Source organism: Podarcis muralis, chromosome 9 (genome assembly GCF_964188315.1).
Source record: "Podarcis muralis chromosome 9, rPodMur119.hap1.1, whole genome shotgun sequence".
NCBI classification, from domain to species: Eukaryota; Metazoa; Chordata; class Lepidosauria; order Squamata; family Lacertidae; genus Podarcis; species Podarcis muralis.
Window position 1 is genome coordinate 76,994,762 of NC_135663.1, and position 70,154 is coordinate 77,064,915.

A 70,154-nucleotide genomic window follows, 5' to 3' on the forward strand; every position below is an offset into this window, starting at 1 on the left:
ATGGGAATTGTAGTCCCAAAACATTTCGAGGGCCGAGTTTGAGGAAGCCTGCAATAAGTTGTCCAGCTGCTCCCCCCCCCCCTTTTATAGGGATGGTCTTGGTCCAACTGGTTCCTCCTGCTCTGGGTCAGGGGCGCTATGGGGTGGGAGGTGGGGCAGCCAGGTAGAAGGCACACGACACAGGCAGCTTGGGGAACTGTGGTTTTAATGTAAATTTGTTTGCCTTTTTAAATATAATTGCCTGTTAGGGTATTTTTAAATGCTGGTTTTAATGCATAATCGCGAACCGGAAGTCTCCGCGGTAACCTCTTTAGCCCGCATCCCCTTGGACTGCCAATAGCCGCCGCCACGTAATTCCGGTCAACCTCTCTCTTTGCCGCATTCCTCCTCCACCATGAAGTCGCGCGGGTAGAGCGGCCCACGCTCCTCAGACTCGTCGCGTCAAGGAGGAAAAAGAAGCGTCGGCCGCTCTAGCCCGCGCGGCGGCTCCCTTCTGCGCATAGGACGGCAGAGTGCGCATGCGCAGGGTGCCGTTTGCGTCGCCGCCGCCTCCGCTCTGTCGCTGCAGCCGCCGCCGCCGCTAAGGGGAGAACGAGCGGGACCAGGAGAGTCGGAGGAGCCGCGGGACAACGGTGAGGAACGGAGGGGCGGGTGGTGGTGGTGAAAGGAGCCCCAGAAGCGACGGGAGAGGAAGGCCTCAGGCCCCGCTGCGTCGGGCCTTGTCGGGTCGGGCCGAGCCTTTGCGGTCTGTGCGGAGGGGGAGGGGCTTCGAGTAAACCACGCCCCTCGGGCCTCGCCATCATTCTCCCCTCGTCCCGACCACCTCTGGCGGTGGGCGAGCGGCTCTCTTGGCTCTAGGCCGCGCGGTCTCGCGGTACCAGGGGGAAGTCTCGCGGGACTTGGGCGTGGCTCTGCGGCTCCGCTTCGGGAAGCGGCTGGAACGCAGGAAGCCCAGGCCGCTGCCGTGCCCCGAGTTCCCTGGAGGCAAGACTCCGGCCCCGTGGCCCTGCACTGACTGGCTGGCGGCTGTCCAGGGTTTCGGGCAGGGAGATGGCCAGCCCTACCTGGAGATGCTGCCAGGGATCGAACCCGGGACCTTCTGTATGCGAAGCAGATGTTCGGCTGCTGAGCTGCGGCCCTTCCCAAGTAGGAACAGGGACAGCTTCTTTTGCGAGGGCCCTTCCCTTAAAAATAAGGCTCCAGTCCTCAAGGATCTGAGGAAGGGGCCGATTTAAACGAGAGTGCAGGAAGCGGCTTTATTCCGAGTCAGACTGTTGGATCTATCTGGCTCAGTATTGTCATGGCTGTCAACTTTCAGATTTGAAAATAAGGGATCAGCAGCCTCGAAAATGGGGATCAGCAGCCTCACCTGTCCCGGGGAGAGGCTACGGTATAGCTAACAATCCGGGATAGCATTGGGAAACGGCACTGGAATAAGGGGATTTCCCGCAAAAAAGGGAAGGTTGGCAGCTATGAGTATTGTCTGCACCGACTGGTATCAGCAGCTCTCCAGGGTTTCAGGCAAGGAACTCCCCCAGCCCCACCAGGGGTCTGAACTTGGGGCCTTGTGCACACAAAGCAGATGCTCTATCACTGCCTGTTACAGCCTTCCTCTCCTTCCTCCTGGGTTTATTCCCATCTCCCTTCATTCTTTAGCTAGCATGGCCAGTGGACAAGGAGGAGGAGGAGGATGACTGATGGGCGTTGTAGACCAGGAATATCTGGAGGACAGCCAAATGCCTTATCCTGCTCCTACCTGCCTCTCAGAAACTTGAGCTACTTGTCACTGTGGGATGGGGTGTATTAAATCTGATGTGCTTTTAGTAATAACCCAGTAATCAAAATTGTGAGAGCGGCGAAGGGAGAAGAGGGTTTTTTCATGGACTGGCTGTCACTGGAGCCCTCCCCCATCCCTTAATTTGAGCACCAGCTTAGCACAAAAAATTCTCAAGTTTCAATACCCCTTCTCAAAAACAAGGAGTGGGATTTTTTAAATAAAAATACAACCATTTAAATATAGTCCTTTAAAAAGGTGGTGATTAACTAATCTGGGAGTTGTGGTCATCGGGGTCATTGGTGGTAGGGCATATCCATTGCCCTTTGATAAATGCAATTTTAGGGGTGTTTTTAAATTCTATTGCAGTCATATCTCGGGCTGAAATAGCTTCGGGTTTCGCGTTTTCGGGTTGCGCTCTGTGGCGACCCAAAAGTAACGGAAGGTGTTACTTCCGGGTTTCGCTGCATGCGCAGACGCTCAAAATGAAGTCATGCGCAGAAGCAGCGAATCACGGCACACGCAGACGCGGGTTGTGTTCGCTTCAGGATGCGAACGGGCTCCAGAACGGATCCCATTCACATTCAGAGGTACCACTGTACTTTTGCTAGATTTTTATCCCACCTCAGACAACTATTGCCTTCTATGGTGACTCACATCAATTAAGAGAGAGGCTGAGAAAGAGGCAGGCCATTCTTCCCATCAGACTTAAAACGAGAAAGACTGGCCGTGCAAGAGAAAGGGAGTAGTTCTTCAAGGCCAGTATATTAATGTGAACTACAGTCAGTAACTTTTTAGTCAACGGCAACCAGGAAAATAGTTTATAATTTTTAAAATATTTTATCAAGTACATATAGATAAAGAGGGAGAATTCATTTCTAAGTGCTAGAAATTGCAAGTATCTAATGAAGTTGATGGTAGAGTTTGGGGAAAGAATGGAAGTATTTTTGTGTGTGTGGATGTAGTGCTGCTGTTTTTTTCTTGTGAATCATTGCCACCAGCTCTGGTGACATTTAAAAGCCAAGTTCATGGGAGAGAGGTTGACTGTTGCTTGTCCTGGCTAAAAATCGGCCTGTGTGTTTAGATGCAGCATACCTGATGACTAGATGCAGGAGACAAGCAGTGAATGGCCATCCTCATCCTCATGCCCTCCTGATGAACTTTTTGGAGGCTGCTGCAGCTGATAGAATGTTGATATGTCAATCTTACCTGGCATGGCCGTTTTCCTTTAAAAGATAAAAAAGAGTTGGCTCACAGAGCTGTCTGTTATTGGGGCACTCCATCCACTGAGGTGTTCTGTGAAATTCAAGCACATGCATACTTTGGTATGAAGGGATACATATACTTGGGTTTCACATAGCACTTCTGTAAATGGAATGGAAAATGATCACCTCTGAACTATGTAGAGAACAGTGTTATTGCCATTGCAAACTTTAGAAATGCATGCAGGAGATAAGTTTTAATTTGTGAATACCCCTCGCACCCCAAATGCTTCAATTTTGAACCCATCTCACCCAAATAAAAGTTTATTCCTGCACATGAAAACATGTGAAACAGGAATGCTTGAGGCTGCTAGTGAAGAAAGGAAAGGCTAGATAGACACCAAGAACTAGACCAGAATGGTTTTATTGTATATTTCAAGATAGAAGAATATTTATTCTACTTACACTCCTCCCTTCATACTAAACATGCCAACAGATAAGCACAATCAAACTTCAGAATGGGCAGGTACACAGGAAGGAACCCCTCCTGCAAAAATGCTCCTTTTTGTCATAATTTCCAGTGTGCTCTCGCCATCCTCATGCTCAACCTGCATTCCTAGAAAAAAATATGCAGCAGAATCCAAAAAAGGGGGCACGCCAGCAAAAATATTATTATGAGAAGAAATGAAAGCTAAAGCAAGAAAAGTATTGCTATACGGTACTGCTAGAGCCATTTCACTTTTGAGAAGCAACATCACCAAGAAAGGGAAATAGGAAGGTGTTTTTTCCAGCCCTTATTTAATAAAAAGTTTAAATCATAGGTGATAGCAGTAAAAGTAAAAGTAAAAGATCACAAAGGAAATATTCTAGGTCGCCTAAAAGCGCAGCAAGCTTTCTTAAATACCCCTTGCATCCATTTTCTTAATTTTGAGCTAGATTCAGCAGAATGCGGTGGCCTGACTGCTGATGGAGAGCCTCTGGCCGAGAACATGAGACACAATTGTTTAAACAGCTGCACTAGCTGACAATTTACTACTGAGCCAGGTTCAAGGTTCTTGTATTCATTTACAAAGCCCTGAACAGCTTAGGTCCAGGGTACCTCAGGTCTGATTATAGCCCAGCTCAATTTGCAGGATCATCTTTCCTTGGTCTTTCCCCAAGTTGGCAAAGCTTGTTTGACAACAGTGAGAAACCAAGCTTTTAGCGTCACCTGCCCCATCCTGTGGAACACCCTACCAATAAGAAATTTAGTGGGTGTCTTCTATGCCAACTTTTAAATGTCTGCTGAAAACTTTATTATTCCGTCAGGTCTATGCAGGCAATTAAGAGTACATCTCCCACAATGGTTTGTTGATACTTGCTTTTAACCTTTTTTTTTACTTGTTTTTATTTTTTGTGCTTTTATTGTATGGCTTTTATCGTTTAATGTTGTAAACTGCTTTGATATGTTTTGTAAATTAGCAGTATATAATTTTTTTATTATTTTTTATTTTTATTTTTATTATTTTTTATTTTTAATAGGGACGCGGGTGGCGCTGTGGGTAAAACCTCAGCGCCTAGGACTTGCCGATAGCATGGTCGGTGGTTCGCATCCCCGCGGCGGGGTGAGCTCCCGTCTTTCGGTCCCAGCTCCTGCCCACCTAGCAGTTCGAAAGCACCCTTAAGTGCAAGTAGATAAATAGGTACCGCTTTATAGCGGGAAGGTAAACGGCGTTTCCGTGTGCGGCGCTGGTGTTGGCTCGCTAGTGCAGCTTCGTCACGGTGGCCACGTGACCCGGAAGTGTCTCCGGACAGCGCTGGCTCCCGGCCTCTTAAGTGAGATGAGCGCACAACCCTAGAGTCGGACACGACTGGTCTGTACGGGCAGGGGTACCTTTACCTTTTAATTTTTTTATAAATAATCTTACTGAGAAACATTTTATTTTTTGAATGTAGAAACATCTATAAAATAGCCATGGCAATCATTTAAATTAAAGCAGATTGATTTTCCACTCATTATTAAAGGTTCACCTTTATTAAACAAAAATAGCCAGTAGAGGGAAAGGACACAAGTTGATGGGAAGGCTCAAAGCATTAAGTGAAGTTGCCCAAGGAACATTCAAAATTTTGCTAAATTCTATAGCCAACATTCTGTTCTCTTGGGCTGCTAATGCACATACATAGGAACTCCAGACATTAGATTTCTAAGTTACCGTATTTTCCGCCCTATAGGACGCACTTTTTCCCCTCCAAAAATGAAGGGGAAACGTGTGTGCGTCCTATGGGGCGAATGCAGGCTTTTGCTGTAGCCTGGAGAGCGAGAGGCGTCGGTGCGCAACGACCCCTCTCGCTCTCCAGGCTTCAGGAAGCTATCCGCAAGCCTCACGCGTCCGGCGGGAGGTCCCGCCGGGCGCGTAAGGCTTGCAGGCGGCAGCCTGCAGCCCGAAGCAGGGGGCGAGCTGCGGAGCCCGCCCCCTGCTTCGGGCAGATGTCGGCAAGCCTCGCCTGCAAGGCTTGGGGTGGCAGCCTGCATCCCGAAGCAGGGGGCGAGCTGCGGAGCCCCCCCCCCGCTTCGGGCAGATGTCCGCAAGCCTCGCACGCCCGGTGGGAGGTCCTGCTGGGCGCGCAAGGCTTGGGGCGGCAGCCTGTTCTGGGGTCGGGGAAGCTTGGGCTTCCCCCGCGCCTGCCCCGTGCCTGGGGGGGAAATAATTTTTTTCTCTTTATTTCCCCCCCCAAAAAAACTAGGTGCGTCCTATGGGGCAGTGCGTCTTATGGGGCGAAAAATACAGTATATTGATAACTAAAGAACCGCCCTTTGTCAGAGGCATGATAGAGCCTAAGTTAAATATATAACCTATATATGTGTAATTTATGAATGTATGTATGTGTACTGAAAATCAATAAAAATTTAATTTACAAAAAAAAGAAAAGAAAAAAAGAACCGCCCTTTGTGACCAGCATATCCTTGTTGATTGGGAAATGAACTTTTTTTGCCATGTGTTCCAATTCAGGCATCTATTTAATATTTGCTCAAGCGTTTATTTTCTGGTAACTTCGTAGAGATGACATAATGCTAGATAGTGTGGAAAGTGAAACAAGTGCTGTGTTTAAAAGAGACAACTTATTTCACACCCTTTAATAAGTAGAATCTATCTAGAATTTACACTTGCATTTCATCTTGTTTAGCAAAACACAAAATTGCAGGTTAGGAAGAATTTGAAACTCAATAATTTACAGTTGTCAAACATAGAGATGAGAAGGCCTAGAAAAAAATAGAAAAATTGGGGGGGGGAATGTTGAGAAATGTGCATGGACTGCAGGGCTGTAAATGAACAATCATTTTGTACCTCTTGAACTGTTGGGAAAGGTGGGGTATACATTTGTTCAATCTGTCAATATGCTGTAAATAATCCTGAGAAAATAGCTGGGATAAAAATACTTTAAATCCAGTTTATTTTATTTCATGAGGCTTGGCAGTATCAGTCTGCAATTGCAGGGTTCGTAAGAAATGCTCTCAGAAGCTGGTAGAGGCAGTAACAAAACTGATCTAACCTGCAGTCCTAAAAGCTCTTTGCATAAGCATAACTTCTTAAATAGGATTGCTGGTGAGAAATGAATTCCAAAGTGGTAGCCCCTTTGCACTGCTCATCTTACAACAATCAGATTGAAAGTATGCCTCTCTTACTGACCTTTCCCATGTATACTTTATGGCTTTTCTAAATGGATTGGGGGTAAATAGGTAGTATTCCTTTAACTAGATAGCTCTTGGTGAAGCTGTTGATTATGTCACAAAGGCCCTTTTAGTGCCACTGAAATGACCATTCCTGTGTCATAGCACACCGGCCTGGTTCTCTTATAGGTATTTTTAAAACATGATGTTTAAGATACAGCAAGATTTGGGAGGCTTGTAATAGGTGGTGAAATGTTGTGGGCCAAGATTGCTGAAGATTGCCGGGATGAGCTTGTTTTGCTGGAGAGGTTGTTCTGGTGTTCATACAGGTGCCTTCCTTGTATGTCTAGATGCATCACTGTAAGCGCTACCGCTCCCCAGAGCAGGAGCCCTACATGAGCCACAGGTGGAAGAGGAGGCGGTCCTGCAGCAGGGAGCAACATGATGGAAGAACACGATACCCAGTTCGCCGGGATCTGTCAAGGAGGTCACGGTCTAGAAGGTGAGCAAGAGATTATCTTGGAACAAGCAGTCATACCCACATGGTGAATGCTTGCTTTGGTACTAAATGATCCTTCTAAATTGGAATTGTAGATGTCCAGATCCCTTCTAGTCCTGTGTAGCTACCCCTGCAGCTACCACAAGACTCTCTTTGTGCCCTGCAGTGAAATGACAGAAAGCAGTGTCTAGTGCAGGTTTATAATAATAATAATAATAAAATTTTATTTATACCCCGCCCTTCCCGGGTCAAAAAACCAGGCTCAGGGTGGCTAACAACAAATTTAAAACACTTAATTGATGCAACAAAAAACCAGCATAAAACATGAATAACAATAAATTCAGTATTCAAAAATCAATTTAGGGGGAAAATCCATCCACACAGGTTACACACAGCACTGCACTGGGGTTGCTGCACAGATTTCTGTCTGTCCCCCCCACTCCCATTTCCTAATCACAGGTTTTTATTTGTCACACAGCCATGACAGAATGCCCTACCAGAGAAGATACAGAGACAGAGATGACAGTGATGTCTACAGGTTTGAAGAGCGGAGCTCATCTTTTGGAGAAGACTATTACGCTGCACGCCGTTCACGGCACCACCGGAGATCTCGAGACAGAGAGCGCCACCGGACAAGGAAGCACCAGCATCACTGCCGAAAACGCAGGACCAGGTCTTGTAGCAGTACCTCCTCGGTGAGTATCATCCAAAATGAGATCAGGATTGGTCAGGGCCTAACTAACTTGTAGCTTTTTTCCAGCTTTGAATCATACTGGGTGAGTACTTCTAATCCCCTGTCTTTCTCCTCTATGCAGAGTTAAGTTTTTCTTCTGCTTGTGCGATTATTGGTTATATTAGCTGTTCTTAGTCTTGACTGTGAATAATTTTAGCGTCTGAGACTCGTGTGTGTTTCTCAGGATGCATTGGGAGGGGGAGAAGCCAAATACAGTGGTGCCTCGCAAGACGAAAAACTCGCTAGACGAAAGGGTTTTCCGTTTTTTGAGTCGTTCCACAAGACGAATTTCCCTATGGGCTTGCTTCGCAAGACGAAACTTCTTGCGAGTTTGTTTCCTTTTTCTTAAAGCCGCTAAGCCGTTAATAGTCGCTAAGCCGCTAATAGCTGCTAAGCTGCTTAATAGCCGTGCATCGCAAGACGAAACAACCGCAAGACGAAGAGACTCACGGAACGGATTAATTTCGTCTTGCGAGGCACCACTGTATGGCATCAGTGACAATGTGGGGGTGAGGGGGGACGTTTGTGCACATGGCTCAGAATGGCCATGCCACACCCTTCGTTTTGCACACATGACCCTCTGCTCTCGGCTTTCCCATCCTGTGTTGCTCAGCGGTTGTGTTCAGGGGCACAGAGCAGCCTTGCCTTTGCAGCTGCAGCAGGGCATTTCTGCCGGCACCCTCTCCTTCCTAGGGCCAGGTCAAGCTGTCTCAGACTAATTTCTCAGGACTTTTAAGCTCACAGACCTTCCTCTCCTCTCTAAGACCCTTCATGGGTGAACAGTTCTGGTATAAGATGGTGCCTTCCTCACACGGTAGCGAGTCTGCACACCTTGTGTCGCTGCAGCCCACAAGTTGTATATGGCAGCCCGAGAGAGGCTGAATGCACTCCCAAGAGAAGGAACATGAAGAGTACTAGACAGGTCTCCATATATGGCTGGTGGACTGCATCTGACTTGTTGGATTGCAGATTGTACTGGCTTCAGGTGGGGGGAGGGTTTTTTTTTTTGGATTGCTGCACATATGCATATCATCTTCCTTTGTTAATATAATTTTTTTGTTAGAATTTCCAAGCAGCTCACAGACCTTGCCCATTCACTCACCCAAACCACAAAGAAAAAAGTGGAAAGAAACCCAAAAGGAATGAGTCTTGAAGCACACACCCAGTTTTGCTTTCTTGAGTCACAGACCTGTCAATGCTCTAATCAATGTGCAGTTTTATGCACATTGATGTAATATGAGTTCTGTTGTTGGTCTGGAACACACTACAATCTCTTCTATTCCTCTGTTTTTCAGTTAAACTTGCATATGTTGTAAAGCTGAGGTTAATCTCATTTAACCCCACTCTTTCCCCCCTCATTCCTGTTCTTGGAATTTATCCCAAAGTTATTTTTGTACAGTGCTAAGGGTATGGATTTTGGTTGGTGTGGCTTAAACTGTTTCAACATTGTACACCTTGTTTTAGGGTCTTGTCTCAACTTCTCTCAATTTCAGACAGTCTCTTTTAGGATTTGTATGTGGTTTGTTCTACAGTGGAAGGGAATGGGAGATGAAAGGAAGTGCAGGCCTGGAGTCTGTAACCTATTTTTGCAACTCAGCCTTGGGAGACTGCAATTCATTGCATTTTGAAAGGTTAAAAGTGGAGTGGGGGGGGGAGGATCAGGGATTGGAATAATTCTTCACGGTAGTGGAACCCTTCAGGTTACTTGACTGTTCTCCCCCACCTTCAGTAGAAGTGAATAGCAATGCCAGCGTGATTTTCATCCCCTCCTTCTCTTTGAGAAAGCAAGATGTTTTCCTGGGGCCGGGGGGCGGGGGTCTAGTTGGATTTTGATGCTTCGCACAATGCTTGTCAGCAGCACAAGACATACTTGATTCTGAATCAGGACACAGCCGCTGCTTCTAGAGTTCTTCTAGGCTTGATTCCAGCTCAGAAGTGAAAGCAAACCAATCTGGCACAGGTCAGACTTGCAAGCACATAGAAGGTTCAGATCTGTAGTGGTTTCTTTCAGGCAGCGACATCCAAATCCGATCATGCTGGAATCAGAGGGGCTTTACAGAAAGTGGCAGGCAGGGAGAGAGGCTTCATGGGAGGAAGAGGAGGAGGCGGCCTGGGGTGGGGAAGGGAGCTGCTTAGACTTCTGCTGACCCAACTGCCTTTGGGCTGCCCGTCGTCCCAGATGCTGGTGGAGAAGCTACTGTCCTTGAGTCCTCCTCTCTGCGCTGCTTGCTGTGTCTTTCCCTGGTGGTTAAGAAGGGATGGTAATTCTCTGTGGGAGGAGGGTGCCCAGGGGCTGGAGCATCCCAGCCGCTGCTCCCCACACGAGGACCGCGTGGTTCTGCTGCTGCTGCGAGGCTCCTGCGCCTGCCTGCCTGCCTTCCATAGCTAATCAGAGTTTCTTTACATACCTGTAGCTGTTTTTTAAACTTTTGTTTTGAAGTCGGTTTGTTGTCTTGACGTGTCCCTTGCAATATCCCTATCGTTATATATGCTGTGTGCCTTATGAAATGCTGGGATCTGGAAAATCCAACCACCGACGCATCGTCGTCTCTCCGCCTCTGAATGACAACTCAATCTGCCAATCGGAACTGCCCGCTGTGTGCGATTGGTCGGATGGCGTTTCGGGGGGCGGTGTGTGCAGAGAAGCCAACAGAGCAATAAGCGCAGCAGGAGCGTGGAAGATGACAAAGAAGGTCACCTGGTGTGCAGGATCGGCGATTGGCTCCATGAGCGATGTACAGCCACCTTTCGTAAAACTTTACCTCTCTACTTTCTATCCCCATGTTAGACGAGATCGCTCTCAGTGTACGGGAGGGGTCTCTAGTGTTTATTGCTTATAAATGGACTGAACAGTAAATACTTGAAACAGGAAGTAGACAATTGTGTGTTAAAGAGTGTAGCAGTGAGAGCCTTTCTTGAGACTTGAATGCTGTGAAATTGCAGGACCTCACACATTCATTAAATATCCAGGGCTCACATCTGCTTTTGTTTTCTCTCCTAGATGAAATTGTGGGGAGCCTGGGCGAAGGCACATTTGGCAAAGTTGTGGAGTGTGTGGACCATGCCAGGTAAGCTATCCGGTACCTGGTGCTCTTATGTCAAGGAATATTGGGATTTATTGGTTTTGTTTGAGGCTAAAAGAGGATTGTGGTCCCAAGCTCCAGAACTTGAGAGAAGTAGGTGTGGGGTAGATAGTAGTTAATGAGCCCTTTCCAGATAAGAATTGTGGGTAGTGAACCTATTTAAATTAATGAACATGACAAAATTAGGTTCATAAATTTCAGTGGCTCTACTGTGAATAAAACTTAGTTGAATTACCACCTCGTGGGGGTAGAGAATATCTGGGTTGGTGCCCACTCCCCTTGTGCATTGTTTCTGCACTGCTTTTAATTCCTGCCTAATGGTTATCCTAATTAAAACAACAAAGAACCAAAGACCAACATTAAAACAGCGGATCAGCAGAATATGTTATAAACAAGTTAAACCCTAGACAAGCAAGACAATAACCCAAACAGTATGTAAAAGTTCCGAGCAAAAAAGTTTTTTCCTTGACCTGTCTTGTGGCACGTCAGTGGCTGCAAGTGGCATTCGGACCTGGACAATAATCCATTCTCATTCCATCTGCAAGTGCTTCTCTGCCATGAAAAGAGTGTGCCTGGGTTGGTATGAAATATGTTCCCTGGCTCACTTAAGCTCTATAGGCTTGGCTGTACCAGATGTGACCCTATTGGATTGGATCCAGACTGAGTTAATTGAACTGAAAGCCCAATGAAATCAGTAGAACTGATGGCCAACTTGTTTCATTGATTTTAGTGGGAACTGAGTTCAGCTCACTTAGTCTGGATCCAACCCATGAGTAATGAGCAGGAGAGAAAGTTAAAGCCTGGGTTCTTCTTTCAAATTGTAGTCACATCCAGGACCTTTACTAGAGAATACAATGATGAATGCTTTACTACTTTTTTCTTTCTTTAATCTTTGGCTCCATGGGGAGCAATTGCAGAGAAGGGGCTGAAGTTGATTCCTCTCCCTTCAGGATTTTTGTGTGTGACCAAGAATTAGGCTTGAATTCAGTTGCAGAGATCTCTGCTGTTGTTCCTTGTGTCTCATTACTCCATCCCCCCCCTTTCTCCCCTTCTGTAGAGGCAAGTCTCTGGTAGCTCTGAAAATTATTCGAAATGTTGGCAAATACCGTGAAGCAGCCAGACTAGAAATTAACGTCCTAAAGAAAATTAAAGAAAAAGACAAAGAAAATAAACAGTAAGTTTTGCCATTGGGATTGGGTTGAGGTTGGCTACTCCTTTCCTAAAGGAAGGGTCCAGGGGTGAACTCTGGTCAGTCTGCTCAATGTGGTAGAACATGAAAGCAACTGCAGTGGAAGCAGAGGATCACCACCTTCCCTCTCCCTTCAGGAATAGTTGGCAACTAGAACTGGTTAGTGCAGTTCTGTTAATTGCTTTGAAATATAGATATTTAACTGCCTGGGTTAGGGCTTGGTGCTTATGCATCGGGGGGGGGGGGGGAGCGGGAAGTCACAGGATGAAAATTCAGTTTTGGAGGAACGTACGTAGTCATTGTCTAGTCCAACCCCTGCTCAGCCCTGTTCAGGGAAGGCAGCCCTGTTCAGGGAAGTTTTTAATATGTGACATTTTAGTGTATTTTTCATCTTTGTTGGAAGCCGCCCAGAGTGGCTGGGGAAACCCAGCCAGATGGGCGGGGTGCAAATAATAAATTATTATTATTATTATTATTATTATTATGCTCAATGCAAGATCTGTAGTACAGGATGCAACTAGCTCATGCCTGACACATGCCCACCCAAGCGTCTGATTAGCATCTCCCACAAAGGAGAGCCCTCCACCTCTCAGGGCAGTCTGTTCCACTGCCTATGAGCTGTCGCTCTTAAGTGATTTCTTCTCATGTTCAGCCAAACCTCCTTCCCTGCAGTTTCCTCCCACTAGTTCTAATTTCGTCCCCTTGCTTGCTCTATCTTCTGCATGGCAGCCCTTTATATATTTGAAAATAGCTATCCTGTCTCCCCTTAAACGTCCCCAGCTTCTTCCACCATTCTTTGTAGGACAGGGCTGGGGAAGCCTTCAGTCCTCCCCATGTTGTTCAGTCCCATCAGCGCCCCGCCCCCTGCATGGCCAGTGGTCAGGGACGGTAAGGGTGGTGCTTCAATTTTAGCCAGGGGACCACAGCTTCCCCCCACACTCATAGGGCTTGGATTCAAGACCCCCTCAACATCCTGACTGCCCTCCTCTGGACAGGCTCTAATTTCTCATTAAAATATGCCTGGAACTGGAGACAGTATTCCAGGTGTGTAGCCTGACCAGTGCAGAATATATTGGAACTGTAGCCACGTGCAGGCATTCATCTGAACACATGTTAAGTGAAACTTGAGGACGGACCTCAGATTTCATCTTACTGGTTTCAGTCCAGTGTTCCAGAGCCTGGCAAGATACTTTTGAATCTCAATTCTGTTTGCTGGTGATGATAGCTGACCCTCCCAGCTTCATGCCATTGCAAATTTAATCAGCATTCCCTCTACATCTTCAAGTCATATTTAAATTTTTTGAACAGGATGGATCCCGTGCTGGCTTGTCGTAATCAGTGCATATTTTTTTAGACCCTCACAGACCAGCTTTTGGAATTTTGCCTGGTTTCAGCATTAGGCTGGCCACCTCTTTTGAAGATGGCAACAACATTTGCCCATTTCCAGTCTTCAGAAACTGGCCTGTTCTTTAAGAATTCTCAAAAGAATTATCGGCAAGCACCTTCAGGATGTGACCCTGGAGACTTGAATTCATTTGAAGTAGCTAAATGTTCTCTTATCTCCTTCCTTATCCTGAGCTGCTTGTGCCTCCTCCTATCATTTGTTCTAACATTCCCACTGCAGGAGAAGACTGATGCGGAACAGAAGCTGAGTAGTTCTACCTTAACTCTGTCACCTATTAACACCTCACTGTCTGCTCTCAAGCAGCAAATTTTCTTTTTCTTCTTGCTCTGAATGTAGCCAAAAAGCCCTTTTAAAAATGTTATTAGCATCCATTGTAGATCTCAGGCAATGCTGGGCTTTAGCCATGCTACTACATGCTACTGTATCACTTTCGTCATTGCTTATATTTCCAGTTCTCAAGCGAAGCGTGTCCTTTTAAAATCTCAGATAATGAGAAAGCTCCTTGTGCAGCCACACTGGCTTCTTTAAATGTCTCCCATTTTTCTTTCTCGTTGGAATCGTTTGCTGTTGTACCTTCAGTATTTCAGTTTTTTAAATGCCCCATGCCTCTTGGAGCCCCTCCCTCCTTTAGAATTTCTAGCCATGGATTTTAGAATTCCCACCCAATTTGTTTCTTTGATTTTTGAAATCTGCTACGCTCAATTTTTACATCCTTTGCCATCACAAATTCCAAGATGCTTTGGTCATCTTCTCCACAAGGTTCCTGCTGCTTTCACTCCATCAACCAGTTCTCCCTTGTGGGTTACGATAAAGTCCAGAATTATAATACCCTTGTTCCTTTCTTTGCCTTCTGAAAGACGATATTGTTGGCAGGGCATGGCAAGGATATATTGTACATTCCATTCTTAGCAGAGTTAGACTTCCAAGGGGTGCCAGAATAGATGGAATCCCCCATTATTGCTATTGTTCACTTATGTGACCATTTTGTAATGTGTTTAAAGAAACCATCACCCATATCTTCTGCTCAGCTGAGAGGTCTGTAGTATACTGCCACAACAATGTCATTTTTGTTTCTCTCTCTATCCTTACCCAGATGCTTTCAACAGGGCTTCCACTCTCAGACTCATGGATTTTCAAGCAGGTGCAAACATTAACATTCTCTGTTATACATCTGTTATGTACATCTTTATCCTCCTTTAAGAGAAGGAAGAATCCCCTGATACCTGTGTTCCCTGCACCCCCATTTCCCCCAGGCCTGCCACTCACACTGATGGGGCCGCTGGCTGTGCTGTTGTGTGTTGGGCCCTGCTGGGTGAGGGGTGGCCTGAGGATGGAATTTTAAAGGCAACTCCAAATGATTCTAGAACAGGATGAGACAGGCAATCATCTATGTGGCCCCCAAGTCTAGCCTCAGCGAGGGAAGGGAATGGGCAGTGTGACCTCCAGAGCCACAATTACAGCTACTGTGTGTTTTTTCTCTCCACTGGCCCAGCCTGTGTGTCCTGATGTCGGATTGGTTCAACTTCCATGGTCACATGTGCATTGCTTTTGAACTCCTGGGCAAGAACACATTTGAATTCTTGAAGGAGAATAACTTCCAGCCATACCCTCTCTCCCACATCCGACACATGGCCTACCAGCTGTGCCATGCCTTGAAGTGTAAGTATGGCATGTGCTCTGCTTGCTTGGGAAAGGGTGGGGGGAGCCTGTTCGAAAGTTTCTTCGCTTCCACCTTAATGCTGTTTCAGTATCTTGAAGTTGGGAAGGCAATATAAACTTGAAGGCAAAGTTTATATTGCCTTCCCACAACCTTTTATGAGCATTTATTTAAATCATTTATATACCCATATAAATCACTGGAACATTCGGGTCTGCAGAATCTTGATTCTATACTTCTATTTAGTCCTATTTAACATCTGTTGAGATAGGCTTTGCTTGAGAGCCAAAGTGTATAGCAGGAATGTAAGGCCTCTTAAAACCTCTTTTTTTCTCTCCCATTTTTCTGTAGTTCTTCATGACAACCAGCTAACTCACACTGACCTCAAACCTGAAAACATACTGTTTGTAAACTCAGAATTTGATACCTTGTACAACGAGAAAAAGGTGGGTTACACCTAAGAGCATAGAAGTTGCAGAATAGCCTGCCCTTTTTGAATGAAAGATAGGGAAGGAGTATTGGGAAGTGGGTGCAGCTGAGGGACTGATGGCAAGGATCACATTCAGCATCTCAGATCACCCAGAAATTGGAGAATGGGACGGGGTACACCCTCCAACTTCTGAAATCTGGGCTCCTTGGCACGCGGTGCATTGGCTTTTTTGAACGTACACCACCAAGTCTGTAGACTTACAGTTCCTTCGTTTTTGAAAGGAAAGGCCCACTGAAGGCTGTAGGGCCTTCTGTCTGGAACTCTCCACCTTTTCAAAAGCAGCTCAGTAACCATGGGTGTGTCTTCTGCATTACAGAGCTGCGAGGAAAAGTCTATCAGAAACACGTGCATCCGTGTAGCGGACTTTGGGAGTGCCACGTTTGATCATGAGCATCACACCACTATTGTGGCCACTCGGCATTATCGCCCACCAGAAGTGATCTTGGGTGAGTTGGCATTAACTACTATAGCACTTGGGAGTCGAGTGTAGCAGTTCAAAAAACGGTGGGTGAGTGCTCAGTTTGCAAAATGGGTTGCTTTGCATAAGCAAGAAGAGGAACCTACATGTCAGAGGGGCTTGTGGGGAGGAGTATGCCTGAAATGAAAAGGAGGGAAGCAATTGGGCATCAAGGTTCAAAAGGGGGCAACATATTTCAAAGCAAATAGTTTCGTTTTAGCTTGCTTGGGTGAGCTAGCCCTGTAAGGGGGGGTATCTGTACCTTCACTACAGCAGTCTGCACACTCTTCATGGCCTGCAGATGAACTGGAGACTCTAGTATGCTGCCTCTGATTAAGGAACTCAAGTCTCTACTTATTCTCCCAAATGAGGGTCTCTCCATGAGACCCATTCAAGAGGGCAAGTGATAACTTCATCACATTTAAATACAGTGGTGCCCCGCAAGACGAATGCCTCGCAAGACGGAAAACCCGCTAGACGAAAGGGTTTTCCGTTTGCGATGCGCTTCGCAAGACAAATTTCCCTATGGGCTTGCTTCGCAAGACGAAAATGTCTTGCGAGTCTCGCCATTTCCCCCCCGCTTCCCCCCCTTTTCCTAAGCCGCTAAGCCGTTAATAGCCTTTTAGCAGCTCTGCCGCTAAGCCTTTAATAGCCGCTAAACCGCTAATAGCGCTAATCCGCTTAGCTGCTAATGGGCTTGCTTCGCAAGACGAAAAAACCGCTAGACAAAGAGAATCGCGGAACGGATTCTTTTCATCTTGCGAGGCACCACTGTAATCTTGATGAGTGGGGAGTAAACTTGAAGGGGTTAAGAGGCAAGTGCTAGTTTAGATGTTGCTAATCCCCACTTCAGTATCACTATAAATTAACCCATGGCCTCTTGGGTAAGAGCTTGCATCACTTTCACCCCTAAGTGATTTTGCACAAAAGCAGTCCCTTTTATCAACTACAGAAATGGGAGGGCACGTAACAACAAAAATGGTAACTTAAAGATCATTTTGATTTAACCATGATGACATTTGATGGGTGGAGGGAATGTAGTCCTCCTCAGTCCTTTTTAAACCCACTGACATTCTCACAAAGTGGCCAAAGAAAATATTTTGGGGGGTGTATTTTTTTTATTTATTTATTTATTTATTTATTTATTTATTTATTTATTTATTTCAACAATTGCATTCACCCTTTAGTCACACTTGCTGTTACTGAACAGTAGGGGGCACAGTCCCCAAGATGTGCAAAGGGCATATCTACACAGTCTGCATACAATGCAGGAGTATGGCTGTGCCCTGTAGCCTTGCGCAGAGACCGCATGCCACCTCCTGAACATGCAGGCTGACCCGCATTCCCCTCTTCCGCTGCACATGCACATCAGCATGTGAATTCCAACCCACTGTCAGTTTGCAGTTCTTTCCAAACTCTGTTGTGGCTCATCTTGTGTAAGACAGAGCAGCAGCTCCTTTCTTTTATGGAGCTGAAGGATGGCATCATTGCTCGTCCAACCTTTTTCCGCTAATGGGCAGGAAGGGGGAGATTGCATAAGGAGGAATGTGCTACCATCTACTTTCACTGAGCTCAGCAGATATCCCAATTGCAGTGGGTTTTTTCCTGGTGGTTTTTTCCCTTTGATAGATTCCCTCAGCCCCCCTTTAAAGGGCAAACTACTGAAAGGTTTTCCTTGGCTGCTGAGCAGAAAAGCCCTACTTAGCAACTGAAGAACAAAATGGCAGCATTTGGGTACAGAGTAGAATGGCAGTCTTCATTCTGTATTCTCCTTTGCAGAGCTGGGTTGGTCACAGCCGTGTGATGTCTGGAGCATCGGCTGCATCCTCTTCGAGTACTACCGTGGATTCACACTCTTTCAGGTACAGGAATTGCTGTACTCCTTTTTGGACCAATTCAGCATAGTGGTTTGCTTTCTTCTGAATAACCTACTGCGTACTTCTTGGTACAATATAGTTTATTGGTTTTTGCTCGGTGGAAAGAGCTTTGCGGAGAGCAGAATAAAATTATTGAATCTTCCCCAAAAGCTGGCCTGGCTACACCAAGGGATAGAGATGGCCCCACATAGTCCAGTATTTGCTGAAAGGGAGGACGCCACCAGGATGCAGGCCCTATGGTGTTTTTTATAACAGCCAAGAGGTTTTACTTGAATGGCTACAGTTCCTTGCTCTGCCTGCCAGGTTTTTCTGCAGTTCGGCTCCTGCTCTGCAACCTAGAGATCTAGTTGTGCTCTTGAAGACATTAACCGGAATGTTTTCCCCTTCTGTTTAAGAGGTCTTTGCTTGTTCTTTTCCTTGTAAATTGCTGGAGAAATCACTATCACAAATACGCATTTTAGGCATGAGCGTGCTACTTACTTCAAAACCCCAAGGGTGGGGTTGTTGGAGAGACCAGTGGGCCTGGTCCCCTCTCCCAGTTTCCTGGAAATGCTGTCATACATTTCACTCCTTATGGAGTGACCATTTCCCAAGAGGTATATAAGATGAGCCCTCCTGAACCAGACCGAAGGCATGCCTAGTCCAGTATCCTGTCTCCCACACCAGCCAGCCAGATGCCTACGGAAGGGCTGTAGCTCATGATTTGCATGTGAAAAGTCCCAGGTTCCATCCCCAGCACCTCCAGGTAGGGATTGCAAAGATTCCTGCTTGAAGCCCCATACCTGCCCTGCTAAGTTCAGCATATATTTTTCTCTCTACAGACTCATGAGAATAGAGAGCATCTTGTGATGATGGAGAAGATCCTTGGCCCAATCCCACAGCATATGATCCGCAAAACACGGTAGGAATGCTTGGTTTTGACTGGTAAATAGGTGGTCCCCAAATTAGAGAGAGGCACTTTGGGTCATTGAGATTTGTTGATGATTTCATATGGACTCTCCTATGTTTTATGCTCTCAAAAAAATTACACGAGGCAGTAAGGCCTGTAGATGACATGTTTAGATGTGCAACTCAAGTGCTCTGTACAATTTTAGAGGCAGTCTATGAAGATGCCATTTCTTTTGCCTAACTCAGCCCAGTACATGTGTTCAATTTGAGCTTTCTCTCCTCACCCAGGAAACAAAAGTATTTTCACAAGGGAAGTCTGGTATGGGATGAGAACACCTCTGATGGGAGGTATGTCCAGGAAAACTGCAAACCATTGCAGGTAAGAACCACTTGATCTGCTCTGGTCAGAATGCATTAAGCAGTTCTTTATGCAAATACTTGTTTGTAACCGAGCACCTGAAAGCAAAATTACTCTCATCTGTGTTCATCCGCATTGCTTGCTTCTTAGCAAGGCCTTTGAAACAGGAAGCCAAGCCCATTAGAAACACCATCTTCTGAATGTACTGGACCTTTCTTTTATCTGCTTCCATCTTTTCTGCTTGTGGGGATGCAGAGTGGAATAATTATGTTCCACTCTCCCCATCCCATTTTTTCTGCACCACACCTTTCCACATACCAGGTAGGAGCTTTTCATGAGGACGACATTTCACTTTTGTGGCTGCAAGGGGAGTCTTGTCAACTGAGCTCCTGGTCTCATATTTTGTGGAAAGAGCTTTGTTTACTTTCCCCCAAAACTCTTAAGCCTTACCACTTTTTGATGCAGTTATAACCTGTGTAATTCTGCTTGTATTGATAAGTGAAGCAAAAAACATGCAAGCCAGCCCGTACTGTCTGTAAGCAGTTGTCCCACCCTAAAGAAGAGTTTTGTCTTCTGGGGGGGTTGCAGGATAGCTCTTCACAAGTCTACCACAGCACCCTGTTGGCTTGATAATGCTGGCCAGATTTTGTGAATGTGTGCTTGCATGGAGAAATTAGTCAACCCATCCCTAAAAGGAGCTACTAGTGGTGACTGGTGATATACTGTTTGTCCCTTTTTTGAGAAACCCCAAATGCTTTGACTTTCCTAAATTGTGTGTATTGATCAATTGGCAGGTGCTTCTTTGCACACCTGTTTCTCTTAGCCAAGATGGAGAGCCAAGGTATGTCTCCATAGCCAGAACCCCTTGGAACTGCATTAACAATGAAAGCTGAGCTTCTCTGGCATTGTGTGCTTCAGACAGCCATGATGCAGGTGCAGCCCTGCTGGTACAGGACTACACTGGGTAGTCTTAGGACTACTTGGGACACTTCCGTGTTGCCTGCTACTCTGCCACTACTAGTTTTACAGTAAAAGTCCTGGGAGAGCGACTTATTAAACTCCCTATTATTTAGACCTTACACCAAAATAATAGAGCTTGGCACTATTGTAATCACATAACTTGATTTCCTTTAATACTCCAGGGCAATACTAAACCAGTTGTCTCCATTTGTTGTTGTTTAGTTGTGTCCGACTCTTCATGACCCTATGCTCCGGTTCTCTCCATATCAGGTCTAATTCCTCCCCTGCTTATTCCTTTTTCTAGACATACATGCTGCACGATTCTGCTGAGCACATGCAGCTGTTCAGTCTGATGAGGCAAATGTTAGCGTTTGATCCTGCCCAGCGGATCACGTTTGGCGAAGCTCTGCTCCACCCGTTCTTCGCTGGCTTATCTGCAGAGGAAAGGCGGCTTAGTTGCCGAGATTCAAACCGGGACCTGAGCAGATGACAGATGGGGATCATGGAGATTCCTGCAGGATGTGTACATACTCCAAGACTGGCCTGACATTTATTGTGGAGACTCCAGAGACCCTTCTGTAGCAGTGTTCCTAAGGGTTGGTGCAATGTCAGGTGGACCCTGGGCCTGGGTGGGGGGGAGACAGCAACCCAAAAGCACAGATTTGTCTCATATATTTATATGTTGTAAAGTTCAAATAAAGTGTTTCATATTGTTTGATAATTTACTTGTATGACTGTGTCCAGCTATTTTTGCTCCCTGCCCTACTGAATTTTTCTGTTAACAATAAAATAGTGGTTTTATAGCTTGCCACCAATCTCTGCTGGGCGTTTACAAAGTAGTTTCTTCCTTCCTGTGCTATCAGCCATCTTTCCTTTGCAAGAAACCTGCATGAAGGAGGGAAAGAGGATGGAGGTTTGTTCCCCCCGCCCCCAATTGCTTCCTTCATATTGTGTGGGTAATGCAATCTTAGCTATTGCCTGCATTTTGTCACAGGTATGTGCTTGTTCAGTTCACTTCAAAGTTTTGGAGGAGCTTAAATTGGGCAGTTGTTTGGAAGGCTTTATGGCCTGAATTATGCCTGCAAAAAGGCATCTCAGGCCATCTAGCAGGCTAACCTGCCATTTTGGTAAATCAGAGATGGATATAGGGCAGATAAGTGGCTTGATCAATTCTAATAGTAAAGCTTTGGTCAGTGTAGATTCTCAGTGGTTGTAATAAACATCTGTTTTTCTCCTAGAGGTACAGGGTTCTCTTTTAAAATGTTTTGGCATGAATGGAAGGTTCTTGAAAGAGTGAATCTGCATTTTCCAGTATAACTGTAGTTGGGAGTTTTTAGGAAATAAAATTAGCGAAATCATTTAAATATTGAAGTGAATTCTATTTTTTCTCAAATACATTGAGATAATAATTATGCCTTTAAGTCAAAGTGATTAAGTCTTCTTGTGATTGTCTCTTGGACCCAAGATGGCTGCAGGAAAGTGTGAATGAACTATGGTCACTTGCAAACCAAGAAAACCAGTTTCTGCACTCTAGAAATGAAAACACAGAAGAACAACTGCTTTACTGCACATTTTAATCATTGTGATCTGTGAGAGAGTTCTGTATGGCACCTTTAGAGACAAGAAGGTCAAGCATGGCTGATTTCTCAGAGCTAACAGGTATTCAGCTACTTAACAGTGTATTGCACCCCTGAACTCCAGAAAAAGCCTGGCTACAAACCAAAATGTTCTGCTGGCAGCATTCAGAATAAGAACAAGCCAGTGACAGCAATGAGTTGGTCCCCAGAGAGCAACACAACGTTGTGCCCTTCCCACTGAAGAACGGCACATTGGGAGAGGGAGGGAGTAGCTGAGATGCACAATTCACCAGTGGGTCATTATACAAGCTCATGCCTGAAGCACAAGAGGACCGGACATCGGTGCAAAAGCAACATGCAGGAAGAGGCGGCTTTGCTTGGCCATTTGTCTCACTCCACAGGCCTTTGAATCTTAAGCCGCTTCTGTTCCAATGCCACTTTGCAACTGTTCTGTGCCACTAGACAAAGCCCCATCACATTTCATTGCTTCACTTAAAAGTGTAGCCATGTGCTTGTTCTGGACATATTGAGAGGGAACAGGACAGTGCCACCATCAAGAACATGAATTTTTCTATGGGTTTCAAATCCAGTGGCAGCTAGACAGTCTCAGTATTCTCATACACACTCTCATACACACACACACATGGGCCCTGGGAAGTAGGTATTTTTTTAAAAAAAGGAGCAGACGCCAGCAACGTGAATTCTACAGTAAGATGGCAGGACACGACTTGTGGAGAAGCACAAGTAACAGCACCAATGAGTCTGCTTCCTCAGACTTCTTTTAAGCCACAAGTATTGCAACCACATTATCATTCACTCAAATAAGCAAAAAGGAAACAAGTGTGTGCTGGCAATGGCTCAGAGACACAATTGCTGTTCTACAAACTCTCAAGCTGCCAGCAGGAGAAGCAGGTGTCTCCCACCACCTGCCTAGGCTGAGCAAGCCAAGGTACCATATAGCTTGAGAGACGGGGCTGTAGCTGCACAAGAGAGGGGTGCCCTGGCAGGACAGCCCTCATTCCCACATGATCAGCAAGGGGGACACATGTCCCCTGCGTCCTGTGGGAGGGGAAGGAAAAATGAAACCATACTGTCAGCTGCATATCTGAACGGGCAGGGGCACCTGCATGTGTAAGCAAGCACGCACCCTGCCCTCCCACCACCAACTTGCCGAGCTGGTTGAAGACACCAGCTGCCTCTGCGTTCCTTCATGGCATCAGGAGAGCATCAATGGCTCAGAGGAGCACGAGCCCTCTTGGTTCTCCTCAATACTGATATTTCTCTTGAAAGAAACACAGCTGAGAACTGCCAAAATCCTTAAGGCTTCAAAGAGTTTTAATACGGTCAGGATCAGTCGTGCGGTTCGAGGCGGTTCTGCCCCACTTTCCTCTTCGGGGCCAAAGCCCACCCCCCCACCCCCCACTTTAGGTAGAGTGCAAAGGGATGACGAACTTGCAGCCGAAAGGCGAGTGGTAGTTTATCCCCACCTCCTGGAAGACTTTCTGTGGAATGCCGATGTCACACAGGTACACGCGCCCAGCCCTCTCACCTAGGGGCAGTGGCAGCCCCAGGGACAGAGACCATTTGGCGTCGATCCCTTGCTCCATGTCATTCACCGGGGGGTCCAGGCTGAGGACGGGGGCTCTATTTTGGTTGGCCCAGTCCACAGCAGCCTTGTACCAAGGCTGGTCCCTCAGGAAGGCATTTTCATGGCAATCCAAGCAGTTTATCACCAAGTCAACTGGTGAGTCTGGAAGATCTGGGGAGCGGGAGGAACAAGAGAGCACTTTGTCAAGTAGAAACCTTACAAGGGACTTTAGGAAAGCCTCCCCAAGACTCTTCTAGCAGGCTGACCAGCCGTCAGCAGAGCCCTGCGGGATGCTTCTAGGAGGCTCAGAGAAGACGACATGCAGGCAATGCTCCTCTCCTGCTTATAGCAACTGGGCCCCAAAGGCAGGCTGCCTATGAACAGGAATGTCCCTTACAGACAGCAGGACTAACACCCACCCATAGATCCGTCCTCTACAACTTTTTCAAAGCTCCTTTTGAATAAAGTCTAAAATAGGCGTGTATTTCAAAGCCCCAGGATTTGGTTAGCAGCTCGTGCAACTGACCCAACTCGTCTCTTTCCAACTAAAGAGTTCCCTACAAGTCTAAAATAGCTTATAAATAGGTATAAAAATAGCTTAGCTCCTTGCCAGTAGATGGCGCTGCTGCATTAGAGGTTGCCTCCACAGCCCCACAAAGATCACATTAGCATCTACTCCCTGTCCTACTTCATCACTTGACCCCCATAACCTATACAAAGCCAGGATGCAGTGGCAAAAGTGCACCACTTCAGTCCCCGGGGAGGGGAGATGGCAGTACTAGATTCTTCTGCTAACAGAAAAGCAACTGCTGTTTCCTTTCTGGGAAGCTGTGTGCTTGTGCTAAGCAGCCATGATTTAGCTTGGGCAGGACACATGGAGTGGGCCAGTGCACACTTTTATCTTTCTTTATTCAGCTAACTTGAGGCTTTGGCAATATAGCAAATACTTGTTATTTCTATATATGTAGAAAAACTATTCATGGCTGTACCCGGCTCACCTTTGACACTGGACACCTGTTGGCCTTGGGTCTTGCTAAAAAGTGTCAGCTCGTTGGTGATTGATTCCAGCATCTTGACAAAGTTGGGAAGGAAGAGAATGACATGCACATCATGATTGGAAAGATGCCGGCCACAACTGATTCCCTGGGCCCCCTTCACGTGAGGGCCACACAGCAAGGCAACCGTGGGTCGCTGGTGAATGTTTTTTGGGTTCAACCTGAAAATTAGATGTACAAAGGGTCTTAAACATCAAAAGCGGTTTCCTCGAACAAAAACTTGCCTTCTTAATGGGAGAGGAGATACTTTCAAAATATTTAAGATGCATGCAACCAAGGCTCAGAAGTTAAGACATACAAGAGTCACAATAACTCTTCAATCACTCCATAATTTCCCAAACAATTCTCTCTTTATTCAGAAAGAAACACCACTGAATTCAAATGCAGTTTTCTTCCAACTAAGCATGCAAAGGTTTGCAGTGTCACAAGGGCACGTGTTAGCAAAACGCAGCATTGCTGATTAGGAAGCTAGGTTTTAAAATAATGAAACTGCTTAGTGGTTTTTAAAATACTGGAATAACAATGTTTTCTTGATGATCAAGGGAGAAATAAATCTAATGTTTAAAGCTCACAATCCCTGTGTAACTTCCAGTTTTCTCTTCTGCTTTGCAATCAGCCAGGCTGCATCACTGCCAAACAAGTTTCTGGGTCAGGTCGCTTTGAGGTAATCTCACATGGAGGGACTGGAACAACTGCTCTCCAGAGGAAGTAGACCAAGAATCAGTTCTTAGGGACAAAGCCCTAACTTGGCTAGTTTCTTTCAGAGCCAAACGCCCAGCACAGAACGACAGAGGTGTAAGGACCCCAAGGACACTCTCTGTAAGTTCAAGCCCTTGTAGAAATTCATCCACAAAGCCAAGGCCTGCCATGAGCAGGAGCTAACAAGGCAGATGACACCGGATGAGTTAACACATCAGCTCCAGGTGCCTCACAAAGAAAGCCATCCCAGGCACTACAAAGAATTACACTCTGAACACAGTTCCTGTGTCTGATTGGCAGGGAACCAAGAACAGCTCAAAGCCAAGACCCAGGCTTCCAATCCACAATAATAGCCATATGGCTAGACTGGCTTGCAGCACGACAGGTCATGTCATTTAGCATTCTGTGAAGCATGTAAAATCCAGTGAGGCTTGCTACTTTCTAGGAAAGGTCTTTTACCTGTTGGGCCCTCCGAGCAGACTCAGGGCCATCTGGCTGGCACATACCCCCGTCATTTCCAGTCTCCGTTCAAGGGTGAGCCCGTATTTCTCTGCCACCGAAAGAAGTTTTTTGTGAAGCTCATAGGAGATACTTGGAACGACCAGCCCAGAGTCTGAAATGAAGAAGGGAGGGAGCCATTTGTTGGGAGATGCTTGGCAAAAACAGCATTGCTCTTCAGGTCCAGAGCCTGAGCCTGAGACAGCACTCACATGCTCAGTTTTTGCATTAAGAACTGGACCATTCTAAACATGGTCACCCAACTGCCCAGAGGCTTTGGGACAAACAGACACAACCAACAGCTGTATAACTCACATAAATTTCAGTTAACCTGTCAGCGATCCCATTTCTATACACCAGCATGGAAACAAGTCTACAGGAGAGAGGTTTGCATCATAAGTGTGCATGTCACGTCTTGGGATTATAGGATACCAAAGGCTAGTGCAGCAAACTGGGGAAGACAGAAGGGTAACATCTAGTAACATTCAAAATGCAAAGTTTCTGGTGAGATCACACACACACACACACACCCCTTGAAGTGTGCCTAGAATTGTCTTTTAAAAAAATGCTGATGAAACCTTCAAGATCCAAAATTCTATAGACATGAAATGAAGCATGATATGCTTTACGGTAATCTGTGCTCATCAGTCCTTTGCAACTTCATGCAGATGTAAACGGAAGCTTCTGAAGTATGAAGAAGCTGCTTTATATAAAGCCCAGCTGTTGACCCACCTTGATCAATACTGCCTGTTCAAGCTGGCAGGTCTTAGACAGTGAACCATCCCCAGGGCAGGATCAATGAGCTGCAAGGAATAAACCTTTGCTGTGCCACTGAGTGGTGATCCTTCCCTGCCATATATCCAAACCTATCTAAGCCCACTATCTACTCTAGAAAGGCACTGGGCACTCCAATGTCTCAGGCGGCCTTTCCCAGCTTGGCTATCCGTGTTCCAAGGGCTCTGGGTCCGAAGGCACCAGAGGCCACCACCTCGCTGGAACAAAGCATGTCTAGGTCTGATCAAGTGCCTGAACGGGGGATTTGATCCGGCACTTGATCAGGCGCCACAGGCACACTGCCTTGGGTTCAATGATGGGGGGAAAGGCAGGATGTAATAGAGTGCAATACAAGAAAGCAAATATAATTTATACATTTTACTTCACTGGAGATGCCTGGGACTTAACCTGGGACCTTCAGCACATAAAGCAAGCCCTCTACCACTAAGGCTAGAACTTGTGGGTATCCAATGAAGCTGAGTGTTGGAAGGTTCAGAAGGGATACAAGAAAGTCATCCTTCGTGCCCTGCACAGTTAAAGCGATGGAACTTGCTCCCACAGGAGGCAGTGATGGCCACCGAACTCATATGGCTTTAAAAAATTAGACAAGCTCACGGGGGATAAGGCTACTGATGGCTACTAGCCATGACGGCTATGCTCAGCCTCCAGTTTGTTGCAGCAATGCTTCTGAATACTAGTTGCTGGAAACCACGAGGGGAGGGGAGCCCCTGCACTCGAATCCTGCTTGGATGTTTCCCACAGGCAACCGTTCAGCCACTGCGAGAAGAGGGTGCTGGACTAGAAGGGCCATTGGCCTGATCCAGTAGACTCTTAAGTTCTTACCGCCGAGATATGGCTCTCCATAAGTATGTGTTTTGTTGTGCTTTCCTCTAGCTCTTCTCACCATATTCAGTATAGCTGTGCTTAGCGCAACAGATATTCAGCAATGACACACGCATGCACATGTTTTTTGAAACACTCACCTCAAAGTACAACCAGAGTCCCAAATCTAAGTAGACAGGAGTGTGTTTTCTCACAGCCATGTGGATGACCCCAGTGTATGCAGTTATTATAGGGAAAGAGTACTGCTGCATCTAGCTCAGAGCTGTCTGCTCTGACAGGCAGTGGCCACACGGCACACATCCTCTTTATCTACCCTTCTTTGGGTATGCATTCTACTGAAATCAGTGGAACATTCTTCCAGTCAAGGATGGTTAGGTCATCATAGCAACACAGAATCCTTAAATGAGGCTGTATCAGTCCTGCGAGAAAAGCGGCTAGTCACTCAAAAACAGGGTTCCCTCCAGGTGTTCTTGGACTGCAAATCCCATCATCCTTTACCATTGTTCAAGTTGGCTGGGGCTGATGGGATTGGCAGTCCACCTATGGTGGCTACACCTGCTCTACATAAACAAAGAGCTCTGCGGAGTCCCACTCCACGGAGGGCCAACTGAAGTTGAAATGTCAAGGTTTTGGTTTGTTTTTTTAACAGCCCCTGTGACCGACATGGGAAAGGCAAACTGATTTACGCAACTTGACCTTGCATGTTAAGAACCAATTAAGATAATTGTGTTGCCTTAATCAGTTTTATTGCATGCAGCACCCATGTTAATGCTAGTGTGTTATTTTAACCAGCTTCAGGGTGGTCCATAGTCTGGAGAAAAAACCCAGAACATTCAAAGTCAATCTAGTCTCACAGCATTCACCAGCCTCCTTGCTTTTCAAACAAGGTTCAGCAGTAGTGTTTTGCTTGTAAGCAAAGACTCTCATAGCAATAGCTTAAGGGACAGCTATGTCTTGGGGGTGGGCAACATATTCCCAGGTTTGAACTCACACTACCTGATCTGCGATGCACAGAGGTGATTTTCACGTTTTGCAACACAGTTTTCTAACCAGGCCTCGGCTAACTCCTGTCAGATCCTTTCAACTTCTGTGTCTTGTACCATGTGGAATATTCCTTCCTTCCTAGTAACAGTAATCAACCCCCCCCCCCCCCCCCGGCTCAGTTACTTTGCAACAAAGCTGATAAAGAAGCTGCGTTCTGAACATTTTAGAAACGGTGATGGCACATAAGTATTTTTAGAAATAAAACAATGAGCAGCCCTGCCCTGCTTGATCTGAACAGCACATCTAGACCAGAGTGTTGTTTCCTCCAGTGATTGGCCAGATGTCTCCAGGAAGCCCCACAAGCAAGACGAGAATGCAACAGCCCTGCCCAGCAACTGGCATTCAGTGCTGCCTCCAAACATGGAAGTTTCATGGCCCCATCACAGCCAGTAGCTGCTCAGATCTATCCTGAATTTTGCCCAATTCCCTTTCAAAGCTTTCTGTAAGCTGGTAGCCATCACATCTTGTGGCAGCAAGTCCCAGAAAGGCTGAATGAAGGCATGAAAACAGATAAGAGAGAAGGTTTTCAAGAGTGAGTTTCAAATAGTTCTAAGAAATCTGCAGACCAGTTCTATGCACTATTGGATCAACTTATTTCAAGGAAACATCCGAACAGGGATGACAGAAGTACCATCACATTGAGATGTTCTCCTGAGCAAGATCTGCTGAAATAAATAGGAGCGGCATAAGGGGACTGTTCTGTGTGTAGAACTTCTTTGCAGGATTGCACACATTTAAAGGAAGCATTTTGGTTTTGCTGGGTGGGCACAACCTGCAAGAAAAGAGGACCCGCATGGGTGTCACCACGTGCCCACTCTGCTAGTGTCTGTTTGCCTTTGGGAACTCTCCATGCTCCACTCTCCCCCATTCAAGGGGATGTTGTTTGAAGTGGAGGGAGAGATAAGGTGTGAGATTACACAGCATTGTTGCGTGCAATCCCAGCAAAGCAAGAACTCTGTTACACTTTGCCCTAATTGATCTTTGGCAGGAGCGTGCAAGTACCAAGAGGACTTCCTTTCTCCTCACTCACGCAAAGGACAACTTGTCAGACCGGCTTATCAAAACCAGACCAGACCGTGCTAAATAAACTCAGGGTGGAAGGCAATCTAAGAGGTAGCGTGTAACTCTGGGAAACAACAATAGTGCCGCAAATGAGGGCTGGACCAAAGCCAGGCTCAAATTACACTTGTGTTAGAAGGTGGATTGTATTATTCCATAATTAAGGTAATAAAAGCAGATTGAGCTCACATAGCCTGGTGCAGAACACTGGAAGGGACACTGCCCACTCCTTCCTTGTTCTGCTCCTTCCCACCCTCATGGCTGCTCATTTCCTTTTCCTCTTGTGAAGTGCTGTGCTGTTTGGGGTTTGCCTTGTCCCCATCAATGCCACCTAATAGTTACAAGCAACAGTAACAAAGCAGAAGCATCACTCTTCCTTTATAAGAAACACTTTCTTGCACTGTTCAGCCTGGACACTGAGGTTCAGCTCCAAGGGTCTTCTGGCAGTTCCCTCACTGCAAGAAGTGAGGTTAATGGGGAACCAATCAGAGAGCCTTGTTGGTAGTGCCACCCGCCCTGTGGAACGTTCTCCCATCAGATGTCAAGGAAACAAACAATTATCTGACTTTTAGAAGACATCTGAAGGCAACCACGTTCAGGGAAGTTTTTAATGTTTGATGTTTTATTGTGCTTTTAATATTCTGTTGGGAGATGCCCTGAGTGGCTGGTGAAACCCAGCCAGATGGCCGGGGTATAAATAAAATAATAATAATAATAATAATAATAATAGGCTGCAATAATACTTCCAGTAGCTTGCAAAGGAGGTCAGTGTCACCATTGTCTAACTGTTTGGGGGGCCACCAAGGTTCAGGGTTTGGGGATGTGTCTGGGTCCAGCACTGACAGCCAGTATGGCGTAGAAATTGCACCCTGCCCTCCCACTGCATACCTGGTACCCTCCAGAAGTTGCTGGAGTACATTTTCCATCCCTTCTGACCACTGGCCATGCTGGCTGGGGATGATGGGAGTTGGAGTCCAACAACATATGGAAAGTGTGAGCTAAAGTTGTCAGGCTAGGACCAGGGAGACCTGGATTCAAACCTTGCTCAGAGAAAGTGGCAAAAACAGCTGAATCCAATCCAAATATGAGCAGCAACTATGGCAGTAAAGTTGCAATGAATGCAAGTATTTTAAGGACGGAAGCTCAGAAAAGGAAAAGCTAGGGCAGCACAGTGGCTAAAGGCATGACCTGTGAACCAAGAGGCCAGTCCTTCAAGTCTCACCTCAGACATGAAAGTCACGGCATGGCCTGATTCAAACCCACTATCCCTCCTCATCAGCCAACGCCCCTTCAGCCCCTGCAATGTGGGGTGCTACTGGCCTGCTCTGCAGAGCTGCTGTAAAGATTACGTGAATATATGTGAAGCCCTGAAAGTTCTATATTAAAGCCAAACACTCATAAACAGTCACATCTTTGCATGCTTACCTACCTATGTGGGAGACGGAGTGTTTTTGATCCAATCCATGAAAGAAAAAGGGCCGTGCAGCACAGAGCAAGTGGCCCACCACAGATAAAAACCAGAACAGCCACATTTGTATTAAACAGACATTCCCTTTCAAATCATCCCTCAAAGAAGCCGCTGTGTTCAATTTTAAAAAGCCAGCATACCAGTGCAGAATTCTTTGCTTGCCTGGGGCACAGTGATTCTGCGATACACGATAGGCTCAGATTCCAAGATATTCTCATCATGGCGATAGCGTGCAGATCTCTCGTTTGGAGTGCCTCTTGAGCGAGTCCCACTCTTCCTCTCGTAAGTGTCAATCTCCTCAAACACAGCTGCCTTGTCAAAGAGGGCCAGGTTCCCTTCAAAATCAAAATCTGTATCTGGGATTTCTTCAATGTCGTCCCCAAAACACTCGTCGTCTTTGTTCTTCATCTGCCCATTCTTCACACCACTCTTCTTTGGAGTCACCTGGTTTGGATGGCGGCTACTGGAGGACCCTGAAGTAAAGGACACGGCAATTCAAGGATTAGTCAACAAGGAAAGCAGATGTTTATGAAAACAAAGAACACAAACTGTCGACTGCACAAGATGGATTCTAGACTACTTTGCCAAGTGATGCAAAGCCACCCACCACACTGTGTTTCAAACTGCCCATAAGGCCAGTGTTTGAAATTTCCCAAGCGCCAGGTGCATTTTTCTACTGGTGTGGGTCCAATTGTAACCAGGTGTAGATTTCTGAGCACCAGGTTGGCAACTGACATCTCCAACAAGCCAGCTGATTCATGCGCAGCAAAAGGTGCACGTATTGTTCTTCTGTACTCCCACAAGAATTAACTGGCTGGCACGGTAGGAAACTTTGCTTCTGTGCTACTGCACAAGCTGCAATCCTAGGCACACTTTCTTGAGGGTAAGAAAGCTCCTCTGACATGAGCCAACAGTGTGACGCGGCAGCTAAAAAAGCCAATGCAATTCTGGGCTGCATCAATAGGAGTATAGCATCTAGATCAAGGGAAGTAATAGTGCCAGTGTATTCTGCTCTGGTCAGACCTCACCTGGAGTACTGTGTCCAGTTCTGGGCACCACAGTTCAAGAAGGACACTGACAAACTGGAACGTGTCCAGAGGAGGGCAACCAAAATGGTCAAAGGCCTGGAAACGATGCCTTATGAGGAACGTCTAAGGGAGCTGGGCATGTTTAGCCTGGAGAAGAGGAGGTTGATATGATAGCCATGTTCAAATATATAAAAGGATGTCATATAGAGGAGGGAGAAAGGTTGCTTTCTGCTGCTCCAGAGAAGTGGACACGGAGCAATGGATCCAAACTACAAGAAAGAAGATTCCGCCTAAACATTAGGAAGAACTTCCTGACAGTAAGAGCTGTTCGACAGTGGAATTTGCTGCCAAGGAGTGTGGTGGAGTCTCCTTCTTTGGAGGTCTTTAAGCAGAGGCTTGACAGCCATATGTCAGGAGTGCTCTGATGGTGTTTCCTGCTTGGCAGGGGGTTGGACTCGATGGCCCTTGTGGTCTATTCCAACTCTATGATTCTATGATTCCTCTGGGCATGGAGAGGACTACTCCCAAGCAAACACGCCTAGGAGGAAAAAGGGCAAAGCGTGTTTCTCCTTGGGCCTACATTGCCGAGCTTGCTCAGCCCTGCGTACCTATCTCTCACGAGGCAGTTTCTCGGTGCCTCAAAACAGCCACGCTGGGCCACCCAGGCCACCCTGAGAATCGCTTCTCCATTGCAGGGCGAGGCTGGGCTCTGGCAGTAGACCAGGGCAGCGGTGGCACATTCTTTCGAGGTGCACTGGAGGACAGACGCCTCTGCCACAGGTTTGGCTCGGCTTCCCCAGGTCCACTTAACTGTAGTGTGAGGGTGGCCCCATCCACTTTTCATGTGGGTGCCACCCTGCATCCCCCTACCCTTCTTCCTTGAGGAAGAGCTGCCCCTTCCCATTTTTTTCTATCATGATCAAAACCAGCACTGCATTTTGAGGCCTGGGCTAGAGCCTTGTTAACCTTTTGACAATTCAGTCCTCTATCATCACATCAAGGAAAGTAAGTGCAGGGCTGAGTGCAGAGATATTTGACTGTTCTGCAACCTTTCCAAAGGACACCCAAATGGAACTCAGACAACATTTTACAAACCTCTGCCTTAGTCTATAGCTTACACCATTTCCATTTCCACTGTGTGTGTTTCTCCTTGCATACAGGGACATGTGAATTGTTGTAAGAGCAAACTACAGTCAGGCAATTTAGTTGGCATCACAAAATCATAGAATTGTAGCGTTGGAAGGGCCCAGAGGGTCATCTAGTCTAACCTCCTGGGGACCATAACCTAGATTTAGGATGCTATTTGACACCTAGCTTATATATCCAAGTTTCTAACACTGCATGAGACTTGTCTGTCTGACCAGCCTATTCTTGTTCCTTTCAGAACATAGTTCACTCTGCCTCAATGACTCAGACACTATCAATGAAAAACTGTTGATCTTGCCCAGTTGCTCTGTATTGTCTTGCTCTCCCAGTGGGTCTCTGGGAGTCACTGCCAGAGACATTTAGAGCACATGGATGGCACGCAGCTAAACCAAGAAGCCCACTGCCACTCTTTCTAGCACCAACTTTCAAATGGGAAAAGAGCAGGGGATTATCCCTAACTTCACATGGGGGAATGGCACAGGGACAGATCTTAGCAAACTCAAGTTTTGGCTTGGTTACCAAGGCCAACAAAAAGTTATGGACATCTAGGAAACGGTTTGACACTTGTTTTCCAGGAAGACCTTGCCTGGTCTCTCCAACCCCTAAATTTCCACCCTTACCTCATCCAACAGCATGAGTTCAGAAAAGCAAAGCTGACAGAAAGAGGTCAGCTCAATCATGCAGCCCCCCTGTTTACGTGCATTCAAAATGTGTGCAACTATGTATACATGCAGGCATACGCAAACTCGGCCCTCCAGATGTTTTGGGACTACAACTCCCATCATCTCTGACCACTGGTCCTGTTAGCTAGGGATGATGGGAGTTGTAGTCCCAAAACATCTGGAGAGCTGAGTTTGCCTATGCCTGTATGCATGCATCGCACTGAACCCAGAAGTGAGCCAGAAACATCATAAAGACAACACTGAAACATCACTGAAAGAGCAGGGTGGGATGTTTGCAGGCTTTTTCAATGGGTTTCAATACATGATTTCACTGACGCATGCGGTGCCTCGGAACTTAACACCTGTGTAAATGGGGGGCTGCCTGTATACTCTGCTGCTGCCACTTCCAAACTAAGTGTTTAGATATTTCCAGACTCATCTGCAAACAAACTGTGTTCTACTTCACAGCTCCGTCACCCCCTCAAAAAACAAGGACATAAAAACACCCACAGTGGCTGATTCCAAAGGGGATGGGTGGACAGCCTGCCAGGAGTCTAAATGCTGACAGAACAAAACAAGCCACAAAAGCAGGAAAAACAATAGTCAGAACACTCTCTATGGGCTCCCATGAGACATCCTGAATGAAGGCCAAGCTCTGCAGCTCCACCAGAGTTAAATACACAGTGATTGTGGAGGTCAGCCATGTAATCCACCCTCCTGACAACCAGTTCTGAAAACTTGCTGACAGCTGCAACCAAAAGTGACACCACTTGCATAACTTGGCCACCATAAATATGTTGTTACGTCCCTGAAGGACCAGTCAAGCTCTGAAAGGGCTTATATTTTTGACACAGGTGGACAGGGATGGTGGTTGCATGAAGCTTTTGGGTCTACATGAGGAAAAGCAATTGGAGTGAGTAATCTAACAAACAGGATGCAAACAAACATCTGGAAGCTATGCCACAAAACCAAGGGATCCACTGTGAGTAGCTACCAATTAATTAACTGCCCTACCAATACTATTATATCCAGTGGGCAGAAAAAGGAATGGCTAGTCTGAGAAAGCACTTACAACCTTCCTACCCCACTCAAGAGGTGTGGGATGTGGTGTTCCAACCAAGGCTATGTTACACTACTCCAAGTGTAGCCTGCACATCCTCAGCAGGCCTACCACTAAGAGTGGGTAAAGCTGTGCCTCTTCCACACAGCACAAGGCAATCAGCCAAAATGCTGGGACAACAAGAGAACTCTAAGCCAAGCTAAACACAGTCAAAACAGTAGATGGGCTGATAAGCAGACTTTACAGGGGCTTGCCTTCAGTGGGCCATTTGCATGGAGTAGCTTACCTCTAGAACAGTTGGTTGTAATGTCAGATGTTGCACAGCTGAGAATTCAGTTTGGCCACCTGCCAGCAGCCAAGGAGTCCCTCCCTTGGAAAAGGTAAACAAGGGCTCCCAGACAGATTCAGTCATTACAGCCAACAAGCCAAGCACATGAAGCCTCTGGCAAGCCGTCTGCCTTCCTGCAAAACCCTTTCCAAGGCTGCCCTGCCAACCCCAGTCTGAAGCAGGCAGGACCAGCCCTGCACGCAACTCATTGTTGTGTAACCCCAATGCTATTATTTATTGATTCCTTTTGCACAAGCATTATAAAGAGGTAACTTTGCCCCTGCCTTCAGCATGCACGCTACAGGGCATCTAAAGGTCAACAGCTGCTCACTCAATGCAGGGCACCACCTCCAGCAATAATAACACTCAGCCACACTGCACCATCACCTTCCTTGGGTTTTCACAGCCAGCATCTTCTAGTCTATTTAACCTCATGCCCAAGATTCTAACCTAGAACGAGGATGCACAGTGCAGGTACAAGTGGCATATAAAACAGCTGAACCAGTCTTTGGATATTTGCATAGCTTGTGCTCTCCACAACCTGTTAAATGTTTTTCTCCCTTGAAAGCTAGGCAACCCTGACGGGGCAATATAGTCGGGAAACTAGACAGGATCCATCCATCCAACACTGACTGGGAGGTTTTTAGAGAACATATAAAGGGATCCAGATTTTCTTCCCTTCAAACTCAGTTTTATAGAGCTTATTAGGAAACTAGAGTAAGCAAGTGTTTCAAGTTAGAAAGACTGGGACAAACAAGTTTAAACTAAAGAAGCAAGATTTGATTCGAAAAGGAGATGATCTAGAAACACTGCTTATTTTCACCACAGGACCAAAGAGAAGTGAATAAGTATAAGAAGCTGTCATAGATTAGCCATGTCACTGTTCCACCTAGTGCAGTGTCTGCTGTTCTAACTGGCAACAGCTTTATGGGGTCTTAGATAGCTGTCTTATTACCAAAGATCCTTTTATCTAAAGATGCCAATAAATAAATCTGTTTATTCTTTGCGGTTAAGGCACACATTCTCCCTGTGAATTATGTCCCTTCCTGCATTGTCCTAACTGCCCCTCACCTGTCCGTAGAGCAAACTAATTTACAAGGTTATGGTTTAGGCTTAATGTTTGCACCACCTCAAGGCAGTCATGTTACAGCCCTAACATGAATAAACACATTTCTTTGGTGCTCAATATGAGAGTCATTCCTGAGTTCTCTTTGATCAAAAGGTTTTTTTACCACAAGTGGTTAATTTGCAGCAATGGCAGAACACAGGGGAACTGTCAGTGAAGCATTTGCACTCCCACTTACTAGGTAATCTTGCTAAACTAAACTTAATGTTAAGTTAAACTTTCCTTTCTGATTTGGCTGACAGTAACTATGGATGGCAACCTAGTAACTACGCCTGCCAACATAGCAGTTCGAAAGCACCCCCGGGTGCAAGTAGATAAATAGGGACCGCTTACTAGCGGGAAGGTAAACGGCGTTTCCGTGTGCGGCTCTGGCTCGCCAGAGCAGCGATGTCACGCTGGCCACGTGACCCGGAAGTGTCTCCGGACAGCACTGGCCCCCAGCCTCTTGAATGAGATGGGCGCACAACCCTAGAGTCTGTCAAGACTGGCCCGTACGGGCAGGGGTACCTTTACCTTTAACTATGGATGGGATGTTTTTATACAACATATAAAGGGATCCAGATTTTCTTCCTTTCAAACTCAGTTTTATAGAACTTATTAGGAAACGAGAGTAAGCAAGTGAGTCAAGTTAGAAAGACTGGGACAAACAAGTTTAAACTAAAGAAGCGAGATTTGGTGTTCACGGCTTGGCACATTTGCAGAGGTAGGTACAGACACACATTGGTGGTTATAATCTGCAGTTAAGGAACATTCAAGCATTGACTAGAAGTAAGATTCAAGTTAAAGGGAAGAGCAGTTTGAAAGTGAAGGATTAACAAAAAGACAGTTACTAAAGTACTGAAAGCCATTGCTCTGAAGGCATTACGGTCACCTATTACACGGCCGTTTACAGGCGCATGAAACATGAATAGCTGATACCTGGCATTTCTCACTTAAGCCACTGCAGACCAAACACTCCTGCAAGCAGGAATACTATGAGCATGACTATTTGCCCACAAGGCAAATGTTAATGAGCCTTTATGGTCAAGTTGATGACATCATAAAAGCCTCATCAAGTATGTCAGGACGAGTCCTAGGACATCTGCAAAGAAAACAGGCCTAGCTTCACAAATGGCATTTCATTACAGCCAAAATAGGCAAACCTATCACAGAACTGCCTTCTCTTATATCATCCCACAGCTGTTAAATCCTTCTCTCTGCACTTGAAACAGGGTGGAGGTTTTTATGTTGGGGGTGGGGCATGACACAAAAGAGAATGACAGACATTATGTTTTAAATGAGTCTTAGTGGGCAGTCAGGTGGGCAGACTGACCGCTGGAGTGCACTAGCAAAGGGAAGGCTCCCTTTTCTTATCTGAGTGCTGCAATCCCAAGTCTTCTCCTGATGGAAAGCTAGACAAAAAAGAGGGACTGGGGGCATGAGCATGATGAGGTCCTGTTTCCTTAGATTCCTTAGAACTGGGCCAAGTTCTCTAATCCTTAGATTAGAGAACTGGGCTAAAACAAACAAGATGAACTTTAACAGGGAGAAATGTAAAGTATTGCACTTGGGCAAAAAAAATGAGAGGCACAAATACAAGATGGGTGACACCTGGCTTGAGAGCAGTACATGTGAAAAGAGACCAGGGAGAAGAGTTGGTGGAAGAAGATTGGAAAAAATTCAAAGTATATTTACAGAAATATTGTAAAATTAATGAATGTTAGAAGGATGCTGGAATGAACTTACATAGCTATAGCAGAAAGGTTACAAAGTGTTAAGTAAAAATGGATGGTTAATGGGTCAAAGTGTAAAATTTAAGGTCAAATTGCGTTAAGATAAATCATAGAACAAAATCTGAGAAAGAGGGAAAGGACTTGCTGAAACAGTTAATTGAATTAGAATACAAAAAAGGGAGGTGTGAGGAAGTCGAGGAAACAAGTAAATGAAAGATAAAGATATGAAAATACCGGATGTGTTTTTTTAAAAAATGTTTTTGTTTTTAAATGTTTCTGTTTTTTCTTTTTATTGCTTTGTTGTACTGTTTTTTTCCTATTGTATTTTTATTTTTTTATTTTTTAAGCATTGTAACTTGTTTATTGTTTGCTTTTCTCTTTTTGTAATTGTTAAACTTTAATATCATTTAAAAAAGAGAGAGAGAGCAGTACATGTGAAAAAGATCTAGGAGTCTTGGTTGACCACAAACTTGACATGAGCCAACAGCGGCAGCTAAAAAAGCCAATGCAATTCTGGGCTGCATCAATAGGAGTATAGCATCTAGATCAAGGGAAGTAATAGTGCCACTGTATTCTGCTCTGGTCAGACCTCACCTGGAGTACTGTGTCCAGTTCTGGGCACCACAGTTCAAGAAGGACACTGACAAACTGGAACGTGTCCAGAGGAGGGCAACCAAAATGGTCAAAGGCCTGGAAACGATGCCTTATGAGGAACGGCTAAGGGAGCTGGGCATGTTTAGCCTGGAGAAGAGGAGGTTAAGGGGTGATATGATAGCCATGTTCAAATATATAAAAGGATGTCACATAGAGGAGGGAGAAAGGTTGTTTTCTGCTGCTCCAGAGAAGCGGACACGGAACAATGGATCCAAACTACAAGAAAGAAGATTCCACCTAAACATTAGGAAGAACTTCCTGACAGTAAGAGCTGTTCGACAGTGGAATTTGCTGTCAAGGAGTGTGGTGGAGTCTCCTCCTTTGGAGGTCTTTAAGCAGAGGCTTGACAAGCATATGTCAGGAGTGCTCTGATGGTGTTTCCTGCTTGGCAGGGGGTTGGACTCGATGGCCCTTGTGGTCCATTCCAACTCTATGATTCTATGATTCCTTGCTAACATGCCCAACTTCAGGACAGCTGCACACATCTTTGGAATCTGGCAGGTTAAGTCAAAACATGTCTTGCCAGCAAGAGGCTCCCTTCCCTTGCTGGCGTGCTCCATTACCGTATATCAAACTCATGCCATTCCAGGAAGGGGAAATGGGAGCACAAGAGTTACCACTAATTTTGGAAGCTGTCAGTACGCTACTCTGAAAGGAAGCTCTGTAACCCTCCCCAACCATTGGCTGGTAAAAGTAGATCACCCGTAAGCCAATGCTAGAGCCCACTTTTTGAGCATTTGTAGATATTTCTATACTGTTTTAAATTTAGTATATGCTCTTCAGAAGAGCCCCAGGTAGATTACAACACATTTTAAATGTGCTTGGGGGGGGTCATTGTTTTGTTGCTTCTGGTTTAAATATTTGTCCTTTTATCTTGCATTTTTATCTTGCGAATCGTCCTGAGAACTTTTGATGAAGGGCGGTATATAAACCTAACAAATAAAATAAAATAAACAATTTAGGATTCAGAATTAAAAACAGTTTAACAAAACTTCATACCCTGATTTATAAATGTACTTCCAGCTGACAGGCCCCATCTCAGCTCCCAGATAGGGAAATGGGTACAAGAATGGCAGTAACAATGCATGCTCAGGACAAAGAGAAAAAAGAGTGTCATGTGGCGAATGTACTCACATGAGTTGTGCCTCCGTCGAAAGCCTTTGGATTGGTTCAAGGACTCCATGTGCCGGTCCATATAGCTCTTGGAGCATTGCTGCTGCTGGGGAGAAATGGCAACCTCCTGGTTTTTAACATCTGTTCGCCTGGGGATATTCTGTGGGGCACTACTAGAAGCACCAGGTTTCTTCAGCAATTTGCCGGGGCCATTCTGGCTGGTACCCCCTGGACATCCAATGCCAGGAATACAAAGGTCAGTGTGCTGAAAGTCTCCACATTGCCCATTATCACCAGGGCTTGGAATCTCCAGGATCTTCAGTTCAGTAATGTCACCTGCCCTAAACGAAAGGAAGAGGCCCAAACAAGGTGTGATTTTGCAATAGTGCTTACCTCTACATCAGGCATAGGGAAGCTGTGATCCTCCAGATACCAGGATACTCCAGTTCCCATCATTCCAGACCTACGGCCATGTTAACCAACACTGATGGGAGATAAGGGTCCAACAACATCTTGGACAGCCTCTCCAGCCCTGATCTATTGCACCACAAAACCAGCTAGCTGACAAGTTTAGCAGGTGTAAAAATGTGTTAGAAGCTGTGCCAGTAACAACAGATACTTCAGTTATACAAGAGGCAATAACCGCAAAAAACTAAGTACCATCAAATTTTCAGGAATTGGCATATGCTAAGCAGATATGAGAAAAGAGCCAGTTTTTCAAATTGATCACATCATGAAACATAAGCAGGCTTCATCAAGCCATCAGTTATATTATAAATGCTGAAAAATTATTAGCAATTTTTTATGCACATCAATACATCATATCATACAGTCAATACCCCCTGGTAGAACTACTCTAATATTTGGGGAAAAGAAGGAAGGGAAGGAGAAAAGAGTATACAACAGCCCTGCTAGCCAAAGGCCCATCCAGCCTAGCACCCATTTCCCACAGAGATGAACAGGAGGCTCATGAGAAGCTCAGAAACAAGGTGTGAAGGCAATAATTGAGCTGGCCGTTTCCACCCAGTGACTGGCATTCAGTGGGATATTGCCTATCATCATAGAAGTTTCATAGCTGAAATTTTAGACACATTCTTTAGATTTGAAGTAAAAAATGAAACATTAGGAAGAAATCCAAGTGGGTGGAGGAAAATAACGGAAAGTGTAACAACTTCTTCCATTTCAGTCTAAAAATTCAGCTTTCAGACTATCACACTGGTATATTCAGCTCGGTATAATTGATGGTGGAGCATTACAAGGGTTGTGTGAATTTCATGCTGGCACTCAGCACAGGTACTTGGTACTGGGAAACCAATTCATCATTCACAGTATATTAGCTTTCTTTTTTTCTTTTCTCTAATATTACTAAGTTTGCAGTCCTTAGGAGTGCAAAGATAGGGGTAAAAAAAATCAAGACGCAGGCAAATCAGACATAATTGTCTAAACGCTAAGCAAGTTGTAGCATTCTAATGACAATAGTTAAGAAACCTTGCCACAGAATTTTGCTTCTTGGTGCAAAAATTTCATTTCACCACGGAACACTTGTTATTGTGGCCTTTTGTAAATGTAGCATGTATTAGATGTGCCGCCATTGTGCGATTTCTGTTCTCATCCTAAAGCAAAGTCATTAACCCGAGGTACTATTTTTGAGTTGGCGGAGTCTGTAACCTGAAGCGTCTGTAACCCGAGGTACCACTGTATACAAATACAAATTCTGTTCTGGGCCCAATGTTGTTCAATGTCTTTATAAATAACTTAGATGAAGGAAGGAGGAGGATGCTCAACCAATTTGCAGATGACACCAAACTGGAAGGGGTTGCTAATGCCGGAGAAGACAGGATCCGGATTCAATATGATCTTAAAAGATGGGAGAACTGGGCCCAAACTAACAAAATGAATTTCAATAGGGACAAATGTCAGTCTCTACACTTAAGCAGGAAGAACCCGCTGCACAAATATAAGATAGGGGGACACTTGGCTTGCTGGTAGTACATGTGAAAAACATCTAGGGGCCTTCGTAGATCAGAAGCTAAACATGAGTCAACAGTGTGATTCAGCAGCAAAAAAGGGAAGTAACAGTCCCACTCCGTTCTGTGTTGGTCAGACCACACCTGGAGTCCTGTGTCCAGCTCTGGATGCCACAATTTAAGAACAGACTTATAGAATTGTAGAGTTGGAATCTTCCACCATTCAGCCGCATTGGGTGACATTCATAGTGTTACGAAAGAGAGAGAAAATTCACTTAAGACCTCTAGCAAGCACAGGGGACTGCCAGGAGGAACTGTAGATACAGTGGTGCCCCGCAAGACGAATGCCTCGCAAGACGGAAAACCTGCTAGACGAAAGGGTTTTCCGTTTTATGAGCTGCTTCGCAAGACGAATTTCCCTATGGGCTTGCTTCGCAAGACGAAACGCCTTGCAATTTTTTTTTCCGCTCCCCCCTTTTTCTAAGCCGCTAATAGCCTTTTAGCAGCTTAGCCGCTAATCCTTTAATAGCCGCTAAGCCGCTAATAGCGCTAATCCGCTTAGCCGCTAATAGGGTTGCTTCGCAAGACGAAAAAACCGCTAGATGAAGAGAATCGCGGAACGGATTCTTTTCATCTTGCGAGGCACCACTGTACCAGTATCCAAGGAATCAGCCAGAAGGATCTGGCTCATTGAACATCTTTGCACCCCCAACCATCACACTTGTTAGTGCGAAGGAAATTCAGTATGTTTGGAGTGGGTTTTTTAAAAGTTTGCTAAAAAGGGGGAAAACAACTACCATGAACAAGAAGGGATGCAAGTATCATCACCAAGATTTGTTTTTAACAGTCTAGCCAGTTACCAGCCAGTATATCAAGATCTTTTAAGAGATGGCTCCAGTTTTTCAAATGTGATATGTACCCATTTCAGAAAAAAAAAGTTCCAATGAAAAGAAATGTTTTTTACATTGGAGTAGGAGCAAAGCTCCTTGGGGATTATCTTTTGGGGGCTGCATTGCCAGTGGTGGGCAGAGCTGAAGCCAAAGTGGGCAGCATCTTAGCCAATCCTTCCCTGTTACTTACTTCACCCATCCACTGCTACATTATCCATTCATTCTGTCTTAAAGGTAAAGGGACCCCATGACTGACTCTGTGGTTGTGCGCTCATCTCGCTCTATAGGCCGAGGGAGCCGGTGTTTGTCCGCAGACAGCTTCCGGGTCATGTGGCCAGCATGACTAAACCACTTCTGGCGAACCAGAGCAGCACACAGAAACGCCGTTTACCTTCCCGCGGAGCGGTACCTATTTATCTACTTGCATTCTGATGTGCTTTCAAACTCACCCCGTCATGGGGATTCGAACTGCCGACCTTCTGATAGGCAAGTCCTAGGCTCTGTGGTTTAACCCACAGCGCCACTCACATCCCTTTTCATTCTCTCTTACATCTTACATCCATTCATATGAAAGGGGCTGGTAACAATCCTCCTGGTCCCATATCATTCCCTACAATCCCTGCAAGTCTTCACTGTTTATAAAGGCATCAGAAGTTGTTGTTTCTTCCCCCACCCAACTTACAATCCAGTTGTTGCAAAGAGAATGAGAGAGACTGATAGCCAGGCAGAAAACATGTGGACTTGTGGTCAGAGCATGGGCAACACCACTTAAAAGGGTTTTTCCAAGGATACTGTGTTCCATGGTTGGGTTTCTGACCTACATGCGTGTGCACCTGCCAGGCTCCAGGTCTCTCTCCCTCTCAATTTCTTCTTGTGACAGCTGGATTGCAATGTGGAGAATATGAAAGGCAGGCAGACAGACAGAAAAGACAGCAAGGCAGAGGTATTGCAGATGCAGTGGAGAAACTGCACCATGGCAGCGATGAGCCTAATCTGGCCTGGAGGTTGAGAGCACCTCAGCTCCTGGTTTATGTACTGATTTGGCATCATCAGCCAGAATCCTGGGAATAAGAAAATGAGGTTGTGAACAACGTATCAGCAGTGCTCCCCTAGCCCACCAGCTCGTGGCAGTTTTTCATGGTTGATCTCGAACACTCGAACACTTAAACAGTCAGAGTCTAGAAAAAGCAGACAGGTGGGCCATTTACCTGAAGGTGACCTCTGGTACCAAACATTTAACACCATTATGGAAAGGCCGCTTTAAGGAGATGGTCTGGCTGACCTGATCCACAGCAGACACTCTTCCCTGATAGACTCCCAGGCTCTCTCCACAGTTGATTGAGACAATGCTTCCAAGCCAATCTGCAGCCATATTTTCCCTGATCACTGCAAAATGAAAGTGAAAAAAATGGGATAAAGTTTGCTGTTGTAGTCTGATTTTTTTTTCTTGCATCATAACACTGACCACCACTCCAAGGCTTAGCTTTCACTCCTTTGTACTTTCTCAATACTTTAGAACATTAAAAATCACTACAATGAATGAATACAATATATGTAAATTGAGCAACCAGAATGGATACAACACCAACTAGTCAAGTTAAAAATAAAAGTTAAAATTAATTTTTTTCTCCTTCACATTTTATTCAGTTCTTCAGGCATCTTATGTGATCTCTGTTGGTTTCCAATTAGTTTCCAGACTCTGGGGACTATCTGTAAACCTGTAAGTGGTTTGGTGTCAGGTTATTAGCAGGATCATCTTCTCCCACATGAGTCTGCTGGCCATTAATGATCAGAGGTCTTGCTCATTGTCCTGTTACCTTCCGAAGTGTGGCTGGCTGGGACAGAGGACATGGGTTTTTCAGTTGCAGAGGCCAGGCTGCAGAAGGCTTGTGGCTGAAAACTCAAGGGGCTCAATTTTTTTACCCTTCAGGGCCAAACGGTCAAGTCATTCCTGCTCTGAAACACTTTTAAGCCCTGTATCAGGTATTTTTTTTATGTCTGATGTTTTACAATTTATGTGTTTACAGTGGCCAACCAGATGTCACAATGGGAGGCACACAGGCAGTACCTGAGCACAAGGGCACCTTCCCCTCCCAGTTTCTATAAGAACATAAGAAGAGCCCTGCTGGATCAGGCCAATTGGGGGGGGGGGGGGCATCTAATTTAGCGACCTGTTCTCAGAGTGGCCAACCAGATCCTTCTTGTGGGAAACCCACAAGCTGCATTCATGCACAAGAGCTCTCACCCTAACTGGGATTCAGAAGCATTACTGCCTCTGAATGTGCAGGCAGAGCAGAGCCACTGTGGCGATAGCCCTCTCCCCCAGGAGCAGCCAAAGGACTAACCACTTTTTGTTTCAATGTTAGCTCCTTGGGGCAGAGCTCCACAGCAGCACGAGCTTACCTGTACGCTTCGCCTACATCACTCTCCCTCTGAAACACCATGAACATGGTCAAAAACGACAACAATAAACAGCTAACCCTCAACCTGAAGAAAGGCAACGTCACCAAGTTCGCTCGTTTTGTAAGCTCCTCGGGGCAGGGAACTCCCTCCCTCCGCTTTCTCGCGCGCCTCCCTAACTGCTGCCAGGCTTCAGGGACACCCACGGCGCCCACGGCCACTGGGCAAACAAGGGCAAACAAGGAAATGAAAGAACTGACAGGATGAATCCCTCCAGGGGCTGAGGGGGGAGGGGAAGTGACGTCACCTACTCCCTTTAACCTCCTGTGCTGGTTTGCAGGGGCCGCGCCGCTCGCGCGGGGGGGGGGGGGAACAGGGGACGGCGGCCCCTCCCCTTCACGCGCCCCCCGTCAGTTGCTCCCGAAGGGCCCCGAAAGAGGCCCCGGCGCTCCTCTCCCCCCACCCGGAGAGCCAGAGCCACGCCCCCCGGGCTTCCCTCCCTCGGCCTTTCCCGGTAACGAGGCGAGAGGTTTGAAGCGAGAAGGTAGGGAGGCCACTCGGCGGGTCGGTCGGCCACTCACTCACTCACTCGCTTCTGCCCCCTCAGAGCTTCTTCTTCTTCACACCGGAAGCGCCAGGCGTCCCGACGTCACTTCCGTCCGCTGCTGCACTTCTGAGGCAGCGTCTGTGGGGAATGCGCCTGCGCCGCTGCGCACGCGGGGCTTTTCATCCAGGCATGCGCAGAGCGTGTCCCGGGTGGAGCAGCTGCTGTCTCTTCTCTCGCTCGTTCATTTCTCCCTCCCCGCCGAGGAGCCCTCGCTGCGAGGCAGGCTAGGCCGAGCGAGGCGGCCACTGGCCCCGAGGGCACCGCCGAGTGAGCCTCGTCCAGCGCGGGATCCGAACCCCGGGCTCCCGGGTGGCCGTCGGGCGCTCTAACGCGGCGCCACGGTCCCTGCGAGCGCGGGAGGCGGGGTTCCTTCGCTACATCACGTGGAAGTTTTCGCGCGGAACTAGAAATCCATCCGGACAATTCTAAGTAAAATGCCCGCGTTGTACACCGAGGTAATTCTAATCTGTTTTAGGTATTTTTAACTTTTGTATGTTTTAAAGTAGGGTTGTGGCTTTTTCTTGATTTTACTGTTCTGTAAACTGCTTTGAGGCTTTTTACACTCAATTATTCCATAATATTCATACACTGTTTAATTAGTTAATTAATTAAAAGCTGCTTCGTGTAAACATAACTCATATTAATGCAGGTGATATTGATCTTAAAGTGGCCTAAACCCTGAAAAAGCAGAGTTTTACTTGGGTTGGATTCTAAGTCCGTTCAGCCTAGTATTGTGACCTGGCAACCTGGCAGAAGTTCTGCCTGTAGAAAGGATGGTGTAACTCAAACACTATTTAAAAAGCTTGTTTTCCTCTGCCAGGCTTTGGCCGACTGAGCCAGCAGTAGCCCCGCTGCTGAACGGAATTTGGATCTGGTGTAAATTCATGCCAGTCTGCTTTACACCAACTTCTTGTGTATAGGATCGTTCCCTTAGGATTACAAATAGTTTAGGTCAAGGTGGGTCTGGTTCTGTGCAATACCTTGTCACCATGTTTAAAAGGACTGCGCACCAGATGAGGCACGTCTTCATTCTATATAGAGGGGTTTGTGCCATTGATCACTGAATTTCAATGTTGAGCAAAACATTAAATGTCTTCTATCAGCGTTTTTTTATATATATGTTTGTAAAACAGTTTTAGATAAACTGGAAGATTTCTTGGTGTGAGATATACATTTAATAAAATATTTTTGAGAGTTTTCTAGTTCTTTTTAATTCCTTTAAAATTATTTAAGCAGATTTTCATTTAAGATGATCAAGCAAAGATAACTGCAAGCCTGAAATTCTTGTAGAAAGCTATTTTTATTTATACATCATCATCAATATAAACAGCACTGTACACATATAGTCCCTGCCTAGAGTTTGGCAGCCACACATAGTTAGTCCTCACCCCCAACTGAAGGGAAGTCAGATCAGACTACCGTTTTCACATCAAAAGTGCCTGCAGAAGAAAAGGGATTTCAAGGAAGACAAGAGATGTAGAGATGTTCTGGGACCAAGTCCCCTTTCTGTCCCTTATGTCTCTAGAGATAGCCCCATAAACAGATTTCCTGTATATACCACCATTACATTTAATTTCTTTACTATTGAGTTTCTCAGTGTACAGCATCATAATACTTAACTATATGAGAATGATTCATGAAGCACAACTTGCATTTAGTAAACACAAGTGAGACCCACAACAAAATGTTGCAGTTTAAAGTATATTCCTGAAGTTTTCAAGGATACTCCCTTTGTTTCTCCTTCCTAGTTTTTCAACGTGCTGTCAAAGTTCTGTGACTACTGATCAGACACTGTTCTCGTTTGTCTGTCTGTGGATTCATCAAGGATTTTCCTAAAGTTTGTGTTATTTTTGCAAACTCTTGATCCCAAACCCAAGCTTGCTAGTTCTTCTCATCTTAGGCATGGCTGGTGCCATTTTGCTATGTAAGGACTCACAGTGTGAAGCTGAGTTTGCTATTAGTATATATAAGTGTGATTATCTGGTTACAATGTTCTGTTAGTAGTAAAGGTTTATAAAAGTGTGAGTCCACTGCCCCTTTTAACAAGGCCTTCAGGAAGCAACATTTGATGGGTATGCCTATCCACTTCCTCTTAAATGTATGTTTGTACAACAAGCATGATAACCTCTCAGTTACTTGTCTGCATCCTAGAAAGGCTCTTCCAGTGAAGTCTTAGTGTATGACCAAAGCCACCAAATCGGAGAAGTTATTCCATGCCATACAAGCCCGCCTAGGGCACAGTTTGTTTCAAGTCACTTAAATGAAAATGATTACAGTGCCTCATGCCATTACCCAACCTATATAATTTGCCCACTTTTGTTATTTTGATACAGCCTCAATCCACGGTTCAGCCTGGGTGACCAACCCACTCCTAAGTCAAGCTACAGATACGGCAGGGTAGGAATCCCTCCTCCCCGGTCGTCCCAATCTTCCTTTGCTCCCAGATGCCACCACTGGTCCTTAGAAACGCTGTCTAATCTGGAAATGCTCACACTCCTTGTGTTTCATTGTGAGTCCATACTGAGGGGTTAAGTCCACTGTCTTCCCGCTGCACACACTCAGCTCCAGCTTCTGAACGATGGTCGTCAAGAAAAGGAAGACTTCGCCCTTGCCAACGTTCTCTCCAATGCACCTCCTTTTGCCCAGACCAAACGTCAGAACCTTCTCGCTCTCTGCTCGGTTTACTCCCGTCCCGTCAGCTGTGAGAAACCGTTCTGGGTTGAAGGCAGAAGGATCTCGCCAAAGCTTCCTGAAGAAGCAAAGAGCAGGTGTTTTAGTCCAGTGGTTTCCAAACTTTTTGTGGGGCCCCACCCCCTTGGTTCCAGAAACACTTCCCCAGTGGCCCCTGCCCTACCCTCCAAAAAGCAACATTCAGAATAGTGGTATGCACAAGCAACACAATAAAATTCAGAGCAGTAACAATTAACTGCACATTTATTCAAAATACAATTAAAACTGTTCAGTTTAATTAATTCAACAAAAATGAACTTGATCCAGTGACGCCAGTTTTTCCAACTCTGTCATTTACACCTCCGGTGCCCCCATTTCCCTCTTGGTGCCCCCCCAGGTAATTCCCCAAGGAACCACTGGATTAGAGTTCCACTGCCCCATTTTGGGAACCATTGGCGTCCAAACTTTTTTCAAAGAAGGCCAGAATTGATGAAGTGAAGGGCCGTGAGAGCCAACCAAAGTTGTTGTTGACCTTTTTTTTTAGGATTGAAGTTGTTGAGGGTTTTTTTTTTTAGGAGTTTACCCCAAGAAATAAACTGCCACAGGGGCCAGTTTAAACTGGCCAGTAGGCCGGATTAGGCTCCCAAAACAGACTTTGGACATCCCTGGGTTAGACTCTCATTTCATATGAGGTTTGGAGAAAGCACCCATTTTGGTGTCTCCAATAGTAAATGCAGCTGCTTGAAACTGGGAAGAGTTATAGCAGGGGAATGGAAGCCCGTCTTTTTGGCCTGTGGGCTGTATTCCCTCCTGGACAGCCTTCCAGGGGCTGCATGCCACTGATGGCTAGGACAAAAGTGGGAAGAATAATTAATGTAACATTTATAAGTAGGCTAGTTTCTGCACACAATGACACGATCCAGCCAGGGAGAACTCAGATGGGGGGTGCAGAGGGTTTGACACCATTGGGTTACAGCCTCAGCCTTTCCATCCAGAGCCAAGTATCTTAGGGATGCAGAATTTTGCCCTGAGAATCAAAACCATTTATTTGGGGGCAAACTGGAATACGGTAGCTCTACTCCATGCATTACAAAGCGGGTTCCAGAGATGCTTACGGATCATGGTTGACTTGCCACTGGTTGACGAAGACGCAAAGATCCTTCGGGATGTAGAAGCCATTCAGTGCTGTGTCCCTGGTTGTGCTACAAGGAGAGGAACCAGAACACAATTTATACATGCGCAAGAAGCTGCAGATGTTTAGTTCTTATGTGATAAAGGTGGCATGGGCTGAATGTTAAAATGACTGCAGTCCTAAAGCATGTATCTCTCTGGAATAAAGTATAATTAAACTTAATTCAAAGTAAGATGATTTAGGAAAGCTGAGTTCAGACAAGCATGGAGGAAGTCAAGCAGTAAGTTAGGAGACAGGGCAGATTTACAAGTTGACACGATTGATGGGTCATCTTTTCAGCTGCTAATGGTACAATCCTATACATGCCTGTCTGGAAGTATATCCTATCAACTTCATTCCCAGTCCCAGGTAAGTGGGTACAGGATTGCAAGGATAAAATGGAGCAAGGAGTACTATGTACACCACCTTGATCTCCTTGGAGGAATGATGGGAAATAGTAATAATAATAATAAAATATACCAGGCCAAAACTGTTCCCTTGCCAATCCTGCCTTGTGTGAGCCTTACCAGTGAGGGATTGTGAAAGGCAGGAAGGAGGAATGCCTAAACATTTCCAGGATGAAAGCTTCTGTGTAGGGCAACGTGGAACGATCTGACAGCCTGGGCTTCCTTTCTCTGCCAATGGTTTGGTCTGCAGTTTCCGGAAAGAGGCAGAAAGTAAGATGGATTCAAATTTAGCCTTGGGCAAACACAGTTTTGAAACGCTTGAATTAGGAGTGCCTGGGTTTACCTATTTCTTCCTGCATTTTCTTCTGGATTTCTGGAAACGTCACCAGGTACATGAGGGACCAGGAGAGAGCAGTGGTGACTGTGTCAAAACCTAGACAGGGATCAAGTGGGGAAATATTCAGCATCAGGTGCAAAACTATTGAACATTAATGCAACACATCGTCTAGGAGCCCAATTCCAAGACTCCATTCTCTGTACTGAGGTATCAAAACCATGCAGACTCTGAATTAGTTGTTAAGATACAGAGACAGGAGAGCCAATGCATTACTTCACAAAATGGATCGGAGATCTGAAGCTACGGTTTAAAAAAAGGTAAAGGGACCGCTGACCATTAGGTCCAGTCGTGACCGACTCTGGGGTTGCACGTTCATCTCGCTCTATAGGCCAAGGGAGCCGGCGTTTGTCCGCAGACAGCTTCCGGGTCATGTGGCCAGCATGACTAAGCCACTTCTGGCTTAGTCAATTAATTGTAAAAGGTAAATGTAAAGGGACCTCTGACCGTTAGGTTCAGTCATGGACGACTCTGGGGTTGCGGCGCTCATCTCACTTTATTGGCTGAGGGGGCCGGCATACAGCTTCTGGGTCATGTGGCCAGCACGACTAAGCCACTTCTGGCGAACCAGAGCAGCGCATGGAAACACAGTTTACCTTCCCACCGGAGCGGTACCTATTTATCTACTTGCACTTTGATGTGCTTTCGAACTGCTAGCTTGGCAGGAGCAGGGACCGAGCAACGGGAGCTCACCCCGTTGTGGGGATTCGAACCACCGACCTTCTGATTGGCAAGTCCTAGGCTCTGTGGTTTAGCCCACAGCGCCACCCGGTTTACTGTTCTTGTATTTGGTGAATTGGTGTGAACATCGTATCAAATGATAATGACCAATGGTTGTAACTAGATAGGCTTTTGGCCTGATCCAGCAAATCTCCTCTTATGCTAAGCAGCGTGCACGATAACTTCAAGGGGAGGTGGAGGAGGGAGAAGACAGTTGAAAGGTTCTCTCTAGCAGATTCTTACCAGCTCCAAAAAGATCGCTGACGATATTGACAATCTTCTGATCCGAAAGCAAGATGTTTGCATTCTCATCCAGTTTTTTATCTTCGCAGTGGTTGATCAGGGAGTCAGTAATGTCTCGGATGTTCTCCTGAAATACAAATCCAGAAGATAACTGTCTTCCTGCAGAGCCAGTTAGAAGACAGACATATAAAACTCCCTTATATCAGGTCAGGCTACCTGTCTATTGAGACTCACCTGGTATCTTCCCTACATACCTTCAGGCACTTGGCAAAAACATTCCTCTTCTCACAGGCCTTTAGCTAATTAAACAATCTGTGGTCTTTTAAACTATGGGGGATGTTGTTTAGATTGTTATTATGCTGTGTCTTTTTGTGTGTTTTTTACTGTAAAGTGCCCTGTGGTCCTTGGATGAAGGCTGGTATATAAATTTAATAAATAAAATAAACAAATAGCCCACTGTTGCCTGCTCTGTCAGCACTTTTCCAGGGTGTCTGGCAGATGTCTCTCCCATCACCTGCTTCCTGATCCTCTTGCTAGGATCACCAAGGATTGACCCTTCTGCAAGCAAAGCGTATGGTCTACCATGAGCTGTTACAGAATAAGCTACAAGTACAAGAGCTCATTGTAGCTCTCCTGGCTGCAGGTTGCTTCAAGGCATACCAATCTTCCTAGAGCTAAGCACTTCAAGGTCTAGACACTGCCTGCATGGGAGACCACCTGCAACCCTGTAGACACCACCCTGTTCCATAGCTGATACATGGGATGTAATTCAGATGTGAGAATATGGGTTAAATTTCATGTTGTGGTTCCTATTCTGCATGGGCCAGTTTCCCAGGCACCACATAGCTTCCTTTGCAAGTGTTAAATCACACATTGACATGCAATCTGGTGTATCTGTGTGGAGATCTACGGCTCCGTCAACAAATACAATCTTTTAAAGTATGGGTGGGCAGCATGATACTTGTTCAGATGTTGTTGGACCATGGCAGGTGAGGTCACCCTGTCGTCTATCCCTGCAGCAGGTTATGGGCAAGCAAGTCATTGCAATGCCCTGGTTGGTCTTCTACCATGTTGGTGACGGTTCAGGAATACATGCCAGAAATCAAGGATGAAACTTTCCAAACTGAATGGTTCACACACACAAACAAACCTTGTCAAAGCTTGTGTAATGGTCCTTAACTATCTTCAGCACAAATGCAGTGAAGCGCTGGTTGAGGTCCTTGAAGGCCTTCATCGCGCGGCTGGGAAGATACTGGAGGACAGGGATGAAGTCTGCTGGGTTCCCGGAAGCAGCCGCCACCCCAAACTCATTGTTCAGGTTCACCAGACTGAGCAGTTCCTGGTCTTCATGGTCATAACGCTTTCCGAAGCACATGGCACAGATTACGTTGGCCACAGAGACCACCAGGTACCGGTAGGGGTCAAAGCTCTTTTTCTCATCCATCAGCTCCTGGAACTTCATGACAAGGTAGTCTGCCTCTTTGGAGACGTGCTCCTCCAACAGACAAGTGGAGGAGGTTGGGTTGGCAGAAGCCGAGAAGGCCTTCAGGGCATTCTGGGCCAGCTTCCTGCGCGCTCGCCACATTTCCCCTGAATCCCTGCCGAAGGTCAAGCTCTGGCCATCCCCAATGTACTGAAAGCTGTAGAGGTCAGGGCGCCCCGAGAAGTCTTCTCCTTGCTTCACCAGGGCTTGCTTGATAGTTTCAAGCCCACTCAGGACCAGTACTGGCCTTGTGCCGATATGGATCTGCATCACATCCCCGTATCTCTGGCTCATCTGAGTCAAGGCCAGGTGAGGGTTCTTCTGAAGCTCCAGGACGTTGCCGATCAGCGGGTATGCCCTCGGCCCCGGGAGCTGCTTCAGCCCCTGAGGGATCCGCTGCCGGAAGGATTTGATGACAACCAGGAGCAGGCAGAAAAGCGCAATGGCCAGGAGGATTTCTGAAGGAGACATAATGCTTTGGCTACCCAGCAACACTGCCTTCATCTTCCTAGATTTAAGTGTCCTAATAAAAGCAGAGAGAAAGAGAAGAGCAGGAGAGAAACAGCATTGTGAGTAAGTGCAGGGACCAAATATCCGATGGTTATAGTGCCATCTTAACACTGCAGAAGTTGAACTGCACTTGCTTTTCGACATCAGGAGTGTTTTCAGGACTGAAATTCCTCCAAACTCAACTTTCAAGCTGAATAACGGATGGCCATCTGTCATGGATGCTTCAGTTGTGATGCCCGCACTGCAAGGGGGCTGGACTAGATGGCCCTCAGGGTACCCTCCGGTGCTGCAATTCTCTGAGCACCTGGAGGGCCAGAGGATAATTCCTCTCCTGGGGCATCATTAGGACTGCAGCCTTGGGCTCTTTTGCAGGGTAGGGAACCTGCATCCCTCCAGACATTGCTGAAAGATGGCTCCCATCACCCTTGACCGTTGGCCAAGCTGGCTGGGACCAAAGCCAGCTGGAGTCCCAACAACATCTCAAGGGCACCATATTCCCCACTGGTGTGAAACCAACCTCGAGAAGTTATGCAGGGTACCCTCACCCTGCCCCTCCTTAGACTGCCCACACTCATTGCCAGAGCCAAGCTCAAGCTAAACTTGTGCTCTGAGAGCCAGGATGGTAGAGTGGTTAGTGCTGGACTAGGACCTGAGAAATCAGGGTTCAAATCATCACTTGGCCATGAAGCTCACTGAATGTGACCTCGGGGATCAGCTCCTCAGCCTAACCTACATCGCAGGGTGGTTGTAGGGATTAAATGGGGGTGGGACATGTGTGCCACCTTGAGGTCCTTGGAGAAAAGGATGGGCTAGAAATGCAATGAAATAAAGTAAACTCAGGGGAGACACGCATGATCTGCTTCCGTGCTGCATATATCTGAAGGGAAGGTGGAGAAGCTCGTTCTCTGCTGCCCCAGAGGTAGGACCTGAACTGGTGGATCTAAATTACAAGGAAGGAGATTCCAGCTAAACCTTAGGAAGAACCTGCTGAAGGTAAGAGCTGTTGGACAGCAGCACAAACTGGAAGGTAGTGGACTCTCCTTCCTTGGAGGTTTCTAAAGGGAGCTCAGATGGCCATCTATCACGGCTTATTTAGCTGTGATTCCTGCATTGCACGGGCTTGGAGGAGATGACTTTTGGGGCCTCTTCCAACCCTTCAGTTCTATGATTCTGTATTTAAAATGGGAACAGCCTGTGATGGCTTTTCTATATGTCCCTATATGTTTAATCTCTTTTTATTGCAGCACAAGAGTACTATAGGCCCTGATCCACATTTTTTATATCCCCACATCTCCCCTTGTCTTGCGGTGGTGAGAAATAATCTTGTGCGTGTACAAGCAAGGTTATTTGTTTCAGCGCTGACAGGTACTGGGAAACCATAAGGTACTGGGAGGAGCCACACACAGAATAACAAAACGTCCCAGGATTCAAAATGACCCAGGGAGGGGGAAGGAGGACTTCGGTGCTCACCTGAAGACGGTGTTGTGTCACCATCCAACATGTGCCCATGACACACACACAAAAAGAGCACAAAATTTCATAACTTCAACAGCCATGTCTTCCCACCAGCAATTCATTTTGTGCTGGGGAAATGTGATTTCCCCCAAGACCAGGCTTGCAGGGTGAAGCAAGGACAGAACACCCAGATCATGCATACATGGAAAACCATTCACACCATCTAAAAAAAAATCTCTCATAAGAAATGATTACATAGCATGTGGTGGGTCTTTTTTAAAATAGGGGTGCAGCATGGACAGGCTCACAGCCTCACCAGGCTCGTTCTGAGTGGCATCTAGAAGGCATTTTGTGCATGCTCAGAGGCATTTTTTGTCAAACCTCCTCTAAATCAATAAGGGCTTACACACGCACACAGCCAACGTTTGCAGGGCGTTAGACTACATGACCCTTTGAGAACCTTCCCAACTCTACAATGCTATGATTCTATGGTTTCAGTTCAGCAGCAAAAAAAATGTGAGTGCGACATATAATCATTGCGGGTTAGGAATAACCAGCTCCCTCTTAAACAAAAAGTTCTAATAGCAATTGTTTTGCCTAGAAAGATGACCAGGAGAAAACAAATTGGCCACAGGCAAAAAAAGGTCCTTCCCATCAGCAGGCAAGCGTGCATGCACACATTCAGACGTGCAAGGAAGATCTGACCCGTTTTCCAGGTCAAGCACTGGGGCTGGAAGGGGAGGAGAAGCCCCCTTGGAGTGCTCAGCTCACCGATCAGAAGTTTCAGCCTGTCTCCACTGCTCCGTCCAGACCAGCTTTGCCCGCGATGCCCACTTTGGCTCCGGACGGGATGCCTTCACTCGCCTCCTCCTCCGAACACGCTCCCCGAAGCACAGCTTTCGGCTCGCTTTATAAGCGCCTCCTCGGGCTCTGATTGGCCGGCAGCCCTCGGGTCACGTGGACGCGGAGAAAAACTTTGTTTTGCCCGGTTCTCGCAACCCTTTGCGCGCTCGCGCCAGGGAAGCGGGTCGCTGCGCTCCGACACTCGCTGCCCAGGAGCTGCGCCCCGACGGCGGGGGCTTAAGTCCTGAGCCCCCTGGCCCCGGCTGCAGACCATGTGAACAAACTAAAAGGAACCATTGATTGATTGGTTTTATTGCTTTTCAACATATTGGGAACACAGCAAAGAAATTCTCCCATTCGCCTCCCAGCTTATCAAATCCTGCCGTAGCCTTGTTCGCGCGCTCAGCGAATGCCGGTCATCAGAATGTCCCTTAGAGCATTCCACGCGCTCAGTTTTATGATTTCATTATTAAATGTATATTTAAAAAAAAGACTAACAAAGTATTCCAGCCAAAGGAAGGAAGCAATTGAGGAGATATGGTCAAGTGGAAAGTAAGGAGACGAAAGGGATAAAGGGAAATATTAAGAGAAACTTGTGCAAAAGAGGCAATAAGGCAGGGTTCCAAGATCTTTTTATACGTTTATTGTGGGGAGAGAAAGGAGCAGGGAGGCGGCGCTGCTGGCCAACTAAGTTTTATTCTATGCCTCCCCTCCAAAGGAGTTCCCCACACTCCCCAAACTGGACTCCCCATCTGAGGAGCAGCTCCGGTTTCTCCTGGATGGAGGCCAGAATGCAGAGTTCCAGCTGGCACGGGCCTTGCTGCACAGGTCTCCGAGCATACAGTGGGTAAAAAGCTCCCTTTTCATGCTGGTTGGGTGGCTCTAGGATGCTTGAGCATCCCACTGCAGAGACCCCACTGCAGAAATAGTAATGGGTCTTTGACACACACACCGCAACACCACACTTCTGCACATCCGATGTGCAGTTCTTTTATCTGTGGACAAGACTTTTTATGTGCGTGATTGAGCTCCTGCCCCTGATATAAAGGCAGGGGCAGAACTTCCATATTGTCTTAACAAAATAAAATAAATAAAATAATAAAAAGTTTTCTTCCAGTAGCACCTTAGAGACCAACTAAGTTAGTTATTGGTATGAGCTTTCACGAAGAAGTGTGCATGCACACGAAATCTCATACCAATAACTAATTTAGTTGGTCTCTAAGGTGCTATTGGCAGGAATTTTTTTATTTTATTTTATTTATTTTGTTTCGACTACGGCAGACCAACACGGCTACCTACCTGTATCCATATTGTCTTGTTTGTCTGTGGTGTCAAGAAAGTTCAGGCATTCAGCTGCCCCTCCTCTAGTGGACAATGGTCTAGAGCTGATAAATCACATGGATGTCCCAAGGTTCCTTCAAGAGCAGCACTGGTGGCCACTTTGCTTCCAGGCAGAAGTCAAAGCATAGGTGATTAGCTACTAAAGACCTACCTGGCTTAAGGCCCAGGACACCTTAGGGACTGCTTCTTCCCCTACCATCTTCTCCACTCTTTACTCATCAGAGGGCCCTTCTCTGCATTCTTCTTCTTCTTCTTTGGCAATCACTCGTAGCCAAGTAAGATGGTCTTCCATGAACACGGTTTTAACAGTGAGTCTCTAAGTGACTGTGGAGGCCAATTCTGGATCCACACGTCCTTCCACAATGGGGACATAGATTTCCAGGCAGGAGTTGATCACGGTGAGGGTTTGCCAAACGTGCCTTCCTCTTAGCATGTTTTTCCCTTTCATCCTGAGTTTGAGCGTCTTCAAAGTCCATGACACCTTTGGTAAAGGCTGTTTTCCAACTGAAGCGCTCACAGGCCACTGTTTCCCAGTTGTCAGTGTTTATACTACATTTTTTTTAGATTTTCCTTGAGAGTCTTCAAACCTCTTTTGCTGACCACCAGCATTACGCTTCCCATTTTTATGTTCAGAATAGAGTAGTTGCTTTGGAAGACGATAATCAGGCATTCAAACAACATGATCAATCCAATCAAGCTGATGTTGAAGAATCATTGCTTTGACACTGGTGATCTTTGCTTCTTTCAGTACACTGATTGCCTCTCTTCCCAAGTGATGTGTAAATTTTTTTTGAGACACCATTGATGGAATCTTTCGAGGAGTTGGAAATGGCGTTTATAAGTGGTCCATGTTTCACAAGCACACAGCAAGGTTGGTAGTACGAAGGTAGGGGCATGGCTGAGTGGGACAAGAGACAGAGCCTTCTTAGTGACTGCACCCAGGCTGTGCAACAGTTTGGCCTTCGAAACAGAGTTGGCCATTTCCAGGGCTGGCCCTGCCTTAGGCAAGCAGATGCTGGGAGCAGCAGTGGCAAGCCTGCCCTCCTCCCAAGTCATCTCACCACCCTGGTCATTTCCTACTGTTGGAGAGCAGAGCTATGCCTGCCACAACCCTGCAATGGGAACCTGAGCTGTGGGAAAGGCAGTGTGGTATAGTGGTTAGAGCATAGGGCTAAGACCTGGGAGAGACCTGGGTTCAAATCCCTGATGGCTTGCTGCGTGTGGTCTTGAACCAGCCACTGACCGGTAGCCTAACTCAGGGGTCTTCAACCGGTGGGTCGGGACCCACGCATGGACGGTGGCCCGATCCAAGACGGGACGCAGCAGGGCCACACCGCCATGCGAAAGCGCAGGGCGATCTTGAGAAAGGTTCAAGTGGGTCCTGGGTCTGAAAAGGTGGGCGGGCACCTGGCCTCGCCTACTTCGCGGGGTTGTCGTTGCAGGATGAAAGGGGGAGGAGGAGAACCACGCGCGCGCCCCCCCCCGGAGCTCCTTGGAGAAGATCGCGGGCCGGCGGTGCGCAAAGAGCCACGTGCGCGCTAAGCGAGCCTGGCGGATCGGGGACGCGGCGGCGAGCGCGGAAGTGCCCCGGGAGCGCGCCCGGCCTCGCGTGAGAAGGCGGCGCGGCAGGCGGGCGCGCCTCGGCCTCGCTCCCTTTCCTTGGAAACAAACTCGGGAAGCGATCCGGGAAAGGGGCGGCTCCGACCCCTTCCGAGAAGACGGCGGGCCCGGCTGGCGTGACAAGGGGCGCGCAAGTGGCACGGCAGGCAGATCGCGCGCGGAGATAAGCAACCCCAGGGAGGAGGCAGCGGCGCCCGGAGCGAAGCGCCCAAGCGCAACTTTTCGTGGGGGGGACGGACCCCTTAGTCCCCATAAATCCAGCCCCCGCCCACATAAGAAGCACTCAGCATAGCGGCTTGAGCGAAGGGGATAACTCGGTGAAATTCAAGAGAGCGGCAATTAATTGCACATTTATTCCAAGCCCAATTAAAACTATTCACGTGAATTAATTCAACCACAGTGATGAACTTGACCCAGGGTAATCAGCTGCGCAACGCCCGTCAGTCCATCCACCTCCAGCGCCCCTACCCGCCCCCCGCCTCTTGCATAGCTGTCAACTTTGCCCTTTTCTTGCGAGGAATCCTATTCGGAATAAGGGAATTTCCCTTTCAAAAATGGGAAACGTTGACAGCTATGGCCTCTTGGCGCCCACCCTGGAGAGTGGAGTAACCCTGTCCCAGCGGGTGCTACCTCCCACTTTGGGAACCCCTGGTTTGAAATAGTAAAAAATTAGTTTCAAAGCAGCAGTAAAGCAAATGGCCAGATTAAAAACGCCTGTCAACACCTGCATGTCTGAATTGGCTTCCCTAAACAAAAATGTCTAGGCAGGCACCAAAAAGAGGACAGTAATGGCGCCTGCCTGCCTGGTGTCAACTGGCAGGGAGTTCCAAAGAACCGCTCTGCTCATAGATTTCAATCCTGCCTTTACTAAGAACCGAAGGCAGAAATTTCTGAAAGCATCACATTAGGTTCCCCTCCCACTTCCCAAAAGCAGCTTCCATCACTTAGGCAAAAAGAAGCACGAGAAAAATAAAAGCATTTTTTTGGGGGGGGGTCACGATATCAAACATTTTTTGAGTAATCCTGCCCATCTTAAAAGCGCATATCTTCCCAGGGGTGCCCTGAGTTCAGAGGCATTTGCTGGCAGGGAAAACTACACAGGATTGCTGCCCTAAACCTGCTTACTTGTTGGTAAGAGCCAGTAAACTTAATGGAACTTGCTTCTGTGTGAGAGCACCTGTAATTGCTCGATATTAATCTCAACAGGGGTCAAACATATGTTGGAAATGTAAAGAAAAGGAAGGGACCTTTTACCATATGTGGTGGGAATGCAGAGAAATTAAAAAATTCTGGGAAATGATATATAATGAGTTGAAGAAGATGTTCAAAATAACATTTATAAAAAAAACCAGAGGCATTTTTGTTAGGGATTGTAGGACAAGACCTGCCAAGGAAAAGAAACAATTTATTTCTGTATGCTACAACAGCAGCAAGAGTCTTGATTGCACAAGGACGGAAGAATGAGGAAACCCCGACAAAAGAAGAGTGGCAAGAGAAATTGATGAACTATGCAGAACTGGTGAAACTGACATGCAAATAACGAGACAAGGACAACTGTAGCTTCAAAGAAGGAACCCTTCACAATTTTTTTTAAAAAGACAACAAAATGAATTGGACTCCTTGGCAGGTTTTGAATAAACATACACAAATTCATTGAGGGATAACATAGAATAATATAAGGATGTATACAGTTTTATAATATGCAGAAGCTAACATTGGATGAGAAATCAGAGAGAGGAGTCGTAGGGGGGAGGGTTTGCTGGGGAAGTGGGAGGGAAAAAATGTGTGTGTGTGGGAATAATGAAGATGATTTGTTTTGATAATTTGTTATGTTGAAATGGTTAATTTTTTAAAAAAGATATTAATCTCAACAGGAGAGATTTAAGCACATGTAGGACTCTCTCATCAAAACCGTTGGGACTTCTAAGTGCTATACTGTACACCTCAGCCCTGTCTATCCACCTGTCTATCTGCCCATTCATACTCAGGAGTAAGTCAGGCTGAATTCAGTGGGACTTGCTCCCAGAAAAGCATGCATAGAGTTGCAGCCTGACTAGCCCAAGTCTGCAGTTTGGATAGCTGACATCAACGTGCTGTTTTGTAAAGCCCATTTGATCTCCACAGGTGTGGAATTGATTTGAGAATGAATGAATGAATGAACTGGAGGATATTGCTTGACTGTGCAATAAGAATCTGCAGCAGCCTACAGGATGTATCTAAGAAAGCATGAAGTTGTCACCTCTAGCCCAGTCCTGGTGCTGAAGGCTGTTGTGCTGGGTGGCCTTGATGGGGGGAGCACTTTGCCCGCCTTGGTTCTCCCTAAGGCCGACAGCCCCTCCCTGGTCCTGCCTCCTGCTCCACTCCTCTCACGCGATGTCCTGTCCCGAACGTGACCTCCCCGGCCCCAAGGACCATTCCCCCTTCCCCCCAGTCCCTGTTTGTGTTTGCACGGGAAACCTGATGAACGGCAGCCAAACGCCTTCTCACGCAAACCAGGGCAAACTTTAACCCGAGGGTGAGGGGGGCGGACTGTGGCCTCTAAGAACTGGGATGCTGCCTGATAAACTTTGACCCCTGGGCCAGCCCTGCCAGACCTAGAGGCTCTGCTCTCTCCTCCAGGTCCCAAACTGCTTGGGCTGCATTCTTCTGATTCTACAGCCCCCAAACCACCATCAGAGATCAATGCCTTTCTGCTAGGGTGGAAATATTTTTTTGACGAAGTAATTAAAAACAAACAAACATAGTTTTGATTAAATATACCGTTGGTTATCATTATTGATATACCTTTAAATGATACCACAACAGGAATAGGGAACCTGTGACCCCCCCTCCCAGTTTGCTGACCTCCAGCTCCCATCAGCACAGCCAATAAGGACAGAAGAATTAAAGGCCCATGCAGTTCAACCCCCCTCTTCTCACAGTGGCCAACCAGTTGCGCCAAAGGGGAGTCCACAAGCAGGACACAAGAGCAAGAGCACTCTGCCCACTTGTGGCCCCCACCAGCTGGTACTCAAGGGCATACTGCCTCCGACAATGGAGGTCAAATACAGCCATTGCGGCCAGTAGCCATTCCTGTGAACTCAGTCCTCCCATGCTTCTAAAGCAGAAGAGCATAAGCAGAGCCCTGCTGGATCAGGCCATGGCCCACCAGGTCCAGGATCCTGTTCTCACTGTGGCCAGCCAGGTTTTAAAATTTTATTATTTCATCGCATTTTTCTCCATGGTTTCCCCTTTCCTCATTTAATCCCCACAATAGCCCTGTGAGGTAGGTTAGGCTGAGAATCAGTTGTCTGGTCCCATGGCTGAGTGCAGATTTGAACCCTGGTCTCCCAGGTCCTAGTTGAACACTCAGACCCCTACACCACACTGGCTCAGCGGCCTCTGGGGAAACCCACAAGTGAGACAGGAGTACAGCAGCATTCTCCTGCTTGTGTTCTCCAGCATACTGCCTCTGACACTGCAAGTAACACACAGCTAATATGATGTCAGGTAGCAATGAATAGCCTTGTCTGCCATGAATTTATATAACACAGGCATAGGCAAACTCCAGCCCTCCAGATGTTTGGGACTACAATTCCCATCATCCCTGACCACTGGTCCTGTTAGCTAAGGTTGATGGGAATTGTAGTCCTAAACATCTGGAGGGCTGGAGTTTGCCTATGCCTGATCTAACCCCTCTTCTTGGCAGACATCAGGACATCTTGCAGAAGTGAGTTCCATCGTTCCATGGTGTGCTGTGTTAAGGACTTTGTCTCTTTGGACTCTTTCTCCATTCAGCCTCATTTAATGGCTAGCTTCAGTGGCTACAATCCTGCACACACTTAACTGGTTAGAAGTAGGCCTTGTTGAACAGTGGGGATTCCTTTCTGAGCAAACATGCCAGCTGTCTGTGAGTGGCTCCCTTGTGTCTATCTCACGATCTCTGCCAAAGCGAGAGAGGCTGCTTGTTCCCAGGGTTAATGAGGTCAAGATATCAGCCTTGCGTGCCAGGCAGCAGCTGAGTCTCACACACCTGAACACACCCTGCTTCCAGAACCTGTTCATGTTAGCACCAGATGAAAGGGACAGAAGAACTGTCAAGCAAGGCTGAAACAAGAGGCCCATTACAGGCACCCAGGCCTAAATTCTTCAGGAAGGGTGCTGGCCAATGGAGGAGATCAGGACTGGGGCTTCTGTGATTCTGGACTACAATTTCTACCCCCACCGGCTGTTGGCCATGCTGGTTGAGGCTGACTAGAGTTGAAGCCTCTAGATGTTGATCTAGAGGGCTGCCAATTCCTTACCGCTGCTCCAGAGGTTGCTGCGTTCCCGTTAGCCCCAAGCAGCACAGCCCATGTTCAGGGATGATGGGACTCATAATCCTAATGGGAACCTAAGATAGGAGGAAGGACTGCAGCGCCATAGAGCAAGGCTCTTCGTCATAAATCATGGCCCCTGGTGACTACTCCAACAAGCACATTGGTTCTTTTTTGGAAATCCATTGGCTTGTAGTGTTCCTCCACAATTGACTTGCATGTGCCAGTTGTGTCTTGTAAAACAAGTTCTTTTCTTTTCTTTTTTTTGCAATGCATGTGTCACCTGCACAATTCCTTGTGTGCTTTCCTGCTCTCGCATTTTATGAATGGAAGCCTCTATAACGCCATCAGGAGTGTCAAGGGTGGCTGGTAGCTCACTGGCAGAGTAGGTGCTTTGCAGGCAGAATGCCCCAGCTTCCATCCCCAGTGGCACCTCCAGTCCAGTTTGAAGATCAGGTAGTGGGTGGGAGAAAGCCTCCTCCTTTGAGACCACAAGGAGCCATTGCCAGTTGGAGCTGACAATACTAGATGGACTAATAGTCTGGCTCAGCCCTGTGTATTCAATGCCCAGCAGTCTCAGGGCTTCTGTGGATGACCTGCTTATGGAACATCCACCCTGATGTGCTTCCACAAAGCTTAAAGGTAAGGTAAAGGGATCCCTAACTGTTAGGTCCAGTCACGGACTACTCGGGGGTTGTGCACTCATCTCGCTTTATTGGCCAAAGGAGCCGGCGTATAGCTTCCGGGTCATGTGGCCAACGTGACTAAGCCGCTTCTGGCGAACCAGAGCAGCACACGGAAATGCCGTTTACCTTCCCACCGGAGCGGTACCTATTTATCTACTTGCACTTTGACATGCTTTCAAACTGCTAGGTCGGCAGGAGCAGGGACCGAGCAACGGGAGCTCACCCCGTCGCAGGGATTCGAACCGCCAACCTTCTGATCGGCAAGTCCTAGGCTCTGTGGTTTAACCCACATCGCCACCCGCGTCCCAAACTTACAAGGAGGTTAAACTGTATCTTGGTTTTATTGAGCATTTGTCCTGTTTATTTAAAGGGTGGTTATATCACAATGTGCATTCATAGAATCATAGTTGGAAGGTACCCTGAGGTTCCTCTAGTCCAACCCCCGGCAATGTAGGAATCTCGACTAAAGCATCCATGACAGATGGCCATCCAACCTTCTGACGGAGTCTGTTCCACTGTCGAACAGCTCTTACTGTCAGAAAGTTCTTTCCAATGTTTAGTTGGAATCTCCTTTCTTGTAAAGGGATGTGGGTGGCGCTGTGGGTTAAACCACAGAACCTAGGACTTGCTGATCAGAAGGTCGGTGGTTTGAATCCCTGTGACGGGGTGAGCTCCCGTTATTTGGTCCCTGCTCCTGCCAACCTAGCAGTTTGAAAGCACATCAAAGTGCAAGTAGATAAATATGTACTGCTCTGGCAGGAAGGTAAACAGCATTTCTGTGCGCTGCTCTGGTTCACCAGAAGCGGCTTAGTCATGCCGGCCACATGACCCAGAAGCTGTACGCTGGCTCCCTCGGCCAGTAAAGCGAGATGAGTGCTGCAACCCCAGAGTCGGTCACGACTGTACCTAGTGGTCAGGGGTCCCTTTACCTTTCTTGTAACTTGAAGCCATTGGTTCAGTTCCTCTCCTCTGGAGCAGCGGAAAACAATCTTGCTCCATCTTCCATGTGACAGCCCTTCAGATATTTGAAGATTGTTATCGTATCTCCTCTCACTCTCCTCCTTTCCAGGCTAATCATACCCAACTTTCTCAACCATTCCTCATAAGGCTTGGTTTCTATGCCCTTGATCATCTTGGTTGCCCTTGTCTGCATACATTCCAGCTTGTCAATAACCTTCTTAAATTGTGGCGCCCAGAACTGTACTGATTGGACCATAAGAGGATAAGGAGAACCCTGCTGCATCAGACCAATGGCCCATCTAGTCCAGCATTCTGTTCTCACAGTGGATGACCAGATCCTCAGTGGGAAACTCACAAACAGGATTCAAGCACAAAAGTGCTCTCCATGGGTGTAGCCAAAGATAGGCGGGGGGGGGGGGGCAGCTGCCTGCCCTAAATCAAATGAATAAATAGAAATACTTAACAACTCAGTTCTGCCCCTCCCCTAACATAAGGCCTGCCCCCCAACACAAATTCTGGCTACGGCCATGATGTTCTCCCCTCATTCCAGCAGCTGCTATTCACAAGCATTTCTTTCTTTTTAAATTTTTTATTTCAGGATTTTTACATACATTATATTATCTCTTTCCAGTTTTTTTAAAATTTTTCGGTCAATTTTTCCTCCCCCCCTCTCCAATATCCATTGGAAGGGTTCAAACAATTATGCTCAGCCACGGGCATAGTGTCTTTAGTTTCCACCGGATGTCCTTTTCACAAGCATTTCTTAGCCATCATGGCTAACAGCCTTCCACCATCTTTGGTCTGATCCTCTTTTAAAGCCCTCCAAATTAGTGGTCATCACTGCCTGGAAAGGGAATTCCAGCGTTCAGCTGTGTGTGTGTGTGTGTGTGTGTGTGTGTGTGTGTGTGTGTGTGTCCCCTAAATCTTCAGCCATTGAATGTCTGAGCTATAGTTCTTATGAAAGAGGGAGAGAAACTGTCCTCTATGGACCTTCTCCATGTCATGCATGATTTTATATACTTCTTTTACACACTTCCATCTTACTTGCCTTTCCTCAGAACTGAAAAGCCACCCAAAGTTGCAACCTTCCTCATGGGGGAGTTGCTCCATCCCCTCAATCATTTTGGTGACCATTCATTCAGATTTGTTTTACACTGTACATAGCTGCTTGCATGCCATTCATTCACCTCATGCTTTCCAGAGAATTTCTCTGTCATTTTCCAAACCACAAGAAGTGGCAATGTTGTGCTAGTATGACAGTGTGCTTTAATCCTCTTTCAGCACACAAACTGAGAGTTCTGGAAAGTGCTCTAATCCTGCCCTAAAAACACTGACAGCCTGGAGGTTTCCCTGATGCCAGCAGTGGACTGATCTGCATCATCAAGGTAGCTGCCAAAATGAAGGGCTGTAGCCAACTAAGTTCTACTTGGAGTAGACCCATTGAAATGAATGAGCCTATATAGAAGGAATAAAACTGGGACAAAGAGCCTACAAAGTTAAAGCCTTTGCAGATTAGTTAATAATAAAAACTGAAAACCCATATTTTAGGAACACTGGAGAAAATGAATGAATATGGTCACATATCTGGTTCCAAAATTAATAAAGAGAAGACTAAACTAATGGTAAAAAATCTGGACACACAAGAAAAAGCAGAGCTAGAAAAAGCGACAGGGTTAAAAGTGACAAATAAGGCCAAGTATCTGGATCACCATGAAAAATATTAATCTTTACAAAGACAACTATGTAAGGGTCTGGAGTGATATAAAAAAAGAGTTAGAATCCGGGAACAGACTTAAACTTATCACTATGGGGAAGAATTTCAACAATTAAATTGGTTGTCCTCCCAAAAATGATGTTTCTTTTTCAATCTATTCCAATAATTAATGAACTCAATTGTTTCAAAGAATTTGGCAAGGCAAAAAACCCAGAATAAAATTTAAATTATTGACAGATTCTAAGGATAGAGGTGGTTTTGCACTCCCTGATCTAAAATTGTACTATGAAGCTGCCTGCCTGGTTTGGTTGAAAGAATGGATGATCCTAAAAAATACTAAGATACTTGATATAGAGGGGTGCAATAATAGAGTAGGATGGCATGAATATTTGGGATACAATAAAATCAAAATACACAAAGGATTTCTCAACCATATCATCAGAAAAGCACTATACAAAGTTTGGGACAGAAATAGATTGCTGCTGGAACCAAAAAAACCCTATTTGTTATCACCAATGGAGGAGGTGATGGTGAAAAGGAAGAATATAGATACCAACTGGCAGATGTAAAGACTTATTAATAAAAGAAAATAACCAATTAAAATTGAAAAAATATGATACAGTGGTACCTCGGGTTACATACGCTTCAGGTTACATATGCTTCAGGTTACAGACTCCGCTTACCCGGAAATAGTACCTCGGGTTAAGAAATTTGCTTCAGGATGAGAACAGGAGGCCCCTTTAGCTAAAGTGGTGCTTCAGGTTAAGAACAGTTTCAGGTTAAGAACGGACCTCCGGAACAAATTAAGTACTTAACCAGAGGTACCACTGTATACTCAAACATACCGGGCTAAGTTGGCTACAGTATCATCAATTAAATGGCATCTTTGAGGATGATAAAAAAATAACAAAAGGATTCGACAATGAAATATCTCAAACAACAGTTATCCAAAACTTATCCAAAATGTACAGGTTATTATTAAATTGGCATTTAAAAGATGTAATGGTAAAATGGGCCCAGGACTTTGGATATAAAATAGATTTAGAGAAATGGGAAAATCTTTGGAAATATGACATCAAGTTCACAGCCTGCTATTTAAATTTTTTTTTTAATTGATGTATAGGTGGTACCTCACTCCATCAAAATTGACGAAAATGAATAAAAAACACAGTAGTAAGTGCTGGAGGTGCCATCACAAGGATGGGAATATATTCCACATGTGATGGACATGTCCCAGAATAGAAGTATTTTGGGACATGATATATGAAGAATTAAAAAAGATGTTAAGATACACCTTTACAAAAAACAAAAACCCAGAACTATTCTTCTTAGGTTTATTCACAACAGACATCCCAAAAGATAATAAAGGATTTTTTCTATATGCAATAACGGCCACCAGGATAGTTCTTTCTCATAGGAACATGAAGAGACTGAATCACATTGGATTGTGCTGGGATGTGTTTTTCTTTCTCACACTGGTATCAGAGTCAGGGTGGGAGGAGAAGCATCAGTTGAGGAACAACATGACCAGTTCAAATAACATGTTTCGTTCAGGATTGCATGCTTTGCCAAGGTTAAATGGAATAAAACAGGGCTCAGCAAACTTTTTCAGCAGGCGGCCGGTTAAGTACTTAACCTGAGGTACCACTGTATCCTAATTTTATGAAATAAGTAAGTAAATAAACTACCCAACAAAGTGAAAGCAACAAGAGCAGATGAAGAAGGCTAGACTGAAGCTCAGGAGTGATCTATTACAGAGCACACCTGGAAGAGAAGATGACTGACCATCACTCGTTGTCACTTGCGGTTCCCAGACCAAGCTCCTCAAATGTATCACCAGTGATTCATGGGCCAGCCTAGACCAGGGGTGGGGGACTGACGTTTCAGGGGTGGGGGCAAAGGCCTCTCTCCAAGCCAAACCTCCCGCTGGCCCTGCTTGGCCCCCTCCTTGAGCACTTTTGCCTGGCTGGAAATGTGTCCTTGATCTTTGATAATGTCTCTTCCTTGCCGGATGGGGAGTACAGAGAGGGGTGTGTGACTGGCATGTGGCCCTTCGAAGGCTGTCCCAGAGGGGAATGCAGACCTCTGACTGAAAAAGGCTCCCCACTGTGTGTCCTACACCATGAGAGCCAGTGTGGTGTAGTGGTTAAGAGCGGTAGTCTCGTAATCTGGGGAACCGGGTTCGCGTCTCCGCTCCTCCACAAGCAGCTGCTGGGTGACCTTGGGCCAGTCACACTTCTCTGAAGTCTCTCAGCCTCACTGACCTCACAGAGTGTTTGTTGTGGGGGAGGAAGGGAAAGGAGATTGTTAGCCGCTTTGAGACTCCTTAAAGGGAGTGAAAGGCGGGATATCAAATCCAAACTCCTCTTCTTCTTCTTCTTCTTCTTCTTCTTCTTCTTCTTCTTCTTCTTCTTCTTCTTCTTCTCTCACAGGCCTGTAGGAATGTGATAGGCCTGTGCTGTTTATTTCATTTGAGTTATTTGCTTGCTTGTGAACGGCCCCCTCATTGCTGACCAGCAACAACAGAAGGCCTAAGAGGTGTGGGTGCAGGAGCTGGGCCCTGCAAGGAGTTTCAGAGGCCAACTCTCTTTCCACGTTCTTTCCAACAACACTTTGACGGGACTTAATAATGCCACCCACAATTTCATCCAGCTGCCCATTCTTCAAGGTGGCATCAGCTGCCAACGGGTGTTCTTCGGCATTCTCTGTATGACAAACAGGCCAGTCTCTACACCAAAGGACACAAATCTGACATCATGATTCAAAAGCCAGCGGGGGGCAGCGGGGGGGGGGGACGGACTTCAAAGGGAAACTGCAAGTTGAGACTTCAGAATTGCAATGCATCAAGAGGACCAATGATCTCTCTTGCAGAATAAACTGATCAACGCCAACAGTTAGATGGGGTGTGGCTAAGGAGAGTCCCGAGGGCCAGGCATAGAAGCTGGGAGGGCCACAAAGTGCCCTGGGTCTGAGGTTGCCCATCCCGTTTTTAATAGGTCCTGATAAAAGGTTTTTATTATCCTCCTGTTACTTTTGGAGTGAAGCCAAACCAACCAATAACTTTGGAAGAGATGTGCCACTGGGGTCCACATGCCAATCTTTCTCTGCACCACATTAAGACTTCTCTCTTTTCAGGTTAATTTTAAAGAGGCTATATTATTTCTCTCTCTATTTTTTAAAAAAAATGCTTTAAAAAATATTCTTATAGTTTTATGAAGGATTGCATTTTGTCTTATTGCTGTTGTTCATATACGCTGGACTCTTCTAAAGAAAGGAGGCTAAGAAAACTGGCAAACAGATGAACATCATCATCCAGAGCACGGATTACCATAGGACCCTAGATTTGGAAGGGACCCCAAGGGTCATCTAGTCCAACCCGCTACAACGCAGGAATCGCAGTTTAAGAATTCCTCGCAGCTGGCCATCCAACCTCCAGGACCCCCGGCTCCCTGCAGGTGGCTCACAACCCCCGCTAGCCCGGCCGGGGCTCGGGGAGGATGGGAGCCGCCTGCTGGGCTGGCACAGCTGCGTGTGAAGGCGCGGAGGGAGGCGCTCCCAGGGCTGCCGGCGGCCTTTCCCCGCACGCGAAGGAGCAAGGGCGGCGGCGGTGCCGAGGCTGCGCAACAGCCGCTGCGTGAGAAGGAGCCCTTGCCCAGCCCGGGGGACGATCCGGAGGCCCTCTCGGAGCGCGTCGCGTGTTGCCAGCCTACCAGCCTGCCTGCCTGCCTGCCTGCCAGGGTGGAGCGGAGTGGGGAGAGGTTGCCCTTCTTCGCACGCAACCCCCCCCCCCCGCGCCACGCCTTAAATACACCCTCCCACAAACTAGGAGCGAGCAGCTGAGAGGGAACAGCTGAGAGCCACGAGCAGCTTTTTCTGAAAATGCCCTTAAAAAAAATAAATCCTAAAATTTATAAACCGCTTGACAGCTACAAAAGCGGTTTGCCAAGAGAATAAAGCTATCAGGAAAAAACCACCCTTCTCAAACATTCAAAGGATAACTTCAGCAATAAACTAAAAAAACAGTTTGGAACTCACATCCCTTCTACATGTCTGGGTAGGGTTGTCCAATCCAAAGAATGTCACAAAGATGCCAATGCCTCGTATCAAGTGGCGGGGAGTTCCA

General features: G+C 46.4%; 3 protein-coding genes across 11 annotated transcripts; 1 reads left to right on the forward strand and 2 right to left on the reverse strand.

Moving 5' to 3' along the window:
* The first annotated feature begins 484 nt into the window (after positions 1-484).
* Positions 485-21,040, forward strand: CLK3 (CDC like kinase 3). 4 transcript variants are annotated; one of them, XM_077934460.1, is made up of 14 exons: positions 485-632; positions 6,976-7,127; positions 7,603-7,819; positions 10,499-10,592; positions 10,859-10,925; positions 11,998-12,114; positions 14,628-14,675; positions 15,027-15,193; positions 15,543-15,637; positions 15,998-16,127; positions 17,918-18,000; positions 18,837-18,916; positions 19,192-19,282; positions 20,526-21,040. In XM_077934460.1, exons 2-14 carry the CDS (start codon positions 6,976-6,978, stop codon positions 20,709-20,711), a joined length of 1,527 nt encoding a protein of 508 aa, XP_077790586.1. In that variant the 5' UTR covers positions 485-632; the 3' UTR covers positions 20,712-21,040. The 4 variants fall into 4 exon arrangements, with proteins under 4 accessions (XP_077790586.1, XP_028600139.2, XP_028600141.2 ...); XM_028744306.2 differs by lacking the exon at positions 485-632 and adding an exon at positions 960-1,146; XM_028744308.2 differs by lacking the exons at positions 485-632; positions 14,628-14,675 and adding an exon at positions 968-1,146 and having other exon boundaries at positions 15,021-15,193.
* Positions 21,041-21,778: 738 nt separating this feature from the next.
* EDC3 (enhancer of mRNA decapping 3) lies at positions 21,779-45,839 on the reverse strand. Of its 6 annotated transcripts, none has more exons than XM_028744312.2 (7): positions 45,502-45,839; positions 43,721-43,898; positions 39,677-39,996; positions 30,967-31,299; positions 25,600-25,753; positions 24,385-24,602; positions 21,779-23,557 (listed from the first exon to the last, which is right to left on the reverse strand). In XM_028744312.2, coding segments are annotated over exons 1-7 (1,539 nt in total). In that variant the 5' UTR covers positions 45,503-45,839; the 3' UTR covers positions 21,779-23,222. The 6 variants fall into 6 exon arrangements, with proteins under 6 accessions (XP_028600145.2, XP_028600146.2, XP_028600144.2 ...); XM_028744313.2 differs by having other exon boundaries at positions 45,498-45,839; XM_028744311.2 differs by having other exon boundaries at positions 45,494-45,839.
* A 961-nt stretch (positions 45,840-46,800) lies between these two features.
* On the reverse strand, positions 46,801-55,490 carry CYP1A1 (cytochrome P450 family 1 subfamily A member 1). The gene is made up of 7 exons (XM_028744310.2): positions 55,344-55,490; positions 52,275-53,130; positions 51,125-51,251; positions 50,111-50,200; positions 49,888-50,011; positions 49,305-49,391; positions 46,801-48,268 (listed from the first exon to the last, which is right to left on the reverse strand). The coding sequence occupies exons 2-7, from the start codon at positions 53,109-53,111 to the stop codon at positions 47,980-47,982; spliced, it is 1,554 nt and encodes a 517-aa protein (XP_028600143.1). The 5' UTR covers positions 53,112-53,130; positions 55,344-55,490; the 3' UTR covers positions 46,801-47,979.
* Between the last annotated feature and the right edge of the window lie 14,664 nt (positions 55,491-70,154).

Bases quoted from the DNA above. Each gene is read 5' to 3' on its own strand.
- CLK3 (XM_028744306.2), top strand. From the start codon at position 1,051: ATGGCCAGCCCTACCTGGAGATGCTGCCAGGGATCGAACCCGGGACCT. The intron at 7,820-10,498 runs GTGAGTATCATC...CGGTGTGTGCAG, and splicing joins CTTGTAGCAGTACCTCCTCG to AGAAGCCAACAGAGCAATAA. The intron at 18,001-18,836 runs GTACAGGAATTG...TTCTCTCTACAG, and splicing joins GTGGATTCACACTCTTTCAG to ACTCATGAGAATAGAGAGCA.
- EDC3 (XM_028744316.2), bottom strand. From the start codon at position 44,363: ATGTCCTCTGTCCCAGCCAGCCACACTTCGGAAG. The intron at 43,899-44,329 runs GTAACAGGACAA...TTCATTTTGCAG, and splicing joins AGCCAGCCACACTTCGGAAG to TGATCAGGGAAAATATGGCT. The intron at 39,997-43,720 runs GTAAATGGCCCA...CCTTTCGTTTAG, and splicing joins GTACCAGAGGTCACCTTCAG to GGCAGGTGACATTACTGAAC.
- CYP1A1 (XM_028744310.2), bottom strand. From the start codon at position 53,111: ATGAAGGCAGTGTTGCTGGGTAGCCAAAGCATTATGTCTCCTTCAGAA. The intron at 50,201-51,124 runs GTAAGAATCTGC...ATCCCTGTCTAG, and splicing joins CAGCGATCTTTTTGGAGCTG to GTTTTGACACAGTCACCACT. The intron at 50,012-50,110 runs GTAAACCCAGGC...CGGAAACTGCAG, and splicing joins GAAAATGCAGGAAGAAATAG to ACCAAACCATTGGCAGAGAA.